Source organism: Denticeps clupeoides, unplaced genomic scaffold (genome assembly GCF_900700375.1).
Source record: "Denticeps clupeoides unplaced genomic scaffold, fDenClu1.1, whole genome shotgun sequence".
Classification (NCBI taxonomy): domain Eukaryota; kingdom Metazoa; phylum Chordata; class Actinopteri; order Clupeiformes; family Denticipitidae; genus Denticeps; species Denticeps clupeoides.
Window position 1 is genome coordinate 1 of NW_021629982.1, and position 69250 is coordinate 69250.

At 39.8% G+C, this 69250-nt stretch overlaps 3 protein-coding genes, 2 non-coding genes and 29 pseudogenes across 9 annotated transcripts in view; 2 read left to right on the plus strand and 32 right to left on the minus strand.

The window, feature by feature from the left end:
- Positions 1-2779: 2779 nt before the first annotated feature.
- On the minus strand, positions 2780-2898 carry LOC114779052 (uncharacterized; annotated as a pseudogene).
- A 159-nt stretch (positions 2899-3057) lies between these two features.
- On the minus strand, positions 3058-3176 carry LOC114779073 (uncharacterized; annotated as a pseudogene).
- A 160-nt stretch (positions 3177-3336) lies between these two features.
- LOC114779069 (uncharacterized) lies at positions 3337-3455 on the minus strand (annotated as a pseudogene).
- Positions 3456-4530: 1075 nt separating this feature from the next.
- On the minus strand, positions 4531-4649 carry LOC114779061 (uncharacterized; annotated as a pseudogene).
- A 441-nt stretch (positions 4650-5090) lies between these two features.
- On the minus strand, positions 5091-5209 carry LOC114779062 (uncharacterized; annotated as a pseudogene).
- A 160-nt stretch (positions 5210-5369) lies between these two features.
- On the minus strand, positions 5370-5488 carry LOC114779056 (uncharacterized; annotated as a pseudogene).
- A 160-nt stretch (positions 5489-5648) lies between these two features.
- On the minus strand, positions 5649-5767 carry LOC114779070 (uncharacterized; annotated as a pseudogene).
- A 161-nt stretch (positions 5768-5928) lies between these two features.
- Positions 5929-6047, minus strand: LOC114779079 (uncharacterized; annotated as a pseudogene).
- A 160-nt stretch (positions 6048-6207) lies between these two features.
- LOC114779057 (uncharacterized) lies at positions 6208-6326 on the minus strand (annotated as a pseudogene).
- A 160-nt stretch (positions 6327-6486) lies between these two features.
- Positions 6487-6605, minus strand: LOC114779063 (uncharacterized; annotated as a pseudogene).
- Positions 6606-7130: 525 nt separating this feature from the next.
- LOC114779074 (uncharacterized) lies at positions 7131-7249 on the minus strand (annotated as a pseudogene).
- Positions 7250-7410: 161 nt separating this feature from the next.
- Positions 7411-7529, minus strand: LOC114779060 (uncharacterized; annotated as a pseudogene).
- A 160-nt stretch (positions 7530-7689) lies between these two features.
- On the minus strand, positions 7690-7808 carry LOC114779064 (uncharacterized; annotated as a pseudogene).
- A 525-nt stretch (positions 7809-8333) lies between these two features.
- On the minus strand, positions 8334-8452 carry LOC114779076 (uncharacterized; annotated as a pseudogene).
- Positions 8453-8892: 440 nt separating this feature from the next.
- On the minus strand, positions 8893-9011 carry LOC114779058 (uncharacterized; annotated as a pseudogene).
- Positions 9012-10645: 1634 nt separating this feature from the next.
- Positions 10646-10764, minus strand: LOC114779059 (uncharacterized; annotated as a pseudogene).
- A 1061-nt stretch (positions 10765-11825) lies between these two features.
- LOC114779078 (uncharacterized) lies at positions 11826-11944 on the minus strand (annotated as a pseudogene).
- Positions 11945-12665: 721 nt separating this feature from the next.
- On the minus strand, positions 12666-12784 carry LOC114779077 (uncharacterized; annotated as a pseudogene).
- Positions 12785-13589: 805 nt separating this feature from the next.
- LOC114779082 (uncharacterized) lies at positions 13590-13708 on the minus strand (annotated as a pseudogene).
- Positions 13709-14148: 440 nt separating this feature from the next.
- Positions 14149-14267, minus strand: LOC114779068 (uncharacterized; annotated as a pseudogene).
- A 160-nt stretch (positions 14268-14427) lies between these two features.
- LOC114779071 (uncharacterized) lies at positions 14428-14546 on the minus strand (annotated as a pseudogene).
- A 161-nt stretch (positions 14547-14707) lies between these two features.
- On the minus strand, positions 14708-14826 carry LOC114779080 (uncharacterized; annotated as a pseudogene).
- Positions 14827-14986: 160 nt separating this feature from the next.
- Positions 14987-15105, minus strand: LOC114779081 (uncharacterized; annotated as a pseudogene).
- A 160-nt stretch (positions 15106-15265) lies between these two features.
- LOC114779072 (uncharacterized) lies at positions 15266-15384 on the minus strand (annotated as a pseudogene).
- A 2820-nt stretch (positions 15385-18204) lies between these two features.
- LOC114779066 (uncharacterized) lies at positions 18205-18323 on the minus strand (annotated as a pseudogene).
- Positions 18324-18483: 160 nt separating this feature from the next.
- On the minus strand, positions 18484-18602 carry LOC114779067 (uncharacterized; annotated as a pseudogene).
- A 160-nt stretch (positions 18603-18762) lies between these two features.
- On the minus strand, positions 18763-18881 carry LOC114779075 (uncharacterized; annotated as a pseudogene).
- Positions 18882-19516: 635 nt separating this feature from the next.
- Positions 19517-19723, minus strand: LOC114779053 (uncharacterized; annotated as a pseudogene).
- Positions 19724-20914: 1191 nt separating this feature from the next.
- Positions 20915-21028, minus strand: LOC114779054 (U5 spliceosomal RNA). Its single transcript, XR_003746562.1, has one exon. It is a non-coding gene; the product is annotated as a U5 spliceosomal RNA (small nuclear RNA).
- A 2271-nt stretch (positions 21029-23299) lies between these two features.
- Positions 23300-24702, minus strand: LOC114779014 (uncharacterized). The gene is made up of 3 exons (XM_028967191.1): positions 24475-24702; positions 23487-24071; positions 23300-23389 (listed from the first exon to the last, which is right to left on the minus strand). The coding sequence occupies exons 1-3, from the start codon at positions 24700-24702 to the stop codon at positions 23363-23365; spliced, it is 840 nt and encodes a 279-aa protein (XP_028823024.1). The 3' UTR covers positions 23300-23362.
- Positions 24703-26237: 1535 nt separating this feature from the next.
- LOC114779065 (uncharacterized) lies at positions 26238-26356 on the minus strand (annotated as a pseudogene).
- A 4298-nt stretch (positions 26357-30654) lies between these two features.
- Positions 30655-30736, plus strand: trnas-cga (transfer RNA serine (anticodon CGA)). The gene has a single exon. It is a non-coding gene; the product is annotated as a tRNA-Ser (tRNA).
- Positions 30737-47186: 16450 nt separating this feature from the next.
- LOC114779016 (sodium- and chloride-dependent GABA transporter 2-like) lies at positions 47187-57800 on the minus strand. 2 transcript variants are annotated; one of them, XM_028967198.1, is made up of 15 exons: positions 57579-57800; positions 54057-54256; positions 53273-53407; positions 52673-52813; positions 51229-51313; positions 50787-50919; positions 49954-50088; positions 49759-49862; positions 49540-49664; positions 49332-49444; positions 49079-49216; positions 48740-48842; positions 48456-48556; positions 48075-48245; positions 47187-47964 (listed from the first exon to the last, which is right to left on the minus strand). In XM_028967198.1, the coding sequence occupies exons 2-15, from the start codon at positions 54250-54252 to the stop codon at positions 47809-47811; spliced, it is 1836 nt and encodes a 611-aa protein (XP_028823031.1). In that variant the 5' UTR covers positions 54253-54256; positions 57579-57800; the 3' UTR covers positions 47187-47808. The 2 variants fall into 2 exon arrangements, with proteins under 2 accessions (XP_028823031.1, XP_028823030.1); XM_028967197.1 differs by having other exon boundaries at positions 51229-51358.
- An 11373-nt stretch (positions 57801-69173) lies between these two features.
- Positions 69174-69250, plus strand: part of LOC114779015 (sodium- and chloride-dependent GABA transporter 2-like) — an 8968-nt gene continuing 8891 nt past the window's right edge. For all 4 annotated transcript variants that reach the window (XM_028967192.1, XM_028967196.1, XM_028967195.1 and 1 more), the window contains exon 1: positions 69174-69250. This exon is cut by the window's right edge and continues 16 nt beyond it. The gene's annotated coding sequence lies outside the window, so the exon portion shown is untranslated.

Here is a 69250-nt window from a genome sequence, read left to right on the forward strand (position 1 = left end):
AAAGTGCGAAAACTCCCGCTTTACTGTCAAATTATGATGGAGAAAAGGCAAAAAAAGCTAACAAAGCCATGTAAATACTTTCATTTTAAAAGTTTAACAATAGTTAAAGCTTACAGCACCTGGCATTCCACGTAGTCTCCCATCCAAGTACTAACCAGGCCCAAGCCTTCTTAGCTTCTGAGATCAGACAAGATTGGCAAACTTTCAGCTGGCATGTCTGTAAGCAAACTCTGCTTGAAAATCTTGGACTTTAAACAAAAGGGCTTTGAAAACATTATAAAGTGCGAAAACTCCCGCTTTACTGTCAAATTATGATGGAGAAAAGGCAAAAAAAGCTAACAAAGCCATGTAAATACTTTCATTTTAAAAGTTTTTCAATAGTTAAAGCATACAGCACTTGGTATTCCCAGGTAGTCTCCCATCCAAGTACTAACCAGGCCCAAGCCTTCTTAGCTTCTGAGATCAAACAAGATTGGGCATTCTTTAGCTGGTTTGTCTGTACAAAAACTCTGCTTGAAAATCTTGAACTTTAAACCAAAAGGGCTTAGAAAACATTATAAAGTGCGAAAACTCCCGCTTTACTGTCAAATTATGATGGAGAAGAAAGGCAAAAAAAGCTAACAAAGCCATGTAAATACTTTCATTTTAAAAGTTTTTCAATAGTTAAAGCTTACAGCACCTGTTATTCCCAGGTAGTCTCCCATCCAAGTACTAACCAGGCTCAAGCCTTCTATAGCTTCTGAGATCAGACAAGATTGGGCATTCTTCAGCTGGTTTGTCCGTACACAAACTCTGCTTGAAAATCTTGAACTTTAAACCAAAGGGGCTTGAACACATATCAAAGAGTGAAAACTCCCGCTTTACTGTCAAATTATGATGGAGAAGAGGCAAAAAGTTGGAGTGGTAAGCTTTTATTTGCAATACAACAAATAAAGTGCACACCTTCTAGAGGCAATGCAATACTGGGTCGATGAATGGAGCGGATGGAGCAGGCCCTATTGCTGACTCCCTGTTCTAAAAATCCGCTTAATATGACATATCAGATATTAAATTGACATCAGGGTGCGTAGCACCTGAAGGCCGAGGGCTGGAAAATCCCACCTAATCGATTCAGCTCCAAGCCTGTGAATGATCGTTGTAGAGCACACACAGAGAAAGAAACCTGAAGAGAAGTTAAAATAAAAAAAAAAAAAAAAAAAGAAAAAAGGCGGGAAAACATATCAAAGAAGAAAATACCCCTTAACTTACTTACAAAAAATGTAACAAAGTGATGTAAATACTTTCATTTTAAAAGTTTAACAATAGTTAAAGCTTACAGCACCTGGCATTCCCACGTAGTCTCCCATCCAAGTACTAACCAGGCCCAAGCCTTCTTAGCTTCTGAGATCAGACAAGATTGGGCATTCTTTAGCTGGTTTGTCTGTACAAAAACCCTGCTTGAAATCTTGAACTTTAAACCAAAAGGGCTTAGAAAACATTATAAAGTGCGAAAACTCCCGCTTTACTGTCAAATTATGATGGAGAAAAGGCAAAAAAAGCTAACAAAGCCATGTAAATACTTTCATTTTAAAAGTTTTTCAATAGTTAAAGGACCTGTTATTCCCAGGTAGTCTCCCATCCAAGTACTAACCAGGCCCAAGCCTTCTTAGCTTCTGAGATCAGACAAGATTGGGCATTCTACAGCTGGTTTGTCCATACACAAAATCTTCTTAAAAATCTTGAACTTTAAACCAAAGAGGCTTGAACACATATCAAAGAGTGAAAACTCCCGCTTTACTGTCAAATTATGATGGAGAAGAGGCAAAAAAAGCTAACAAAGCCATGTAAATACTTTCATTTTAAAAGTTTAACAATAGTTAAAGCTTACAGCACCTGGAATTCCCACGTAGTCTACCATCCAAGTACTAACCACGCCCAAGCCTTCTTAGCTTCTGAGATCAGACAAGATTGGGCAATCTTCAGCTGGCATGTCTGTAAGCAAACTCTGCTTGAAAATCTTGGACTTAAACAAAAGGGCTTTGAGAACATTATAAAGTGCGAAAACTCCCGCTTTACTATCAAATTATGATGGAGAAAAGGCAAAAAAAGCTAACAAAGCCATGTAAATACTTTCATTTTAAAAGTTTTTCAATAGTTAAAGCTTACAGCACCTGTTATTCCAGGTAGTCTCCCATCCAAGTACTAACCAGGCCCAAGCCTTCTTAGCTTCTGAGATCAGAGAAGATTGGGCATTCTTCAGCTGGTTTGTCCGTACACAAACTCTGCTTGAAAATCTTGAACTTTAAACCAAAGGGGCTTGAACACATATCAAAGAGTGAAAACTCCCGCTTTACTGTCAAATTATGATGGAGAAAGGCAAAAAGTTGGAGTGGTAAGCTTTTATTTGCAATACAACAAATAAAGTGCACACCTTCTAGAGGCAATGCAATACTGGGTCGATGAATGGAGCGGATGGAGCAGGCCCTATTGCCGACTCACTGTTCTAAAAATCCGCTTAATATGACACATCAGATATTAAATTGACATCAGGGTGCGTAGCACCTGAAGGCCGAGGGCTGGAAAATCCCACCTAATCGATTCAGCTCCAAGCCTGTGAATGATCGTTGTAGAGCACACACAGAGAAAGAAACCTGAAGAGAAGTTTGAAAAAAAAAAAAAAAAAAAAAAAGAAAATAGGCGGGAAAACATATCAAAGAAAGAAAATACCCCTTTACTTACTTAAAAAAAATGTAACAAAGTGATGTAAATACTTTCATTTTAAAAGTTTAACAATAGTTAAAGCTTACAGCACCTGGCATTCCCACGTAGTCTCCCATCCAAGTACTAACCAGGCCCAAGCCTTCTTAGCTTCTGAGATCAGACAAGATTGGGCAATCTTCAGCTGGCATGTCTGTAAGCAAACTCTGCTTGAAATCTTGGACTTTAAACAAAAGGGCTTTGAAAACATTATAAAGTGCGAAAACTCCCGCTTTACTATCAAATTATGATGGAGAAAAGGCAAAAAAAGCTAACAAAGCCATGTAAATACTTTCATTTTAAAAGTTTTTCAATAGTTAAAGCTTACATCACCTGGTATTCCCAGGTAGTCTCCCATCCAAGTACTAACCAGGCCCAAGCCTTCTTAGCTTCTGAGATCAGACAAGATTGGGCAATCTTCAGCTGGCATGTCTGTAAGCAAACTCTGCTTGAAAATCTTGGACTTTAAACAAAAGGGCTTTGAGGACATTATAAAGTGCGAAAACTCCAGCTTTACTATCAAATTATGATGGAGAAAAGGCAAAAAAAGCTAACAAAGCCATGTAAATACTTTCATTTTAAAAGTTTTTCAATAGTTAAAGCTTACAGCACCTGGTATTCCCAGGTAGTCTCCCATCCAAGTACTAACCAGGCCCAAGCCTTCTTAGCTTCTGAGATCAAACAAGATTGGGCATTCTTCAGCTGGTTTGTCCGTACACAAACTCTGCTTGAAAATCTTGAACTTTAAACCAAAGGGGCTTGAACACATATCAAAGAGTGAAAACTCCCGCTTTACTGTCAAATTATGATGGAGAAAAGGCAAAAAGTTGGAGTGGTAAGCTTTTATTTGCAATACAACAAATAAAGTGCACACCTTCTAGAGGCAATGCAATACTGGGTCGATGAATGGAGCGGATGGAGCAGGCCCTATTGCCGACTCCCTGTTCTAAAAATCCGCTTAATATGACATATCAGATATTAAATTGACATCAGGGTGCGTAGCACCTGAAGGCCGAGGGCTGGAAAATCCCACCTAATCGATTCAGCTCCAAGCCTGTGAATGATCGTTGTAGAGCACACACAGACAAAGAAACCTGAAGAGAAGTTTAAAAAAAAAAAAAAAAAGAAAAAAGGTGGGAAAACGTATCAAAGAAAGAAAATACCCCTTAACTTACTTAAAAAAAGGTAACAAAGTGATGTAAATACTTTCATTTTAAAAGTTTAACAATAGTTAAAGCTTACAGCACCTGGCATTCCCACGTAGTCTCCCATTCAAGTACTAAACAGGCCCAAGCCTTCTTAGCTTCTGAGATCAGACAAGATTGGGCAATCTTCAGCTGGCATGTCTGCAAGTAAACTCTGCTTGAAAATCTTGGACTTTAAACAAAAGGGCTTTGAAAACATTATAAAGTGCGAAAACTCGCGCTTTACTGTCAAATTATGATGGAGAAAAGGCAAAAAAAGCTAACAAAGCCATGTAAATACTTTCATTTTAAAAGTTTTTCAATAGTTAAAGCATACAGCACTTGGTATTCCCAGGTAGTCTCCCATCCAAGTACTAACCAGGCCCAAGCCTTCTTAGCTTCTGAGATCAGACAAGATTGGGCATTCATTAGCTGGTTTGTCCGTACATAAACTCTGCTTGAAAATCTTGAACTTTAAACCAAAAGGGCTTAGAAAACATTATAAAGTGCGAAAACTCCCGCTTTACTGTCAAATTATGATGGAGAAAAGGCAAAAAAAGCTAACAAAGCCATGTAAATACTTTCATTTTAAAAGTTTTTCAATAGTTAAAGCTTACAGCACCTGGTATTCCCAGGTAGTCTCCCATCCAAGTACTAACCAGGCCCAAGCCTTCTTAGCTTCTGAGATCAGACAAGATTGGGCATTCTTCAGCTGGTTTGTCCGTACACAAACTCTTCTTGAAAATCTTGAACTTTAAACGAAAGAGGCTTGAACACATATCAAAGAGTGAAAACTCCCGCTTTACTGTCAAATTATGATGGAGAAAAGGCAAAAAAAGCTAACAAAGCCATGTAAATACTTTCATTTTAAAAGTTTAACAATAGTTAAAGCTTACAGCACCTGGCATTCCCACGTAGTCTCCCATCCAAGTACTAACCAGGCCCAAGCCTTCTTAGCTTCTGAGATCAGACAAGATTGGGCAATCTTCAGCTGGTTTGTCCGTACACAAACTCTGCTTGAAAATCTTGAACTTTAAACCAAAAGGGCTTAGAAAACATTATAAAGTGCGAAAACTCCCGCTTTACTGTCAAATTATGATGGAAAAAAGGCAAAAAAAAGCTAACAAAGCCATGTAAATACTTTCATTTTAAAAGTTTTTCAATAGTTAAAGCTTACAGCACCTGGTATTCCCAGGTAGTCTCCCATCCAAGTACTAACCAGGCCCAAGCCTTCTTAGCTTCTGAGATCAGACAAGATTGGGCATTCTTCAGCTGGTTTGTCCGTACACAAACTCTTCTTGAAAATCTTGAACATTAAACCAAAGAGGCTTGAACACATATCAAAGAGTGAAAACTCCCGCTTTACTGTCAAATTATGATGGAGAAAAGGCAAAAAAAGCTAACAAAGCCATGTAAATAATTTCATTTTAAAAGTTTAACAATAGTTAAAGCTTACAGCACCTGGCATTCCCACGTAGTCTCCCATCCAAGTACTAACCAGGCCCAAGCCTTCTTAGCTTCTGAGATCAGACAAGATTGGGCAATCTTCAGCTGGCATGTCTGTAAGCAAACTCTGCTTGAAAATCTTGGACTTTAAACAAAAGGGCTTTGTGAACATTATAAAGTGCGAAAACTCCCGCTTTACTATCAAATTATGATGGAGAAAAGGCAAAAAAAGCTAACAAAGCCATGTAAATACTTTCAATTTAAAAGTTTTTCAATAGTTAAAGCTTACAGCACCTGGTATTCCCAGGTAGTCTCCCATCCAAGTACTAACCAGGCCCAAGCCTTCTTAGCTTCTGAGATCAAACAAGATTGGGCATTCTTCAGCTGGTTTGTCCGTACACAAACTCTGCTTGAAAATCTTGAACTTTAAACCAAAAGGGCTTTGAAAACATTATAAAGTGCGAAAACTCCCGCTTTACTGTCAAATTATGATGGAGAAAAGGCAAAAAAAGCTAACAAAGCCATGTAAATACTTTCATTTTAAAAGTTTTTCAATAGTTAAAGCTTACAGCACCTGTTATTCCCAGGTAGTCTCCCATCCAAGTACTAACCAGGCCCAAGCCTTCTTAGCTTCTGAGATCAGACAAGATTGGGCATTCTTCAGCTGGTTTGTCCGTACACAAACTCTTCTTGAAAATCTTTAACTTTAAACCAAAGAGGCTTGAACACATATCAAAGAGTGAAAACTCCCGCTTTACTGTCAAATTATGATGGAGAAAAGGCAAAAAAAGCTAACAAAGCCATGTAAATACTTTCATTTTAAAAGTTTAACAATAGTTAAAGCTTACAGCACCTGGCATTCCCACGTAGTCTCCCATCCAAGTACTAACCAGGCCCAAGCCTTCTTAGCTTCTGAGATCAGACAAGATTGGGCAATCTTCAGCTGGCATGTCTGTAAGCAAACTCTGCTTGAAAATCTTGGACTTTAAACAAAAGGGCTTTGAGAACATTATAAAGTGCGAAAACTCCCGCTTTACTATCAAATTATGATGGAGAAAAGACAAAAAAAGCTAACAAAGCCATGTAAATACTTTCATTTTAAAAGTTTTTCAATAGTTAAAGCTTACAGCACCTGGTATTCCCAGGTAGTCTCCCATCCAAGTACTAACCAGGCCCAAGCCTTCTTAGCTTCTGAGATCAGACAAGATTGGGCATTCTTCAGCTGGTTTGTCCGTACACAAACTCTGCTTGAAAATCTTGAACTTTAAACCAAAGGGGCTTGAACACATATCAAAGAGTGAAAACTCCCGCTTTACTGTCAAATTATGATGGAGAAAAGGCAAAAAGTTGGAGTGGAAAGCTTTTATTTGCAATACAACAAATAAAGTGCACACCTTCTAGAGGCAATGCAATACTGGGTCGATGAATGGAGCGGATGGAGCAGGCCCTATTGCCGACTCACTGTTCTAAAAATCCGCTTAATATGACACATCAGATATTAAATTGACATCAGGGTGCATAGCACCTGAAGGCCGAGGGCTGGAAAATCCCACCTAATCGATTCAGCTCCAAGCCTGTGAATGATCGTTGTAGAGCACACACAGACAAAGAAACCTGAAGAGAAGTTAAAAAATAAATAAATAAATAAATAAATAAAAAAGGCGGGAAAACATATCAAAGAAAGAAAATACCCCTTAACTTACTTTAAAAAAAGGTAACAAAGTGATGTAAATACTTTCATTTTAAAAGTTTAACAATAGTTAAAGCTTACAGCACCTGGCATTCCCACGTAGTCGCCCATCCAAGTACTAACCAGGCCCAAGCCTTCTTAGCTTCTGAGTTCAGACAAGATTGGGCATTCTTTAGCTGGTTTGTCCGTACACAAACTCTTCTTGAAAATCTTTAACTTTAAACCAAAAGGGCTTAGAAAACATTATAAAGTGCGAAAACTCCCGCTTTACTGTCAAATTATGATGGAGAAAAGGCAAAAAAAGCTAACAAAGCCATGTAAATACTTTCATTTTAAAAGTTTAACAATAGTTAAAGCTTACAGCACCTGGCATTCCCACGTAGTCTCCCATCCAAGTACTAACCAGGCCCAAGCCTTCTTAGCTTCAGAGATCAGACAAGATTGGGCAATCTTCAGCTGGCATGTCTGTAAGCAAACTCTGCTTGAAAATCTTGGACTTTAAACAAAAGGGCTTTGAGAACATTATAAAGTGCGAAAACTCCCGCTTTACTATCAAATTATGATGGAGAAAAGACAAAAAAAGCTAACAAAGCCATGTAAATACTTTCATTTTAAAAGTTTTTCAATAGTTAAAGCTTACAGCACCTGGTATTCCCAGGTAGTCTCCCATCCAAGTACTAACCAGGCCCAAGCCTTCTTAGCTTCTGAGATCAGACAAGATTGGGCATTCTTCAGCTGGTTTGTCCGTACACAAACTCTGCTTGAAAATCTTGAACTTTAAACCAAAGGGGCTTGAACACATATCAAAGAGTGAAAACTCCCGCTTTACTGTCAAATTATGATGGAGAAAAGGCAAAAAGTTGGAGTGGAAAGCTTTTATTTGCAATACAACAAATAAAGTGCACACCTTCTAGAGGCAATGCAATACTGGGTCGATGAATGGAGCGGATGGAGCAGGCCCTATTGCCGACTCACTGTTCTAAAAATCCGCTTAATATGACACATCAGATATTAAATTGACATCAGGGTGCATAGCACCTGAAGGCCGAGGGCTGGAAAATCCCACCTAATCGATTCAGCTCCAAGCCTGTGAATGATCGTTGTAGAGCACACACAGACAAAGAAACCTGAAGAGAAGTTAAAAAATAAATAAATAAATAAATAAATAAAAAAGGCGGGAAAACATATCAAAGAAAGAAAATACCCCTTAACTTACTTTAAAAAAAGGTAACAAAGTGATGTAAATACTTTCATTTTAAAAGTTTAACAATAGTTAAAGCTTACAGCACCTGGCATTCCCACGTAGTCTCCCATCCAAGTACTAACCAGGCCCAAGCCTTCTTAGCTTCTGAGTTCAGACAAGATTGGGCAATCTTCAGCTGGCATGTCTGTAAGCAAACTCTGCTTGAAAATCTTGGACTTTAAACAAAAGGGTTTTGAAAACATTATAAAGTGCGAAAACTCCCGCTTTACTGTCAAATTATGATGGAGAAAAGGCAAAAAAAGCTAACAAAGCCATCTAAATACTTTCATTTTAAAAGTTTTTCAATAGTTAAAGCATACAGCACTTGGTATTCCCAGGTAGTCTCCCATCCAAGTACTAACCAGGCCCAAGCCTTTTTAGCTTCTGAGATCAGACAAGATTGGGCATTCTTTAGCTGGTTTGTCCGTACAAAAACTCTGCTTGAAAATCTTGAACTTTAAACCAAAAGGGCTTAGAAAACATTATAAAGTGCGAAAACTCCCGCTTTACTGTCAAATTATGATGGAGAAAAGGCAAAAAAAGCTAACAAAGCCATGTAAATACTTTCATTTTAAAAGTTTAACAATAGTTAAAGCTTACAGCACCTGGCATTCCCACGTAGTCTCCCATCCAAGTACTAACCAGGCCCAAGCCTTCTTAGCTTCTGAGATCAGACAAGATTGGGCAATCTTCAGCTGGCATGTCTGTAAGCAAACTCTGCTTGAAAATCTTGGACTTTAAACAAAAGGGCTTTGAAAATATTATAAAGTGCGAAAACTCCCGCTTTACTGTCAAATTATGATGGAGAAAAGGCAAAAAAAGCTAACAAAGCCATGTAAATACTTTCATTTTAAAAGTTTTTCAATAGTTAAAGCATACAGCACTTGGTATTCCCAGGTAGTCTCCCATCCAAGTACTAACCAGGCCCAAGCCTTCTTAGCTTCTGAGATCAAACAAGATTGGGCATTCTTTAGCTGGTTTGTCTGTACAAAAACTCTGCTTGAAAATCTTGAACTTTAAACCAAAAGGGCTTAGAAAACATTATAAAGTGCGAAAACTCCCGCTTTACTGTCAAATTATGATGGAGAAAAGGCAAAAAAAGCTAACAAAGCCATGTAAATACTTTCATTTTAAAAGTTTTTCAATAGTTAAAGCTTACAGCACCTGTTATTCCCAGGTAGTCTCCCATCCAAGTACTAACCAGGCCCAAGCCTTCTATAGCTTCTGAGATCAGACAAGATTGGGCATTCTTCAGCTGGTTTGTCCGTACACAAACTCTGCTTGAAAATCTTGAACTTTAAACCAAAGGGGCTTGAACACATATCAAAGAGTGAAAACTCCCGCTTTACTGTCAAATTATGATGGAGAAAAGGCAAAAAGTTGGAGTGGTAAGCTTTTATTTGCAATACAACAAATAAAGTGCACACCTTCTAGAGGCAATGCAATACTGGGTCGATGAATGGAGCGGATGGAGCAGGCCCTATTGCTGACTCCCTGTTCTAAAAATCCGCTTAATATGACATATCAGATATTAAATTGACATCAGGGTGCGTAGCACCTGAAGGCCGAGGGCTGGAAAATCCCACCTAATCGATTCAGCTCCAAGCCTGTGAATGATCGTTGTAGAGCACACACAGAGAAAGAAACCTGAAGAGAAGTTAAAATAAAAAAAAAAAAAAAAAAGAAAAAAGGCGGGAAAACATATCAAAGAAAGAAAATACCCCTTAACTTACTTACAAAAAATGTAACAAAGTGATGTAAATACTTTCATTTTAAAAGTTTAACAATAGTTAAAGCTTACAGCACCTGGCATTCCCACGTAGTCTCCCATCCAAGTACTAACCAGGCCCAAGCCTTCTTAGCTTCTGAGATCAGACAAGATTGGGCATTCTTTAGCTGGTTTGTCTGTACAAAAACTCTGCTTGAAAATCTTGAACTTTAAACCAAAAGGGCTTAGAAAACATTATAAAGTGCGAAAACTCCCGCTTTACTGTCAAATTATGATGGAGAAAAGGCAAAAAAAGCTAACAAAGCCATGTAAATACTTTCATTTTAAAAGTTTTTCAATAGTTAAAGGACCTGTTATTCCCAGGTAGTCTCCCATCCAAGTACTAACCAGGCCCAAGCCTTCTTAGCTTCTGAGATCAGACAAGATTGGGCATTCTACAGCTAGTTTGTCCATACACAAAATCTTCTTAAAAATCTTGAACTTTAAACCAAAGAGGCTTGAACACATATCAAAGAGTGAAAACTCCCGCTTTACTGTCAAATTATGATGGAGAAGAGGCAAAAAAAGCTAACAAAGCCATGTAAATACTTTCATTTTAAAAGTTTAACAATAGTTAAAGCTTACAGCACCTGGCATTCCCACGTAGTCTCCCATCCAAGTACTAACCAGGCCCAAGCCTTCTTAGCTTCTGAGATCAGACAAGATTGGGCAATCTTCAGCTGGCATGTCTGTAAGCAAACTCTGCTTGAAAATCTTGGACTTTAAACAAAAGGGCTTTGAAAACATTATAAAGTGCGAAAACTCCCGCTTTACTATCAAATTATGATGGAGAAAAGGCAAAAAAAGCTAACAAAGCCATGTAAATACTTTCATTTTAAAAGTTTTTCAATAGTTAAAGCTTACATCACCTGGTATTCCCAGGTAGTCTCCCATCCAAGTATTGACCAGGCCCAAGCCTTCTTAGCTTCTGAGATCAGACAAGATTGGGCATTCTTTAGCTGGTTTGTCCGTACACAAACTCTGCTTGAAAATCTTGAACTTTAAACCAAAAGGGCTTAGAAAACATTATAAAGTGCGAAAACTCCCGCTTTACTGTCAAATTATGATGGAGAAAAGGCAAAAAAAGCTAACAAAGCCATGTAAATACTTTCATTTTAAAAGTTTTTCAATAGTTAAAGCTTACAGCACCTGTTATTCCCAGGTAGTATCCCATCCAAGTACTAACCAGGCCCAAGCCTTCTTAGCTTCTGAGATCAGACAAGATTGGGCATTCTTCAGCTGGTTTGTCTGTACACAAACTCTGCTTGAAAATCTTGAACTTTAAACCAAAGGGGCTTGAACACATATCAAAGAGTGAAAAGTCCCGCTTTACTGTCAAATTATGATGGAGAAAAGGCAAAAAGTTGAAGTGGTAAGCTTTTATTTGCAATACAACAAATAAAGTGCACACATTCTAGAGGCAATGCAATACTGGGTCGATGAATGGAGCGGATGGAGCAGGCCCTATTGCCGACTCCCTGTTCTAAAAATCCGCTTAATATGACATATCAGATATTAAATTGACATCAGGGTGCGTAGCACCTGAAGGCCGAGGGCTGGAAAATCCCACCTAATCGATTCAGCTCCAAGCCTGTGAATGATCGTTGTAGAGCACACACAGACAAAGAAACCTGAAGAGAGGTTTAAAAAAAAAGGCGGGAAAACATATCAAAGAGAGAAAATACCCCTTAACTTACTTTAAAAAAAGGTAACAAAGCCATGTAAATACTTTCATTTTAAAAGTTTAACAATAGTTAAAGCTTACAGCACCTGGCATTCCCACGTAGTCTCCCATCCAAGTACTAACCAGGCCCAAGCCTTCTTAGCTTCTGAGATCAGACAAGATTGGGCATTCTTCAGCTGGTTTGTCCGTACACAAACTCTGCTTGAAAATCTTGAACTTTAAACCAAAAGGGCTTTGAAAACATTATAAAGTGCGAAAACTCCCGCTTTACTGTCAAATTATGATGGAGAAAAGGCAAAAAAAGCTAACAAAGCCATGTAAATACTTTCATTTTAAAAGTTTTTCAATAGTTAAAGCTTACAGCACCTGGTATTCCCAGGTAGTCTCCCATCCAAGTATTGACCAGGCCCAAGCCTTCTTAGCTTCTGAGATCAGACAAGATTGGGCATTCTTTAGCTGGTTTGTCCGTACACAAACTCTGCTTGAAAATCTTGAACTTTAAACCAAAAGGGCTTAGAAAACATTATAAAGTGCGAAAACTCCCGCTTTACTGTCAAATTATGATGGAGAAAAGGCAAAAAAAAGCTAACAAAGCCATGTAAATACTTTCATTTTAAAAGTTTTTCAATAGTTAAAGCTTACAGCACCTGTTATTCCCAGGTAGTATCCCATCCAAGTACTAACCAGGCCCAAGGCTTCTTAGCTTCTGAGATCAGACAAGATTGAGCATTCTTCAGCTGGTTTGTCTGTACACAAACTCTGCTTGAAAATCTTGAACTTTAAACCAAAGAGGCTTGAACACATATCAAAGAGTGAAAACTCCCGCTTTACTGTCAAATTATGATGGAGAAAAGGCAAAAAAAGCTAACAAAGCCATGTAAATACTTTCATTTTAAAAGTTTAACAATAGTTAAAGCTTACAGCACCTGGCATTCCCACGTAGTCTCCCATCCAAGTACTAACCAGGCCCAAGCCTTCTTAGCTTCTGAGATCAGACAAGATTGGGCAATCTTCAGCTGGCAAGTCTGTAAGCAAACTCTGCTTGAAAATCTTGGACTTTAAACCAAAAGGGCTTTGAAAACATTATAAAGTGCGAAAACTCCAGCTTTACTTTCAAATTATGATGGAGAAAAGGCAAAAAAAGCTAACAAAGCCATGTAAATACTTTCATTTTAAAAGTTTAACAATAGTTAAAGCTTACACCACCTGTTATTCCCAGGTAGTCTCCCATCCAAGTACTAACCAGGCCCAAGCCTTCTTAGCTTCTGAGATCAGACAAGATTGGGCATTCTTCAGCTGGTTTGTCCGTACACAAACTCTGCTTGAAAATCTTGAACTTTAAACCAAAGGGGCTTGAACACATATCAAAGAGTGAAAACTCCTGCTTTACTGTCAAATTATGATGGAGAAAAGGCAAAAAGTTGGAGTGGTAAGCTTTTATTTGCAATACAACAAATAAAGTGCACACCTTCTAGAGGCAATGCAATACTGGGTCGATGAATGGAGCGGATGGAGCAGGCCCTATTGCCGACTCACTGTTCTAAAAATCCGCTTAATATGACACATCAGATATTAAATTGACATCAGGGTGCGTAGCACCTGAAGGCCGAGGGCTGGAAAATCCCACCTAATCGATTCAGCTCCAAGCCTGTGAATGATCGTTGTAGAGCACACACAGAGAAAGAAACCTGAAGAGAAGTTTAAAAAAAAAAAAAAAAAAAAAAAAAAAAAAAGGCGGGAAAACATATTAAAGAAAGAAAATACCCCTTAACTTACTTTAAAAAAAAGTTAACAAAGTGATGTAAATACTTTCATTTTAAAAGTTTAACAATAGTTAAAGCTTACAGCACCTGGCATTCCCACGTAGTCTCCCATCCAAGTACTAACCAGGCCCAAGCCTTCTTAGCTTCTGAGATCAGACAAGATTGGGCAATCTTCAGCTGGCATGTCCGTAAGCAAACTCTGCTTGAAAATCTTGAACTTTAAACCAAAAGGGCTTAGAAAACATTATAAAGTGCGAAAACTCCCGCTTTACTGTCAAATTATGATGGAGAAAAGGCAAAAAAAGCTAACAAAGCCATGTAAATACTTTCATTTTAAAAGTTTTTCAATAGTTAAAGCTTACAGCACCTGGTATTCCCAGGTAGTCTCCCATCCAAGTACTAACCAGGCCCAAGACTTCTTAGCTTCTGAGATCAGACAAGATTGGGCATTCTTCAGCTGGTTTGTCCATACACAAACTCTTCTTGAAAATCTTGAACTTTAAACCAAAGAGGCTTGAACACATATCAAAGAGTGAAAACTCCCGCTTTACTGTCAAATTATGATGGAGAAAAGGCAAAAAAAGCTAACAAAGCCATGTAAATACTTTCATTTTAAAAGTTTAACAATAGTTAAAGCTTACAGCACCTGGCATTCCCACGTAGTCTCCCATCCAAGTACTAACCAGGCCCAAGCCTTCTTAGCTTCTGAGATCAAACAAGATTGGGCAATCTTCAGCTGGCATGTCTGTAAGCAAACTCTGCTTGAAAATCTTGGACTTTAAACAAAAGGGCTTTGAGAACATTATAAAGTGCGAAGACTCCCGCTTTACTATCAAATTATGTTGGAGAAAAGGCAAAAAAAGCTAAAAAAGCCATGTAAATACTTTCATTTTAAAAATTTTTCAATAGTTAAAGCTTACAGCACCTGGTATTCCCAGGTAGTCTCCCATCCAAGTACTAACCAGGCCCAAGCCTTCTTAGCTTCTGAGATCAAACAAGATTGGGCATTCTTCAGCTGGTTTGTCCGTACACAAACTCTGCTTGAAAATCTTGAACTTTAAACCAAAAGGGCTTTGAAAACATTATAAAGTGCGAAAACTCCTGCTTTACTGTCAAATTATGATGGAGAAAAGGCAAAAAAAGCTAACAAAGCCATGTAAATACTTTCATTTTAAACGTTTTTCAATAGTTAAAGCTTACAGCACCTGTTATTCCCAGGTAGTCTCCCATCCAAGTACTAACCAGGCCCAAGCCTTCTTAGCTTCTGAGATCAGACAAGATTGGGCATTCTTCAGCTGGTTTGTCCGTACACAAACTCTGCTTGAAAATCTTGAACTTTAAACCAAAGGGGCTTGAACACATATCAAAGAGTGAAAACTCCCGCTTTACTGTCAAATTATGATGGAGAAAAGGCAAAAAAAGCTAACAAAGCCATGTAAATACTTATATTTTAAAAGTTTAACAATAGTTAAAGCTTACAGCACCTGGCATTCCCACGTAGTCTCCCATCCTAGTACTAACCAGGCCCAAGCCTTCTTAGCTTCTGAGATCAGACAAGATTGGGCAATCTTCAGCTGGCATGTCTGTAAGCAAACTCTGCTTGAAAATCTTGGACTTTAAACAAAAGGGCTTTGAGAACATTATAAAGTGCGAAAACTCCCGCTTTACTATCAAATTATGATGGAGAAAAGGCAAAAAAAGCTAACAAAGCCATGTAAATACTTTCATTTTAAAAGTTTTTCAATAGTTAAAGCTTACAGCACCTGGTATTCCCAGGTAGTCTCCCATCCAAGTACTAACCAGGCCCAAGCCTTCTTAGCTTCTGAGATCAAACAAGATTGGGCATTCTTCAGCTGGTTTGTCCGTACACAAACTCTGCTTGAAAATCTTGAACTTTAAACCAAAAGGGCTTTGAAAACATTATAAAGTGCGAAAACTCCCGCTTTACTGTCAAATTATGATGGAGAAAAGGCAAAAAAAGCTAACAAAGCCATGTAAATACTTTCATTTTAAAAGTTTTTCAATAGTTAAAGCTTACAGCACCTGTTATTCCCAGGGAGTCTCCCATCCAAGTACTAACCAGGCCCAAGCCTTCCTATCTTCTGAGATCAGACAAGATTGGGCATTCTTCAGCTGGTTTGTCCGTACACAAACTCTGCTTGAAAATCTTGAACTTTAAACCAAAGGGGCTTGAACACATATCAAAGAGTGAAAACTCCCGCTTTACTGTCAAATTATGATGGAGAAAAGGCAAAAAAAGCTAACAAAGCCATGTAAATACTTTCATTTTAAAAGTTTTTCAATAGTTAAAGCTTACAGCACTTGGCATTCCCAGGCAGTCTCCCATCCAAGTACTAACCAGGCCCAAGCCTTCTTAGCTTCTGAGATCAGACAAGATTGGGCATTCTTCAGCTGGTTTGTCCATACACAAACTCTGCTTGAAAATCTTGAACTTTAAACCAAAAGGGCTTGAACACATATCAAAGAGTGAAAACTCCCGCTTTACTGTCAAATTATGATGGAGAAAAGGCAAAAAGTTGGAGTGGTAAGCTTTTATTTGCATTACAACAAATAAAGTGCACACCTTCTAGAGGCAATGCAATACTGGGTCGATGAATGGAGCGGATGGAGCAGGCCCTATTACCGACTCCCTGTTCTAAAAATCCGCTTAATATGACATATCAGATATTAAATTGACATCAGGGTGCGTAGCACCTGAAGGCCGAGGGCTGGAAAACCCCACCTAATCGATTCAGCTCCAAGCCTGTGAATGATCGTTGTAGAGCACACACAGACAAAGAAACCTGAGGAGAAGTTTAAAAAAAAAAAAAAAAAGAAAAAAAGGCGGGAAAACATATCAAAGAAAGAAAATACCCCTTAACTTACTTAAAAAAAGGTAACAAAGTGATGTAAATACTTTCATTTTAAAAGTTTTACAATAGTTAAAGCTTACTGCACCTGGCATTCCTACGTAGTCTCCCATCCAAGTACTAACCAGGTCCAAGCCTTCTTAGCTTCAGAGATAAGACAAGATTGGGCATTCTTCAGCTGGTTTGTCTGTACACAAACTATGCTTGAAAATCTTGATCTTTAAACCAAAGGGGCTTAAACACATATCAAAGAGTGAAAACTCCCGCTTTACTGTCAAATTATGATGGAAAAAAGGCAAAAAAAGCTAACAAAGCCATGTAAATACTTTCATTTTAAAAGTTTTTCAATAGTTAAAGCTTACAGCACCTGGCATTCCCAGGTAGTCACCCATCCAAGTACTAACCAGGCCCAAGCCTTCTTAGCTTCTGAGATCAGACAAGATTGGCCATTCTTCAGCTGGTTTGTCTGTACACAAGCTCTGCTTGAAAATCTTGAACTTTAAACCAAAGGGGCTTGAACACATATCAAAGAGTGAAAACTCCCGCTTTACTGTCAAATTATGATGGAGAAAAGGCAAAAAGTTGGAGTGGTAAGCTTTTATTTGCAATACAACAAATAAAGTGCACACCTTCTAGAGAAAATGCAATACTGGGTCGATGAATGGAGCGGATGGAGCAGGCCCTATTGCCGACTCCCTGTTCTAAAAATCCGCTTAATATGACATATCAGATATTAAATTGACATCAGGGTGCGTAGCACCTGAAGGCCGAGGGCTGGAAAATCCCACCTAATCGATTCAGCTCTAAGCCTGTGAATGATCGTTGAAGAGCACACACAGACAAAGAAACCTGAAGAGAAGTTTAAAAAAAAAAAAAAAAAAGGCGGGAAAACATATCAAACAAAGAAAATACCCATTAACTTACTTAAAAAAAGGTAACAAAGTGATGTAAATACTTTCATTTTAAAAGTTTAACAATAGTTAAAGCTTACAGCACCTGGCATTCCCACGTAGTCTGCCATCCAAGTCCTAACCAGGCCCAAGCCTTCTTAGCTTCTGAGATCAGACAAGATTGGGCAATCTTCAGCTGGCATGTCTGTAAGCAAACTCTGCTTGAAAATCTTGAACTTTAAACCAAAGGGGCTTAAACACATATCAAAGAGTGAAAACTCCCGCTTTACTGTCAAATTATGATGGAAAAAAGGCAAAAAAACCTAACAAAGATATGTAAATACTTTCATTTTAAAAGTTTTTCAATAGTTAAAGCTTACAGCACCTGGCATTCCTACTTAGTCTCCCATCCAAGTACTAACCAGGCCCAAGCCTTTTTAGCTTCTGAGATCAGACAAGAATGGACATTCTTCAGCTGGTTTGTCCGTACACAAACTGTGCTTGAAAATCTTGAACTTTAAACCAAAGGGGCTTAAACACATATCAAAGAGTGAAAACTCCCGCTTTACTGTCAAATTATGATGGAAAAAAGGCAAAAAAGCCAACAAAGCCATGTAAATACTTTCATTTTAAAAGTTTTTCAATAGTTAAAGCTTACAGCACCTGGTATTCCCAGGTAGTCTCCCATCCAAGTACTAACCAGGCCCAAGCCTTCTTAGCTTCTGAGATATGACAAGATTGGGCATTCTTCAGCTGGTTTGTCCGTACACAAACTCTGCTTGAAAATCTTGAACTTTAAACCAAAAGGGCTTGAACACATATTAAAGAGTGAAAACTCCCGCTTTACTGTCAAATTATGATGCAGAAAAGGCAAAAAAAGCTAACAAAGCCATGTAAATACTTTCATTTTAAAAGTTTTTCAATAGTTAAAGCTTACAGCACCTGGTATTCCCAGGTAGTCTCCCATCCAAGTACTAACCAGGCCCAAGCCTTCTTAGCTTCTGAGATCAGACAAGATTGGGCATTCTTCAGCTGGTTTGTCCGTACACAAACTCTGCTTGAAAATCTTGAACTTTAAACCAAAGGGGCTTGAACACATATCAAAGAGTGAAAACTCCCACTTTACTGTCAAATTATGATGGAGAAAAGGCAAAAAAAGCTAACAAAGCCATGTAAATACTTTCATTTTAAAAGTTTTTCAATAGTTAAAGCTTACAGCACCTGGTATTCCCAGGTAGTCTCCCATCCAAGTACTAACCAGGCCCAAGCCTTCTTAGCTTCTGAGATCAGACAAGATTGGGCATTCTTCAGCTGGTTTGTCCGTACACAAACTCTGCTTGAAAATCTTGAACTTTAAACCAAAGGGGCTTGAACACATATCAAAGAGTGAAAACTCCCGCTTTACTGTCAAATTATGATGCAGAAAAGGCAAAAAAAGCTAACAAAGCCATGTAAATACTTTCATTTTAAAAGTTTTTCAATAGTTAAAGCTTACAGCACCTGGTATTCCCAGGTAGTCTCCCATCCAAGTACTAACCAGGCCCAAGCCTTCTTAGCTTCTGAGATCAGACAAGATTGGGCATTCTTCAGCTGGTTTGTCCATACACAAACTCTGCTTGAAAATCTTGAACTTAAAACCAAAGGGGCTTGAACACATATCAAAGAGTGAAAACTCCCGCTTTACTGTCAAATTATGATGGAGAAAAGGCAAAAAGTTGGAGTGGTAAGCTTTTATTTGCAATACAACAAATAAAGTGCACACCTTCTAGAGGCAATGCAATACTGGGTCGATGAATGGAGCGGATGGAGCCGACTCCCTGTTCTAAAAATCCGCTTAATATGACGTATCAGATATTAAATTGACATCAGGGTGCGTAGCACCTTAAGGCCGAGGGCTGGAAAACCACACCTAATCGATTTAGCTCCACCTCACTCCATAGCCAAGCCTGTGAATGATTGTTGTAGAGCACGCACAGACAAAGAAACCTGAAGAGAAGTTAAAAAAAAAAGTCTCCCATCCAAGTACTAACCAGGCCCAAGCCTTCTTAGCTTCCGTGATCACACGAGATCAGGCATTCTTCAGCTGGTATTGCAGAAAACAATTTCTGCTTGAAAATCTTGGACTTTAAACCAAAGGGGCATGAAAACATATCAAAGAGTGAAAACTCCCACTTTACTGTCAAATTATGATGGAGAAAAGGCAAAAAGCTGGAGTGGTAAGTTTTTATTTGCAACACAACAGAGAAAGTGCACCGCTCCCAGAGGCACTGCAATACTGGGTCGATGCGTGGAGCGGATGGAGCAAGCCCCTTTGCCGACTTCCTGTTCTAAAAATTGGCTTAATATGTAGTCCCCCGCTGGGGGACGTATCAGATATTAAACTGATAAGAACAGATTTTTTTTTTTTTTGTACTCTTTATTGAAAATGTCATACAAGACAAAAAAGTATGACACACAAAACACAATACATTGTTAAGTTAAAACCTTCATAAAAAAACACAATAAAAAGCATGTTTTATCAAACACCAATAAAATTCAATAAAGAGTTTTGCTGTTAAATCTTAAGATTTCTTTTTAAAAATAATCTTAAGATACTTTTAAAAACAAGATAAAACCATAATAAAAACCCCATGGCCTCTTAAAAATTTAATAAAAAACGAAATGTACATCCTGCAGCATGGGATCCAAAAAAGGGAGGATCCCCCCCTGGCCTGTTCCCAGGGTGCTACTGTGCTCGCTTCAGGGTGTCCTCGCCGTGTGCTGCTAAAAAAAAAAAATCTCTTAAAAAATAAAACACTACCTAAATCAAAAGTGAACAAGGGACCCACCAAATGGTTCAACTCCCACATCACAAGTTGAACAATAAGTTAAATAAATATATAAATCAATGCAAAAAAAACAAGTTAAAGAGCTTAAAATGACGAAATTCTCCATGTACAGTTTTTTTTTCCCCCCACACCAAATTAAAGTCAAAAGTCCACACAGTATGAAATAGTCAAAATAATAAAATCAGACAATATATATATTTATATATATATATATAAATAGGTGCACACATTTTAATTCATGACATAAGTCCTTTTTATATTTACTTAAGTAACACACCAAAATAAAATAAATAAATCAAATAAATACACCAAAATCCACACCCTAATCAATCAACCACACCCTAAGGCAATCGCTTTTACTTTTTGAGCTTTTTTTTGTTTTAAATAAAAATGCAGCCACTACTCGCTTTGAGGACAAAAGGAGAAGATGGTCCGGACGCCACAAAAAATGGCAACTGGGCTACGAGCCCAGAAGGGCGTGCCACTTAAGAGCAGCCTCTTCGTAGCCCTTGTTGGTGACGTCCTTCTCCATCCTGAAGTCGAGATCAGCCCGGATTTTACGGAAGACACCCTGGGGAGTGAAGTCCGTCCCCCTCCGGATGAGAGCGGCCCTCGCATCCCAGATGGCAGATTTGGTAATGCTAACGACCTGCCACACCCGAAGGTGATAAGAACAGATACTACACTACAGCAATAACCAGAAAAAGGCGCCGTGGCGTGCCATTCTCGGAACGTGTGCAGTATTTGCCAGATGGTGCGCATGTATGCAGCGCACACCACGTTTTCCTGTGTATTCTTTGAACCCATCGTGTAGCTCTGTCAAAACAGAGCCCCCAAAAATATTGTGAGCTTGTTGACGGCCCTCTCATCGGAAATCATTAGTAAAAGGAGAACGGTTTGTACGTGACGAAGAGAAGCCCAAGCGACAATCACAGTGTCTTAAAGGTGGAGAGTGTCTATTGTGTGTTTGGTGCTGACATCAGGGTGCATTTTGGGGGCACAACACCCTGGCCGTGGGCATTCTGCTGTCCTGCCCATGCCCATGGATCTCATGAGCCACCAACCACGAGAGGTCTTTGTGTTGGTTCTGAAGTCTTGGCCAGGCCACATTGTGCCAAACCTTCTCTGCTTCACCTGCAGAGAGGCCGCTCACTGGGATCACCTCCTCATGACCCTGCACAGGAGAGACAATTTCTTTACTATTTGTAAGAGTTAAAATGTTCTCCTTCTCTATGTCATGTTTTTTTAAAAAGGTTTTAATAAAAACATAATGTGGGGGGGCAACATAAAAGACACAGGAGTTGTGTGGTCTCTTGGCATAATCTTCAGATGTCTTAAATATGACCCCATCCAGAATCTGACCATTGCTGCAGTTTTATCTTCTTTGGAGGTTTTTTTTTTTGCATACTTTAGATGTAGGACAGTGTATATACTTACAAAGAATAAATAGGGGTCTGGGAGGCCTTTCCCTCCTTTCTTTTTACTTTTTTTCACCTCAATTCTTTTAAGTCTTTCCCATTTAGACCCCCATAGGAAGTAAAACACTGCCCTTTCCAGGCTCACCAAGAAGACCCCAGGAGGAATAAAACCAGAAGACAACAATAAAAGCAAAGGTAAAATCACTGATTTTATAATTAAAATTTTCCCTTCCATCGTCAGACTTCTCAGGGCCCAGAAACCAAGTCTGCTCTTTACTTTTCCTAAAACCTCATTCCAGTTGTCCCGTCCTCCCCCTTCTCTATCAAATTTAACCCCTAAAATTCTCAGATTTGTTGTTTAAAATCCACATCAATCTCTGTTGGCGCCTGTTGAGTTTTGCTCCTGATGCCTCTCCATACCATTCTGTCAACTCCAGAGCTCTTTGGGCCGATGTGGCATCTGTGCTTAAAAGAGTCACATCATCCATGTATAAAACACACTTTGCAGTTAACCCACCTGGTAAACTCAGCCCGCTGATCCATTGGTCCCTTCGCAAGATCTGTGCCAGCGGCTCAATGCATGCCACGAACAGGAGCGGAGATAGCGGACACCCCTGACGAACACCAGAACAAATGTCTATTGTTTTGGACAAAACCCCATTAACCAAGATCTTGCTATTTATGTCCCTGTATAGCAATTCCACCCATTTCAAGAATTTGCCCGAAAACCCCATTTTTCTTAGTACCTGAAACAGGTACTGGTGCGAGACCCGGTCAAAAGCTTTTTCAAAACCGAAATTTAATACTAGGAGCCTAATGTTTCCGTTTCTTGCATAACAGATGGTAGTAGCCTAGTGGTTAACACATTCGCCTATGAACCGGAAGACCCAGGTTCAAATCCCACTTACTACCTGAGCAAGACACTTAAAGTTGCTCCTGGCGTACTGTCCCTGTAGCTACTGATTGTAAGTAACTCTGGATAAGGGCGTCTGGTAAATGTAAATGTAGATGGCGTCTCGGATCAGTACTAGGCTGTCTGTTATCTTCTTCCCTGGGATGGCACAGGCTTGGTCTGGGTGGATCAAGTCTTTTAAAACTGTTGACATAGGTTTTGATAAAATCTTACTAAAAAGTTTGCAGTCAAGGTTTAAAAGTGTAATTGGTCGCCAATTTCGTATGTTGGTTTTATAAAACTCGACAGGGAGGCCATCCTCACTCTAAAGGGGTAAAATCTTGGTTTAAAGCCGTAGTTTGATCTTCCAATTTTTTTTCTACTGCCTGTAATAAATCTTTCAGGATTTTTTCATTTATGTCCTTTGATTTATATGTTCCCATAAAACTGTTCAATTTCTTTTAAAATGCTTGGTGCATCTTTGAATGTATTACCATTTTCTTTTAAAACTGTAATTTCCCCCCCCTTTAGTCATAATTTTCTTCAAAAAATATCTCGTGCATTTTTCTCCCTCTTATATATCTCTTTCCCGGCTTCTCATAATGACCCCTTTACTTTTGGTTTCTGCCAAGACCTTCATTTGTCCTGTAGTTTCTTTTATTAATTCCTTGCAATTCATCCCGCTGTTTAAAAGGTTAAAATATCTCTGTAATCTCTTTTGCAGCCCCTTCATTTTCCTTGTTTTTCTTTTGTTTGCCTTTAAATTTGAAGAAAAGTCTTGTCTGTTCCTTTACCATCTCCCACCATTCAATTAGTTGTATCGTAGAAATCTTGGAGGGACCTCCAGAGGCCATATTGTTCTCTGTAGTCCATAACAATCTCCTCATCCTCCAGCAGGGAGCAGTTTAACTTCCACAGGCCACCTCCAACAGTCACGCCTGTGGATAATTTCAGGGTGCATGAAAGCATAAAGTGGTCTGAAAAATAGAGTGGGGTTACAGTTGCATCATTTGGAGGACAGTCTCTTGTGAACATAAAATCAATACGGGAGGCTCTTGAGCAATCACCACTTACCCAGGTGAACCCATCTTCTCTGGGAGGAATTGCTCTGAAACAGTCAATCATTTTAAAATCTTTAACAATTCCTTGCAAAAGAAAAGATGTTTTATCGATTTTAAAATCTTCTCCCCCTCCTTTTCTATCTGTTTTAGATAAAACACAATTAAAATCACCACCTACCATTAATGGCACCCTCCCAAGCATGTGGACCTGTAAATCTTCTAAAAGGTTATAACGTTTGTCCTTATCATTAAAACCATAAACATTTAAGACCTTAAAATCCCTATCTAAAAAAGTCAGATGTGTTAAAAGCACTCGTCCTGGTCTTACCACTGTGCTACCTTTTACCTCAATGTGTGGGTTTTTACATAAAACCCCATCTGCTTTGTTTTCATTTGAGCCACTCCGTATGGATGGCCCGTGTGCCCAAAGGTTTTCCCATTTCTTATATGATTTAAAAAAAGGCAAGGAGCACTCTTGTAACAAAAATATATCCGCATTAATGGCACTTAAGAAAGATAAAATACTCTGTGCTCTGACCATTGACTTTATACTTCTGACATTTAATGTTGTTATTTTATAAGGTAAAATTAGACTTTGCTTGCATCAGGAGGGTCTGTGTATTAATTGATGTTGTACGACACTTCCTCTTCTTTTATTGTTAAACATTTAGAGGACGGCGTAGAGTCCCCGTCTTCTTCTACCTCTGGGTTGAACCTTACCTGTTGTGTCCTGGGTGTGGATGATTTGAGCCCTACCCTCATAAAGGACACTTCATGAGGGGAGTTTGCCAGCCACTGGTTGCTTAGATCCCCTGATGATGAGCTTCCTGTTCTCTGCGATGCCCTCCATCTTTTCTCCCCTGTTTCCAGGGGGGATCGTGCTGGTCTTTTTGTTTGGTTGAGCGTTGGTAGGAGTATCCTGTGATTCACTCTCCTCCCCCTGACACTGACATAAATCCGACCTTGTTGGAACAGATGAACGCTCACATTCTTCTTTGTACTGTGTGAAGTTCCTCCTCCTCCCCTTTTCTATTATCCATTGCTCCTCCTTTCTCTTTGTTTCCATTTCCTGCCATTTCTTGAACTCCACCCTTTTCTCTTTGTTCCCCTCCTCTCTTTTCATTGACTCCACCTCCTTCTTGATCTAGACTGCCCTCTCCCTCATGCCCCCCGCCCACCAAAACCTCTGGCTCCACCCCATCTACTAGCCCTTGCTGTCTCGTAGCCATTTTTGCTGTTTTTAATTTGTTAGCAAAGGATTTGGGGCAGTCCCTGTAGAGGTGACTGGTTTCCCCACAGAGGTTACACTTTCTACTATTAGTACAAGTCTCATAACTGTGCCCTATTTCTCTACATTTACCACAAAAAACTTTTGGCATGCCTCTGCCAGATGTCCTAAATCCCCACACTTTCTGCAAACCTTAGGCATGCCTTGGTAGTAAATGTAGCCCTGATTCTCCCCCCAACACTATCACCTGTGGTATTTGTTTCAGGCCCTGGTGCGCACTTGGATCTTCCCATTGTTGAATGGGAATCCTCCAAGCGCAGGTCCAGATGCCATCCTCGTCAAGCACTTTCATAGGTGTACATGTGTACCTTTTACTGAGCAGAACCTCCCTAGCCAAACGCATATGTCTTCCCCCGTCACAGTTTCATTAAACATTCTTACGACCACTACTTTCCTGGAAATATCTGAAAGTTTCTCCACCTTGAACATGGCAAACTGTTCTTTTACATGTTCGAAATGGACCCAAAACTCTCTCAACATGTTTGCTGTTCTTAAACTTAAATCAAAACCATTGCTCTGTGGTAGGGATATAATGCAGTTAATATCTTCAACACTGAATTTCAACAACTTCTACGCCAGGTGTCTTGAGAAATCTAGTCTTAACATTGTAAATTTTACCCCATTGTTTTCTCTGAACAAGAAACGTACACTGTGGTGCCTCCACCTGCCAGCTCGGACAGCCGACATAGTGGAGGCACCTAACGCCTCAAAGTGAACAAACACACCAAACCAAACAGCAAGCTCAAAAAACCTAAAAAAATTCAAAACCAGCTAAATACAAATTAAATAGACTACTTACCTGCAAAGTTGTTAAGAAATACCTTCAAAAAACAGTACAATATCCTCCCAAATACAAATGGATTTGGCCATGAATTGGCACAAGCCCTTAATCTATTTAGGAAGTGATCGCAGTCTCCACCCTTGATCTTAGCCAAAAGGCCGAGAAGCGATAACCTGAAAAAGGCACCGTGGCGTGCCATTCTCGGAACATGTGCGGTATTTGCTGGATGGTGCGCGTATACACAGCGCACACCACGTTTTCTTAAGTTTTCTTTGAACCCATCGTGTAGCTCTGTCAAAACAGAGCCCCCAAAAAAGGCAGGAAAACGTATCAAAGACTAAAAATACCTTTTAACTTAGTTTTGAAAAAGCTAATAAAGCAATGTAAAAAACTTCATTTTAAAACGTTTTTCACCTGATTTTCCCAGGCAGTCTCCCATCCAAGTACTAACCAGGCCCAAGCCTTCTTAGCTTGCAAGATCAGACAAGATCGGGCATTCTTCTTCTGGTATGGCTGTAAGCAAACTCTGCTTGAAAATCTTGGACTTAATACAAAAGGCGCAATACCTCTTAACTTGCTTTGAAAAAAAACAACAAAGTGTTGTAAAAAACTTCACATCAAAGAGTAAAAATACCTCTTAAGCTAACAAAGCAATGTAAAAAAAACTTCATTTTAAAACCTTGTTCCATAGTTAAAGCTTACAGCACCTGGTATTCCCAGGCAATCTCCCATCCAAGTACTAACCAGGCCCAAGCCTTCTTAGCTTCTGAGATCAGACAAGATTGGGCGTTCTTCAGCTGGTATGTCCATAAGCAAACTCTTCTTGGAAATCTTGGACTTAATACAAAAGGTGCTTGAAAACGTATCAAAGATTGAAATTACATCTTAACCTACTTTGAAAAAAGCTAACAAAGCGATGTAAAAAAAACTAATTTCTGTCACGACTACGGACTTACGGGGGAAGGAAGCGCAGAGGTGTGACATGCTGGGAAGGGATTTTATTAATAAACAATGAATAAATGCAAATAAACAATTGTGCTGGCCAAAAAACGGGAAATAAAGGGGATAAACACAAACAAACCCGCAGGCGTGTGCCGATTGCCAGAACTCAAAAATACACGTTTAACAAAACCAGGTCAAGTTCGTGCACAGAGTCCACGAAAATGACGTCCCTTCCGAAGGGGCGGAAATAACTGGCTTTTATGCACCGTCAGGATTGGCCACCAGTGATGAATCCTGACACTCCATCCGAGTCACAAGGGTTTACTTCACTCAAGAGAATTTGCAAGGCCTGCTGAGTGGCGAGTCTTCTCTGCATGTTCTTTCTTTGTAGAGGAGGTTCGTACACCACAGAATTCTTGATGCCACTGAAGTAGTAGGCTATGTGCAGTGAGATTTTATCCAGTTCAGCACAAAAGGAAGTTCTCTGCTATTAAAACCTTTTAGCAAACTTTTAGCAAGCGATTTTTTAATGGTTTTTCTGACTTCTGTTGGCTATCCATCACATGTATATGATTCTAGTTGGCCCTGAGGGAACTCTGAGTAATGGGCCATCGGCTCCATTGTCCTCCTGCTTTTGTTGTGCCAAAACACTAGTTACCTGTGAACCCTGGCAAGACAGGCCAAAGCTACAGTATGTGTGTGACATTGAAAAATTCACAAAATATAGAAACACAAGTGTGTTTTATTTATTAAAAATAGTCTGAAAATAGAATGAAAAGTTGCTAATAGAATGAAATGAATAGAATGAAAATGAAAAAAATAGAACGCTCACACATCAGTTTCCAATGAATATTGTATGATCTCTACAATGGTCACTGGGTCTGCAAACGCTGCAAACACAGATTTTGAAACAGACTGCGTGGGATAGTAAACACTGATATGATGAATTGGAACTGAGGGACTGAGATTTTTTTTACTTTATCTATTTATTTGTTTATTTATTATTATTTTTTATTTTATTTAATGTTTTGCTATTTTATATGGACAGGCAGAGGAGAGAGCACTCTGCTAGAGCTGAGGGGTCAGAAAAACCTGGGACTTCTAGTGTTAAACGACTCATTGGCTGCAAACTAGAAATTACAAATAAGAGAATACAGGGAGTGCAGAATTATTAGGCAAATGAGTATTTTGTCCACATCATCCTCTTCATGCATGTTGTCTTACTCCAAGCTGTATAGGCTCGAAAGCCTCCTACCAATTAAGCATATTAGGTGATGTGCATCTCTGTAATGAGAAGGGGTGTGGTCTAATGACATCAACACCCTATATCAGGTGTGCATAATTATTAGGCAACTTCCTTTCCTTTGGCAAAATGGGTCAAAAGAAGGACTTGACAGGCTCAGAAAAGTCAAAAATAGTGAGAGATCCCTTGCAGAGGGATGCAGCACTCTTAAAATTGCAGAGCTTCTGAAGCGTGATCATCGAACAATCAAGCGTTTCATTCAAAATAGTCAACAGGGTCGCAAGAAGCATGTGGAAAAACCAAGGCGCAAAATAACTGCCCATGAACTGAGAAAAGTCAAACGTGCAGCTGCCAAGATGCCACTTGCCACCAGTTTGGCCATATTTCAGAGCTGCAACATCACTGCAGTGCCCAAAAGCACAAGGTGTGCAATACTCAGAGACATGGCCAAGGTAAGAAAGGCTGAAAGACGACCACCACTGAACAAGACACACAAGCTGAAAAGTCAAGACTGGGCCAAGAAATATCTCAAGACTGATTTTTCTAAGGTTTTACGGACTGATGAAACGAGAGTGAGTCTTGATGGGCCAGATGGATGGGCCCGTGGCTGGATTGGTAAAGGGCAGAGAGCACCAGTCCGACTCAGACGCCAGCAAGGTGGAGGTGGAGTACTGGTTTGGGCTGGTATCATCAAAGATAAGCTTGTGGGGCCTTTTCGGGTTGAGGATGGAGTCAAGCTCAACTCCCAGTCCTACTGCCTCGCACAGCACCTCGTTTACTCCGAGCCTCCAGTACTGCTCGCCTGGTCCCTCCATCTCTGAAGGTAAAAGGAAAACATTCATCTAGACTCTTCTCCGTCTTGGCCCCTCGGTGGTGGAATGAACTTCCCCTTGAGGTCAGAACAGCTCAGTCACTGAGCACCTTCAAACGACACCTTCCTCTTTAAAGAATATTTAGATTAAATTGTAGTTTTCTTGTTGTCGAACTTGTGTACAGAATCTACAACAGAGTGAATAAAATAGATGTATTCATAGTTGGGGTCTGCCAAATGCCGTAAATGTAAATGTACTGCCAGTTTCTGGAAGACACCTTCTTCAAGCAGTGGTACAGGAAGAAGTCTGCATCCTTCAAGAAAAACATGATTTTCATACAGGACAATGCTCCATCACACGCGTCCAAGTACTCCACAGCGTGGCTGGCAAGAAAGGGTATAAAAGATGAAAAACTAATGACACGGCCTCCTTGTTCACCTGATCTGAACCCCATTGAGAACCTGTGGTCCATCATCAAATGTGAGATTTACAAGGAGGGAAAACAGTACACCTCTCTGAACAGTGTCTGGGAGGCTGTGGTTGCTGCTGCACGCAATGTTGATGGTGAACAGATCAAAACACTGACAGAATCCAAGGATGGCAGGCTTTTGAGTGTCCTTGCAAAGAAAGGTGGCTATATTGGTCGCTGATTTGTTTTTGTTTTGTTTTTGAATGTCAGAAATGTATATTTGTGAATGTGGAGATGTTATATTGGTTTCACTGGTAAAAAATAAATAATTGAAATGGGTATATATTTGTTTTTTGTTAAGTTGCCTAATAATTATGCACAGTAATAGTCACCTGCACACACAGATATCCCCCTAAAATAGCTAAAAATAAATACAAACTAAAAACTACTTTCAAAAACATTCAGCTTTGATATGAGTTTTTGGGTTCATTGAGAACATGGTTCAATAATAAAATTATTCCTCAAAAATACAACTTGCCTAATAATTCTGCACTCCCTGTAGATGCAAAACAGATGAATCTACGAGAAGCAGCATTCAACACGGCGCCACTCTACGGCGTGAGTGCTAACCATTACACCATAGAACCTACTCCAGAGCAAAGTGATTGTCATTGTGATAAACTGCAAGAAAAACATGGAGCACACAATGAAATGCATCCTCTGGATTCAACCCATGAAACTTAGTGAGTATTGGGCAGCCATGAAAGGCTTCCGGTGAGCAGTGTGTGAGGACAGTACCTTGCAGTTGTAATGGTTAGTACTCTGGACTCTGAATCCAGCGATCCGAGTTCAAATCTCAGTGGGACCTTTGCCGAATGGGAAAAAAGCAATTCCCTCAAATTTATTTGCATGTCTTTTGCAATTCAAAGCTGTAAGAAGTTGCTTATTGTCGGCTCCATGGTTTAACGGTTAACAATCGGCACTCTAAATCCATTGATCACAGTTCAAACCTTAGTGAGGATTCGTGATCTAGCTTATTGTTTGAATCTTAGGCTAAATATGTTATCCGCTCATTCATATGTTCCCAGAATGTTATGTTGCCATTAATTCAAGATCAAATCTCAGGTGCATGTTGCATTTTATGGTGGTTTGCAAATGAAAGAAAATATCTACATTCTTAAAGAATCCAGCAAACCAAGCCGTCCTTGTCCTTGCCTGTATGCTTGTTGATTGAAGCTTAAGTAAAGGAACATTTAATGAAATTATCTGAAAAATCCAATCTTATGATATACTCCTCAATATATATCTTAGCATACAATTTGAAGCTGATTGTCATGAAAGAAAAAAACAACAATTTCTGGTTTTAAACAATGCTCTAATCGCATTTTACTCTCATACAGTGACATTGTAAGGAACTCAAAGTTCCCATTCAGGATGTCCGGTTCACTAATATAAAAGCTATTCGCATTTTGAAGCAATCACGAGCACTATTTAGTTGCAATGGCAGGTGTTGAATATAAATGGTCTTCTTGCACATGCTTGAACACTGCTTGCAGCGTTTGTAGGAACTGCCCTCTTCACCAAGTGAATGGCAGACACTGAAACGCCAAGAGTTGTTCCAATCGGATAAGGTGTGTGACTTCAAGGGGGTCTCCTGGTGTAAATTCAAGCCCTGCTAACAGAGTTGCTTTTTTTTTTTTTTTTAAACTGCGATGGCCGAGTGGTTAAGGCGTTGGACTCGAAATCCAATGGGGTCTCCCTGCACAGGTTCAAGCCCTGCTCGCAGCATAGAAAGGAACTGCTTTGTCATTAACTAAAAATGAGCCACTTATGCCAATTGGAATCATTCACTTATTATCATTCACATTTTACCAACTTTTTATGTACCAGCCGCTAATTTCTTTAAATTAACTGCTTTCTGAAAGAATCAATAACTATAAACAGTTGTACTTTTGTCTTTCCTTTGTTTTTGATGTCTACGTGCTTAGGGAGTCTGCCTTCTAAACCAATGGGATCTTCTTGTGCAGGTCCAAAGCCTGTTCACATACATATTCTTCATGCAAAGAGCCTGACTGTTGTCTGGATTTTTTGATGAAGCTGATCTGTTTGTTGGTGACATGGTCAATCACCTCATTAAGTAATAATGTCATGGGGTTCCATGCTGCGATGGTTAGCGCTCTGAATCCAATGACTTGAGTTCAAAACTCAGTGTGGCCTTACTCTGAAGTTTGTTGTTGGACGCTTAATTTCTAGTTTGCAGCCAACGAGTCGTTTAATCCAGTACGATAGACAAACACTACATAAAAATTGGTGAACAATATGGAAAAACTGCTGTTTTAGACCCTGAGGCGACTTCGCTACTCGTGGTGCACGAACATAGAAATTATTTAAAGTACCTTCACTCAGGACCTCGAGTAGCTACTGATAAAGTGAGTCCTCCGTTCTACTTGCCGAGAGAGTTCAGCGCGGTGTTTTGGACGGTGGATATATCCCACCACAAGGGAACACACAGCGCGCTCTGAGCGAACTCTTCCAGCTGATCACCAGCCATGAGGATGCACAGCCGAGCGGACTGTTCATTGTCTCTGGAGATTTTAACAGGGCAAATTTTAGGAATGTGTACCCAAAATATCACCAACATGTCTCCAACCCCACTCGGGGAAACTACACACGCGACCACTGCTACACGGAACATCTGGGTGCATATCGCTCTCTGCCTCGCGTGCACCTGACTGTCATTTATTGTATTTATGGCATTTACCAGATGCCCTTATCCAGAGCAACTTACAATCAGTAGTTACAGGGACAGTCCCCCTGGAGCAACTTAGGGTTAAGTGTCCTGCTCAGGGACACAGTGGTAGTAAGTGGGATTTAAACCTGGGTCTTCTGGTTCATAGGCGAGTGTGTTGCCCACTAGGCTACTACCCTTAGGGCGCCTACGATCTCAGCGCAGTGCTGTTACTGCCTGGCTGCACGCACGTGCAGCGCTGGACACGGGAGGGACTGGGACATGTTTAGAGATTCATCCTCTGACCTGGACAAGTACACCACTGCAGTCACTGATTTCATTAAGACCTGCGTGGAGGAATGCATTTCCACTAAATCTGTATGGTCATTCGCCAACCAGAAACCCTGGGTTAATGCTACCATCCAGTCTGGAGATGCGGACCTGTACAAGAACTGCAGATACGATCTCCAGAAAGCCATCAGGAGCGCAGAACAGGAGTACAGCAGTAAAGTGGACACACGCGTGTCACACGCGTCAGATGTGGAGGGGGATTCACACTCGATTCCTTCAGCCCATCACTCCCGAACGAACTGAACGCAGGTTTGTTTGTCCTTCAAAAGCGAGATTACTTTTTCATTGTAATCTGCAGTTCAGGATCACAGTGCATCTTCTTTTGTCCGCAGGCAGTATAGTGATGGTCTTATCTCTGCTAAGATATGACGGGACCCTTCTCTCCTCCCTGGTTAGGTTGGATTTAGGTGGCTGTGCATTGGAAAGGGCTGCAGAGACTTTGAGTCGCAGGTGTTCTGCTTCTGCCGCTGGTAGTTTGTTGGAATTGCAGATTCTGTAGCTGTAATGAAGTCCACAACTGGAATCTCAGATGCAGACAACAGAACATCATCCCAGTCAGTCTACACCTGAGATCCATGGTCACGACCCATAGAGCAGACAACATTCTACAGAAGGCATAAGAACAGCGGCTCAGTGAAAGGATAAGACAGGTCAACTTCATCACAAACAATTTAAAACACAGGTTAGACCTCCTTCACAAACAACTAAGTGACACTCTTCCTCAGCATGTTCTGGATGCAACTATAGAATTTGTCCAAAAAGCACAGCTGGCCCAACACAGGAAAGGCAAGGAGAGGCAGATAAAAAAGTTTGACACACTTCTTTTGTGGAATCAAACAGCAGAGAAGCACATCTGGAGCAATAAGGAAGGCAGGACCACAACAGGAGACTTAATAAGCAATAAGGAAGGACCACAACAGGAGACTTAAAGGACGAATGGGTAAAGAATCTCTCGGACAGGGAACTTTCCCAATCAGAGAGAGAGGTTTTAGCCAAAAGCCTCAATTATGCCATCACTCCTAAGCAGGTTCCACCACTTTCACACTTTCAGAGTTCAATTAAGCAAAGCTGAAGAATTTTATGCATTAAAAAGCACATTCATGCCTTTTGACACATATATGTCAATAGATATATTCATATAGATTTTACTTTAGCTTAAAAATTTCTGAAACAGATACCAGTGATATGAAGATGACAGACAGACTCCACCCTGCATGGTTATATATATTGTGAAATCAGCGCAGCACGGCGGGTATGTGAAAGAGTTCAGTAGAAGGCACTCACCAGAAACAGGTGGAAAAGAGTAGCAAGCATCCGGTTACCGTGGTGATGTGTAGGCAGCGGGGAGATGGGGTAAGGAGACGAGTTGTGGGGCTTTGTGTGCGACCATATTAGTTGCCACAGCTACAAATAGAAAAAGAGGCATACGATTTTTTTGCTCAGTTTCATTTATTTTTCCAGAGGCATTCATCCTCCATTCATATTTAATATTACTAAAGCATTACTAAAGATTTCTTATTTCAGTATTAGATGCCTTTTTGTTAAGTACATAACTCCACATGTGTTCATTCATAGTTTTGATGCCTTCAGTGAGACTCTACCAAAGTAAATGGTCAAGAAAATAAAGAAAACACATTGAATGAGAAGGTGTGTCCAAACGTGGCCTGTACTGTATGTGAAGTTATGACTGGAACGTCTGAATTTGTACATTCTCAACTTTAAATGTTAATCACAAAACATTTGTGGGTTTCTTTTATATCAGATTCTGTAATCCCTGAGATTCTCATAGATCAAATTTGAAGAGAAATGTTGAACTGTGAAGACCAAGGGTTCATTCTGGGAAGAAGCTAACAAAGACGTTTATTTCATGTTTCTGCTCCCTTTCTGGGAAATTTATTTGGTTGTCTTAGTCAGCTTCTGCTGAACTTCCACAAAAATGAGTTGTTCATGAAGAGATTCGGTGATGAGGCTCAAGCCAACAGAATAATCTCCTGCATGAGATAAAGGAGCTTCTTACAAATCTTCTACATCATGTGGGAGCGTTACATGAGGAAGACAGTAAATAAATCACTAGAACTCTGACTGAGATGTTCCCCCACTTCTTTATCATCCAGACCTGCATGAAGAACCAGAATTATGATGCGATAAGTGAGACAGACAGACAGGTGCTTCTGAGGTTATCTTGAAATTAAAACAATGTCTTATTATATGAAGAAGAGCTGAGAGAATATGGCACAGACGTCACTGCTGCATCGGTCTTCTCTGGGATATGTGTGATGTAAACACAAGTTCAAGTTTAATGTTTAGGAGTGCGTTTTTTTATTAAGTTTGAAATGCATTGTTTCTGTATAAGCACAGAGGGTGTACAGCCATGTTGACCACTAGGGGGAAGCGTTAGTTTCTTTAAATAAAGGAGTGCCTGAGTGAATGAGCAGGACTGATGTCTTTCGTCTGTTTTCTGTAACAGTCCTGGGACCTGAAACTAATGCACTGAGATCTTTAAGGAAGAATCAGAAGAAGATAATCTGCTTTGTTCATCTGAGCATCCAGGAGTTCTTGGCTGATTTTTAACTGTGACATGAAGAAAGACCTTGAAGCCTGGATCTTTTCCTCCGCTTCCTTTTAGGACTCTGATTGTATTCTAACCAGAAAGTCCTACAAGGTCTTCTGCCAGGTACAGAGAGCAGATTCCAGAGAACAAGCCGGTACATCAAAAGGAGCAAAAGTGAAGGAAAGTGCATTGTGAGGGGCATGAAACTTTTACTTTGCCTGCTTGATATGAAAGGCACCTCGGTGCATGAGGAGATGGAAGGACACTTGAAAGCAGGAAAGGAAGTAAAAACTGGGTTCACAGGCACATTTAATCTAGGTATGTGACTGGGATCCATGTACCAATGACCGCTGCTGACAGGGTGGCCTTGATAGTGGGCACGCAGCTGTCGTAGGCCTTACGAACAACATGGACCAATGCGGTTCTTCAGGAGGTTCTTGGCCAGAATGCTCTGCAGACCTTTCAGGATGTTCACCTGCATAACACCATCTACCAGGACCTGAAGACAGAGACCAACATCTCCTCCATCCTCAAAAAAATATGAAAGACACAAATTCACCAAATATAGTGTGTTTTATTTATTAAAAATAGACTGAAAATAGAATGAAAATTTGCAAATAGAATGAAATAAAGGAAACATGCTAACACATCAGTCTCCAATGTATGTTTGTTCACAAATGTCATAACCTGAGGGAAGTCATGGTCCATGGTTGATGCTCATACATGCTCATACATGTACAGAATCATCTGATTTTGTTTTTGTGTACGCTCTCCTCTGCCTGTTCATATAAAAACAGCAAAAAATTATAAAATATTATAATAAATAAAACAAATAAATAACTAGAGTCCCAATTCATCATATCAGTGGTTACTATCCCACGCAGTCTGTCTCTCTGTTTCAAAGTCTGTGTTTGCAGTGTTGGCAGACCCAGTGACCATTGTAGAGATCATACAAAAACAAAATTCACTTTGATGATTCTGCTCAGGTACGAGCATGTTATCAACCATGGACCATGGCTTCACTCAGCTTATGACATTTGTGTACAAATATTCATTTGAGACTGATGTGTGAGCATCAGTCTATTTTTTCATTTTCATTCATTTTCATTCTATTCATTTCATTCCACTAGCAACTTTTCAGCCTATTTTTAATAAATAAAACACACATGTATTTCTATATTTCGTGAATTTGTGTCTTTCATATTTGCAGGTCAGTCAGTGTGTGGGATATTTTGTATAGATATGGTAAGCTTTTGTGAAGGTTTGAATGTCACACACATACTGTAGCTTGTCTTGAAGCAGTGGTGTGGGTAAAGAAATGAAAATATGCCAGGGTTCACAGGTAACTAGTGTTTTTGCACAACAAAAGCAGGAGGACAATGGAGCTGATGGCCTCTCCACACGAGGTTGGGCTAAAAATCGCTTGCTAAAAGTTGCTAAAAGCAGAGAACTTCCTTTTGTGCTGAACTTTTCACTTCTGAAAATCTCACTGCACATAGCCAACCACTTCAGTGCCATCAAGAATTCTGTGGTGTATGAACCTCTTCTCCAAAGAAAGAACATGCAGAGAAGACTCACCACTCAGCAGGCCTTGGAAATTCTCCTTAGTGAAGTAAACCCTTGTTACTCGGATGGAGAAGACATAGAACTTCAGCCGGATTCGGACTCAGAGCCGTCTGATCAGTCTTTAGGTCAATTTTTATTTCATATTATTTCCTATTTCATTTCAAACAAGAAAGTGGAAAATACCAAAAAAAGCAGAGCAGAGTGACAGAAATCTCTACTCTGCCTTTTTTATAGTTTCCACTTTTTTGTTTGTGCACCTTAGCAGACATTCACTGCCAAGTGCAAGACATTTTTCTGCTTTAGTTGTATCTTTTTATTTATGAAGATATTTCAGAATTATTATTAGTATCTATGCATGCATTTGTGATATCATTTGACTTTCCCATTGCTCACAATTTGAATGTGTTCATACTGCAGATGAGGAGACTGCTTCTCAACCTAAAAAGAGAGCTCGTTTGGGGACTGACCTGACAGAGACAGCGAAAGATGGCGCAGTAGAAGCGTACGCCGCAGATGGAGAACCAATGGCTAAGGCCAGAAGAAGTATCTCAATCACCTTCAGAGCTTCCTGTGTTTCATTACTCTTGACATGCTTCGTAGCATTCAAGAATGGACTATCCAACATGCACAGCAAACGGAGCATGCTCATTGGTTCATGGCCCTCCCTGAACCAATGGCATTTATCGCAATTGTCATCTTGCGGGGGCTTACCAAGGTTCCATCGCACCTACGCTTTGATGACAGGTCCACTCGCAGTGATCGAGCAAAGACACATAAGTTCGCTGCAATTTCCAATGTGTGGGGATCATTTGTCACCAACTGCATCACGTCCTACAACCCTGGTTGTACATATCACCGTTGATGAACAGCTCTTCCCGTCAAAGACTCGCTGCTGTTTCCTGCAGTATATTGCAACTAAACCTGATAAGTTTTGGATCAAGTTCCAAGTACATTTGCAATGTCCTCCCATATCTTGGCAAGGACCCCAGTCGTCCCAGTGGGGAGAGACTGTCTGAAAACGTAGTGATGAGGCTGATGGAACCATTCCTAGACAAGGGCAGAAATGTTACCACAGACAATTTCTTCACATCGCTGTCACTTGCACAAAAACTGCTCAGCCGGAAAATCACCATCCTCGGCACAGTCAACAAGATTCGCCGGGAAATTCCTCAATCCGCCAGACAAACAGATCGCAGTGAATTCACCACTCAGGTATGTTGCAGGTCTTTTGTGGTTTTTAGAATCCAAGTGTGTCATTGTGTGTAAAAGTTCTATGAAAATAACAATTTCTTTTGTTCTTAGCAGCATGCACAGCATGGTATCTAAGAGGTATGTGTGGAGAAAACCAGGCACTGTTTAATCCAGTCCCAACAGTGAAGTGTGGTGGTGGCATCAAGGGAAAGAGGAATGCAGCCAAGTACAGGGATTTCCTGGACAAAAACATTCTCCAGAGTGCTCAGAAACACAGAATGGGCCGACGGTTTTGTCTTGTTAAAAACCAGGCACTGCTCATCACCTGTCCAATACAGTCCCAACTGTGAAGCATGGTGGTAGCAGCATTCTAACAAGACAATGACCCTGAGAACACAGCTAAAATAACAAAGGAGTAGCTTCACAACAGCTCTGTGACTGTTCTTGAATGGTCCTGCCAGAGCCCTGACTTAAACCCAATTGAGCATCTCTGGAGAGACCTAAAAATGGCTGTAGACCAACGTTTACCATCCAACCTGCCAGAATTGGAGAGGATCTGCAAGAAGGAATGGCAGAGGATATAGATCTTCAAGTTCCTGTGTATCACTATCTCCCAGGACCTGAAGACAAAGACCAACATCTCCTCCATCCTCAAAAAGACTCAGACAAAGACACAGACTAGGGTTACACACCCATTTAAACTGCAGTTCACCTTCACTGACCCCACCGCTCCAGGTTTTCTCACTTTGGAGAAGTTAGCAAAGTCAGTTATCTAATTTTACATTGCTGTTAAAAAGTAATAAAACATAACCTTCAATTTTTAAGATGGACTAGTGGTGCAGATTTAAATAGTGTTGTTGGACAAAGTGGACAATGACATTGCAAGTACTAAACTCTAGTGAGAAATTAATAAATTAATACATTACTAATACATTTATATCTGACGGAAAAACTGTCTACATGATTAACAATGATCTAATTTCTTTGTATTGCTTACCTGTCCTCAGCTTTCAACACCCCGCAACTCCACATCCTGGCTCATAAACTTTCCTCCAACTTTCATCTGGACAACCAGACAATCCTGTGGACTTTGGACTTTCTGATTAACAGATCACAGAGAGTTCTGGTTAACAAAACTCTCTGACCTCCGTTATACCTCCACCTGGTCACCACAAGGCTGCGTGCTGTCTCCTTTGCCCTTCATCTTATACACAGATGACTGCAGGATCAGACACCCAGTGAAGGACGCTGACGACACAGTCCTCCAGTCTCTGCTGTCAGGCCCCTCACACAACCATGGTCCACTTCTGCAGGAGTTTGTGGACTGGTGTGACACCTCATGTCTGGAACTGAACGTCAGAAAACCAAGGAGATGGTGGTGACCTTCACCAACAAGCAGACCTGGCTGCAGCAGTTACCACCTACATCCATGGGAAGCCAGTAGAACTAGTTGAGGCATATACAGTACAGGCCAAAAGTTTGGACACACAACAACAACAACATTTATTTCTTATATAGCCCAGAATCACATACAGTATGTCTCAATGGGCTTTGACAGGCCCTACAGTTGACATCCCCCACACTTGACCCTTCTGCACACAAGGAAAAACTCCACACAAAAAAAACTCTAGGAGAGAGAAAAAAAGAAAGGAAGAAACCTTGGGAAGGAGTGATACAGAGAGGGACCCCCTTCCAGGGTAGAGTGAGCCTGCAAATGGTGTCAGTGCAGGGTTGGATATGATATAATGATAAGTCCTACGGTTGTAGGGTTGGAGAAGTCCAGGATGTATTCAGTGTCATGGTCTAGATTACGTGTCCATAATGATGTTACTGGTCACTTGAAGATCCCTGAAGCTGTAGTTCTAACGGTGGTGGTGGCTGTGGTGACCCTCTGGTTTGTGTCATGTTTTGTCCTTGTAAAGCAGTTGTCAGGAACCAGGATTTATTTGCTGGTCTGATCACTGGGGTCTGCCAGTAGTCTGGGTGCTTGATTCCGTGTCTCGGAGAAAACAAACAGAAGCAGCGGCAGACGGTTGCACTGTACGACCGATACTGAAATATGTGGTAATAGTGGTATATTGGTGCTACAGTGGCCCGGTACCCTAACTAGGACAGCCTAACTGGTGAATTTAACTTTGTATGTGTCTAACAGGGGGACTCTGTGAAAAACTGGACTTTATAATTGACACTGCGTCAAAATCAAGTGAAAGGAGGTCTAGGACTTTAGCAAAAAGCCAGAGAAAACAGATAGGTTTTGAGATTGGATTTAAACACTGAGACTGTGTCTGAGTCCCAGACACTGACAGGCAAGCTGTTCCACAACTGCGGAGCTCTATAGGAGAAGGATCTGCTCCCAGCTGTGACCTTCTGCACCTTTGGTACCAGTAGTGACCCCGCACCCATTGATCGAAGGGGGCGTGGCGGTTCGTAAAGAACCAAAAGTTCACTCAGGTACTGTGGGGCGAGACCATTTAGAGCTCTATAGGTTAAAAGTAGGATTTTGTAGTCAATCCTAAATTTGATGGGTAACCAGTGCAGTGATTGTAAGACTGGGGTGATGTGGTCAAATTTCCTGGTTCTGGTTAGAACTCTGGCTGCAGCATTCTGTACTAGCTAAAGTTTACTCATGCACTTACTAGAGCATCCAGACAATAATGCCTTGCAGTAATCTTACCTTGATGTAATAAATGCATGGACCAACTTTTCTGCATCATGCATTGAAATGATATTTCTTATTTTCGCAATATTTCTAAGGTGAAAGAATGCTATTCTAGTGACATTATCTACGTGCAAACTGAATGAGAGACCTGCATCAATGATGACACCTAGATCCTTCACTTCAATACTCTGTGAGATAGAAAGGCTATCCAGGGTTATTGTGTAGTCAGCCAGTTTATGCCTTGCTGCTTGAGGCCCAAGTACAAGAGCTTCTGTCTTGTCAGGGTTTAAAAGGAGAAAGTTGGTGAGCATCCACTGTCTAATGTCCTTCAGACAATTCTCTATTTTGTTCAGCTGCTGCCTCTGATCTGGCATTGCTGACAGATACAGCTGTGTGTCGTCAGCGTAGCAATGAAAGCTAATACCGCGTTTGCGGATGACGTCGCCTAAAGGTAACATGTATAGGGAAAAAAGTAACGGACCTAGGACAGAACCTTGTGGAACACCAAACTCTACTTTACTATGTGAAGACGAAACACCATTGATGTCCACAAACTGATATCGGTTGGACAAACATGATCTGAATCATTCAAGGGCTGTTCCCTTAATCCCAATAACATTCTCTAACCTGGCAAGGAGAATAGCGTGATCGATAGTGTCAAACGCTGCACTCAGATCAAGCAGGACAAGCAGCGAGATGCGTCCCTGATCAGAGGCCAACAGCAGGTCATTAACCACTTTAACCAGCGCTGTCTCAGTGCTATGATGAGGTCTAAATCCTGATTGATATACTTCGTGGATATTGTTACAGTCTAGGTATGTGCTCAGCTGCTGGGCTACAACTTTTTCTAAGATTTTTGATATGAACGGAAGGTTGGATATCGGTCTATAATTTGAAAGCTGACTGCGATCAAGATCCGTTTTTTTAATCAGGGGTGTAATGACTGCTACCTTGAACGAACTTGGTACGTATCCGGTGCTAAGCGACGAGTTAACAATTTTGAGGATAGAATTTATAACATTGGGTGCTATTTGCTTAAGGAACCTTGTTGGAATCGGATCCAAAGTGCAAGTACATTGATTTGATGACGAGATTAATTTGATTAATTCATGCTCTTTAATAGGGTTGAATCGTTCTAATCGGTGGTCTATTAGAAGATTATTTTCCATGGAAATATCGGCGGAGCTATTTGTTGTGCTTTTAATCTTCTCTCTATTTGCGACAATTTTAGTATTAAAGAAATTCATAAAATCATTGCTACTATGATTATATTGAGTGGTCGCATCAATTTCTGTCTTATTCCTGGTTAGTTTGGCTATAGTTTTAAACAGGAATCCGGGATTATTTTTGTTTTTGTCTATTAACGAGGACAGATACGTTGATCGAGCCGCGCTAAGAGCCTTCTTATAGTTAAGTAGGCTCTCCTTCCACGCTATTCGGAATACGTTTAATTTAATTCGACGCCATTTATGTTCTAATTTCCGGGCGGTCTTCTTAAGCGAGCGCGTGTGATCATTATACCAAGGAATTAAGTTTTTATCTCTTACTATCTTCCTTTTGAGGGGAGTGACTTTATCTAACGTACTACGCAGTGTTAATTCTAGACATTTGGTCGCTTGGTCGAGTTCAGTGGGGTCTGACGGTGAGTTCATCAGCGTTGATAAATCTGGTAAGGTATTAATAAACCTCTGTGCCGTACTTGATGTAATTGTCCGTTTGTCTCTATAACGAGGGGGATTGAGTTTGTTGTGTCTGAGACATATTTTAAAAGCGATGAGGAAATGATCTGAGACCATTTCAGATTGCGGAAGAGTAACTATATCTTCTATATTCAAACCGAAGGTCAGTACAAGATCGAGCGTGTGACCACCTTCATGAGTAGGTCCTGTTACATGTTGGTTAACTCCAACTGAGTCTAATAAAGACAGGAATGTCTTAGTGAGTCTTCTAATTTATCACAGTGGATGTTAAAGTCGCCGACAATTAGGGCTTTATCCACAGATACAACTAAGTTGGAGACAAAATCTGTAAATTCACTAAGAAACTCAGAATAAGATCCAGGGGGTCTATAAATAATAATCAATGGAATGAATTTAAGACCGGCTACAGAGCGCTGTCAGTGTGGGCTCTAATAGTCTATTGGACTGCCTGTGAAATCCTCATCACACATCTGTGACCAGCAGACATGCAGTCTAACACTTAAAGGCATTAAAGACCCTCTGAATTCTGCCTTTGAGCTGCTCCCCTCCAAACGCCGGCTTCGATGCCTCCGGCTGCAGGACAGAAACATCACCTTGGTTCTCAAAGCTGTCCCTCTTTTGATCTCCTGACATCCCTACAAAGCCAAACATGGAGTAGCACCATCCTACCTCACAGCCCTTATTACACCTCGCACTGCACCTCGTATACTCCGAGCCTCCAGTACTGCTCGCCTGGTCCCTCCATCTCTGAAGGTAAAAGGAAAACATTCATCTAGACTCTTCTCCGTCTTGGCCCCTCGGTGGTGGAATGAACTTCCCCTCGAGGTCAGAACAGCTCAGTCACTCAGCACCTTCAAACGACAGCTCAAGACCTTCCTCTTTAGAGAATATTTAGATTAAATTGTAACTTTCTTGTTGTCGAACTTTGTGTACAGAATCAACAACAGAGTGAATAAAATAGATGTATTCATAGTTGGGGGTCCTAGTGTGTGTGCTGCTCCACTGCGCCTTTTAAATTGCCCCTAGGACACAAATAAAGTTCTTCCAATTGAGTTGAATGTTTTACACTTTATTCATAAAAGCTGCACTAAGGTCATGCCTTTGTAGGTGGCGTCCATAAGCATCATGGGATGCGGGTGTTCTTTAAGTAGTTGTTTTGTACTACAGTAATCAGGTGTTGGTCATTACTTAATGGCTGATAAAGACAACTCTGATACTGTCTTTTACATCAGGAAATATAAGAGCATTTATGTTCTTTTTGATCATCCTAATATCCTCTGATGTAACATAGTATTGACGATTGCATGTGTCTATCTATCTTTCTGAGACCGATGGCAATAAAAGCCAGTAGTTGTGGGTCAACATGGTTTATTTACACCCTCTTCTTTAATGCTGATATTATATCTACTGTGTTTCAGCATTTTGTCCACAATAGCACCTTTAAATCCAGCATCCTACATTATCCTGAGATACACGTAGACCCTGCAAGAGTTAGCCCTGGTTTTGTTTGGTTCTCCATTGTTCTCCATGTCCTGTTGATTTGTTTGATCTCTCACATGTGTAATAGTAATAATTCTTGCCAAGACAGACATGAGATTTAAAATAGCTATGAATTTCCTCTTCCAATTTCTTGATATAAGAATGCACGAAATCCTCTTCCTCCTCCTCAAAAACAACAACCTCAGGATCTTTAACCTTCTTCATTCAAGGGCAATAACGTTACTGTATTACTAATCTTAACCACCAGCAGTAATAATGCTGACAGGTTACTAATAGTAACCACTGCTTGCAACACAGTCTTTCCCAGCGCGAAGGCCGGTCGTGGATAGTCATAACAGACAACCAGCCAATAGGATGCAGGAGACAAAAGACAGCCAATAGGATTTGAGCTTTTGCTCTAGTATTTTCTCAAAGGGCAGGGATCTCATTCCTAATTAGACTTTATCAAATTTGTGCTATAACAGTAATAACTTAAATTGTAGGGTTTAATTTGCAAATATTGCAAAGCACCATCCACACACTGCTCCCCGGGCACCTGTCATGGCTGCCCAGTGCTCACTAAGGGTGATGGTTAAATAGAGGACACATTTCGTTGGGTGTTCCGTGTGCTGTGCTGCAGTGTATCACAATGACAATCATTTTCACTTTCACTTCATATATCCCATACATAGCCCAACAGGGTGGAATTTTTCTAGCTAATTAAGCTCTTGCTCTTTTAGCTCTATCACACTGATCAGCACTTAAATAGCTATTTTTAACGTTTTTAAAAATATTTGTCTAATAAATATTTCTTATAATATATACTAACAGGGAGGAACTTGAAGGGAGCCACAAGCCAGTATTTAATATAAAATTGAGAATAATACAGGAGATTGGCAGTTAAAACTTTTGTAGGCTTTTAGGGAGCCAAGAAACTAGAGGCTCACAGGGTGGAAAACAAATGCAGGTGTCACGTCCATGCGGGCATGACGCGGCGGGTGAACGGAGAGGAGGACGAAGAGTGACGAGGAGACGAGGAATGAAGGACGCTATCACCTGACATCACGAAACAGGGGTTTAATGGTGAAGCACAAGGCAGGGGAGACATCCGAGATGTTGACACTGGTGAACACAGAACATAACTTCAAAGACCTGACAGCGAACAGAAACGAGCAGGGCAGCTTTATACAATTAACACAGGTGAGAACGATTAGGGAACATTACACAGGACAACAGTGAAACTCCGGTCCGAAGTAACCCCATTTCGGACCGGATCGTGACAGTAGGGACATATAATATACTCTATAAATACAGAAAACCATTAGTCTCTTTCTCTAAATGTGACATACCCTAGTCTAACAAAATAATAATAAATAAGTTTTGTTTTTTATGATTTTATAGTTCATGTTTACTAAGGAATTTTAGTACATTGCATTTGAGTGCATATTCCTGAGAAATGGTGCACTAAAGTGATAGTAATAATTAAAAAATTAATTTATCTTAGAGCAATACAAAACACGTAACACATAATAAAATAGGTCTGTTAAGATTTGTCTAATTTTATAAAAGTATAAGACCCAGTTAAACCCGAGGACATGAATATGTGGCTTAAAACAGGAATCACCAATATATTCAACAAGAACAGCCTTTGGAATTTGGGAACAGTAGATTTCTTGAAGGCTTCAGTGCATTATGCTGAAAAGTTATTTAAATATTATAGACATGGAAAAAGTATGATACATTTTTATACTGCTCACACAGGCTGTACTAAAATAAATTCAGTAAATATACATTTCACAAATAAATAAAGGCAAAATAAATAAACAGATCTTTGATCTAAATCAGTGGTTCTCAACCTTTTTTTGCAGTGGGCTGCACTATGTCCAAGTTCAAGTCTCACGGGCCACATATTATTTACATATGACGTCATCAACGCTCAATAACCAGATATTATGCATCTAAAATTATTACAATTAGATGTATTATTATCATTAGAGAGTATAATTCTACTTACCATTAATGGGACACCTGATGTTGTCAGGAGCCGAACAATTTGGTGAAATTTGTCTCAAAAGGAGTAGCAGCACAATGAAGTTGTGACTTCATTGTGTAAGTTGTAGTCTGTAAGACGCGCAAGGAAACGTGACATGATGCGCGTCATTGCAGAAAATGTGTGTTCGCAAATGTATGTGGATCCAAATATGGAAAGCACTTTTGAACTTAATAATCTGAGGTTTTGTCCAGAGATGTTTGGCCACATTTCTGCAACTGAGGATGACTGCTGCGCGGTTTGGCTGTGTCCTCTTGCCTGAACATCCATCAGTTCATCTTCGAGCGCGCGGCGAGGCAAACCGTAAATTTTTTTCCACAGGAAAAGTGAATGGTTCTCTGATGAAATATCCTGCATATTTTATTTTCTCAAAATCAGAAAAACGAGAGATGAATTTTTTTCTTGCATTGTGTGCGTTAACAGTGGAATTGCATCAGTTCATAGTTGCGTCAGTTCTGCGCATATAAGAAAACATGATCACCAAAATGATTTTATGTGACAAAAATATTGTTCAAAGTTTGTTTAATACATTTTTTTGTTTAATACATTTTTAAAAATGAATTGTAAAACCATTTATTATTATTTTATTTATTTTTTATTTATTTTGATCTTTTTTACGCGGTCAGCATCGCGGGCTGCATTTGCATTTGTGACGGGCCGCATGCGGCCGCAGGTTGAGAACCACTGATTCTTATTAAATAAATATAATTAAATGTTCTTTACAAAGTTGAATGTGCTGACAACAAAATCACACATCGATGGAAATCAAATTTATCTACCCATGGAGGTCTGTATTTGGAGTACATTTACATTTACATTTACAGCATTTATCAGACGCCCTTATCCAGAGCGACTTACAATCAGTAGTTACAGGGACAGTCCCCCTGGAGCAACTTAGGGTTAAGTGTCTTGCTCAGGGACACAATGGTAGTAAGTGGGATTCGAACCCGGGTCTTCTGGTTCATAGGCGAGTGTGTTACCCACTTAACCCTGAGTTGCTCCAGGGGGACTGTCCCTGTAACTACTGATTGTAAGTCGCTCTGGATAAGGGCGTCTGATAAATGATCCAACTTTGATGTAATAAAACAAGTTAAAATGAGGCTCAGTAGTGTGTGTGGCCTCCATGTGCCTGTGTGATCTCCAGTGTTGGTGTTCTTGGACAAATGCCTAACGTGCTGCCCTCAAGGAGTCTGTTTCTGAGCAACTGAGCAGACACATACACATTTGTGGCCTGCTGGAGGTCATTTTGCAGGGCATGGAGAAAATAATTTTATTCATGAAGCAAATTATGGAAATTCTTAAGATCATAAGAAGCTTTGAATTGAAGATAACTTTCCAAACAAGATAATCTAAAGATACAGGGTGCAATAGAAAAATTTCCTGCACAATATCCTGCAATCTGAATAAAGTGTAGTGCTTTAGCAGGAGATTTAAGAGAACACCCCAGGAACACGTGTCCTGAGTTGGGAGCATCAGCAGAAATAACTTTATATAATAACTCCTCTTTGTGTAATTTTCTGAGTGTGGGACACAAATAAAAAATTAATTAATTAATTAATTAATGTATATTGAACATACTAGGAGTGGTGAAATAATTCACACACTGGACATTTAAATGGCATTATATGACTTACTGCAATACAGAAAAATATTTTTATTTTTAGATTTTATTATGTATTGCTTATTACAATTACTCCCTTTATCTTTCTGTCTGTCTGTCTGTCTATATTTTTTTTGTGAAGGTAGCATAATTTCTGTCCTGCCACTCCCATCACTATTGTCACCCTAGGCATTGCTTCTGCTCAGCCAATAATTTCCTTGAACACCTGAAATTAAAACTTGTGTCATTAGTCACTTTTAAAAGTATTGTTGACTTGCCTATACATTTGCTCTTATTTGCTATATGTAAATGTATAGTTATAACTGAGATGATTAATGACAACTAGTCAAAGAGTGCTAAACATTCTGTTAATTATTTTATTACACTCCTAAAATATGTACATGGTTGTTTTCCACACTTCACATGACCTCTTCACAAGTCAATGTTTTTATAACATAAAAATGTATAAATTATAGCAGGTATTGACATTTATCTTTGCATTAAACATAAACTGAACGAGGAGTGACCTTGTGTTCATTGACTCCATGAGCAAAAACATGCATGTGTTTCCACTGTGTGGAGCCTCTGTGTGTTTAGATTGTAGAACAGTTGGATTTGGAGAATACCTTCAAACACTGCACTGGTTTAGTGTTGGCCTTATGGGTAGATGTGATTATTACTTGCATTATTATTATTGGCACTGTTTGTTTCATTCCTGTCTACACCATTTGACGTGGCGAGATTGGTATTGTAATGTTAGATATTTAACAAATATAAGTAATCCAAAAACATCAAAATTTTGCGATCAAATTTCACAGTTGTATAATGTTTGGAACCATTAAACACTCCAAGGAGGACTAACCTGGACAATTATACTCCATGCTATGGCCTCTATAGCTTATCCACCAATTGTGAAGTGATATGTTTAATGGTACAATTTACAGTATGATCTGATTGTGAAAAAGAGGACAGTTGATTGTTCCGTCTATAATGGGCCAGTGTCTCTGAAATTAGCCCAGGTTGACCTATCAGTTGTGTGTGAAGGGAGTTTGCGCTCAGGACTCTGTTGGTGGTAGATCGGGTCCTTTTTGACCTGGTTTTCTGGGAGATCTGTTGATGCAGTGCAGAGAATCTGAAGCCGCTGAAAAACATGTCAGAAACTGGTCAGCTCTTGTGTAGAATTAAAACAGTGGACATATGTAAAAGACATTTAGTTCACCATGTTGCACCAAATGTCAATATCACTCATACCTCCCGAAGGGTTCCAGGGGTGGAAATGACAGCATAAACCATCCATATTGGCACCAGAAGAGTAGAGGAGAGGGTGAACCACCACCCAATTGCATAGCCCCACCAAGGGTATTCAAAGGTGTTGTTGAATTTCAGTGGGGTGTACTTTATCAGAGAGAAGACAAATGTGGCCTTGATGGAGAAAGAAAATCAGTGTACATAATCTGCAAATGATTCGAATTCTCAGTGTTCATGTGTTCCACCACACCTGGGTTAAAACTGAGTAGCAACAAACAAAGATTCTGAATCAGACGTGTTAAATGAGGGTGAATAACTACAAAACAGTCATAGCACCCTGAAGAACCCGAGATGAATGTGCATGTTATCATTTAAGATACTCACTGTACAAATCACAGGAGTAACATATTTCCAACAGTACTTTATCAGAGGCCATGGCCTGTATCCAATCATATCCTCTATATTTTCATATAGATGGTCTGCGCCTGTAACAGAGATTTAAAAAGTGAAGCTGTAAGGCTTTTCTTCTGTAATGTGCCAGGAGGTAATTTTACAAAGTAGTGTTCACAGCCGAAAATGAATAACATATTCATACCATCTGTTTACCCAACAGATTTTTACCCATTAGTACAACCATTAGTACAACCATATTACTTCCAGTTTCTTACCATAGACCCATCCAATGCATATGGACTGCAAAATAGCAAACAGGAGAAGAGTCATTCCACTGCAGGAGTAGTAATCAAAGAGCAGGAAGATATAAAGTCCACCCTGCAAACATAGAGATTGCCTCTATTCTAAATAACAGTATATATGAATAATATTCATTTATATTTATTAGGTCAAATGAGTATTGATACATTTTGAATGTGACTATCAGTATGGTTCATATGCGCATGAGCAAAAAGACAGCAACCTGTTCTTATGTTGGTCAAAACACAGACCTGTCTACTTATTCTGATCTTGTCGAAAGACTTATGAAGGTATGTACTGGTCTGGCTGCTCACCTCAGTGACCATTACTATACCAATCAGGAAGCAGCTGACACTGAGGATGAAGAGAAAGAATTTCCGGCGGTGGCCAGTGTGGAAGAAAGATGGGTACATGTCCGAAATGGATGTCATGAGTGCCTCTAGACCCACAAACTGAAAGAAGAAGAGACCAAAATAGGTTAAAACCATGGTAAAAGTTGACATGGCAAATGACCAGGTGTACTACCAGGTCATTTTTAAAATCAGACACAGTTTTCAGGGTACATACCTCACTGTCTAGCCCCAGTAAAATGATCATGATAAAGAAGCATATAGCCCACAGTTGAGGAAAGGGCATCATGGCTACTGCACGTGGATAAGCGATGAATGCCAAGCCGGGACCTTTATTGCATCAACAATTTTGAATTTCTTAATGAATCATGTTTAGCTAAATTAAAATAAATTCCAATAAATTTCTAACACAGCTCTTCAGTTACCTGATTCTGCAACCATTGAGATATCGATCCCTTGTTCATAGGCCATGAAGCCAAGAACAGAGAAAATGGCAAAACCGGCCACAAAACTGGTCCCACTGTTCAACAGGCAGAGGTAAATACAGTCTCTAGGAAACAAAAAGACCATCTGTCATAGACTACAGCCATGAAAATGACATGATTGAAGTGAAACATGGCTCCCTCATCACTTCAGACACTTACTTGTAGCAGTTGTTATTGTACTTGTTGTAGCTGCCCAGAGCAGTCAGACACCCAATGCAAATTGCGTACGAGTAAAAAATCTGTGTACCGGCGTCCATCCACACCTATCAAGCAGGAGAGAAATACATTTGACAGAAGCCACAAGCCCATGTCTGTACGTGTCCTGGCTGAGAGTGCTGAAAGCCTTGCAGGTACCTGCGGGTCAACAAGGCGTGTTGGTTCTGGGTACAGGTAGAATTTAATGCCATCAGCCGCTCCTGGTAGGGTCAGCCCACGAACCAACAGCACCAGCAGCATCACATAGGGGAAGGTAGCAGTGAAGTACACCACCTAACAACAGATTTCTAATTATTCTTTTATGTATATAATACAAAATAAATAATACACTTAAAATAATCAATATGCAAGAATTACAAACTTACTGGCTTTGTCCCAAGTCAAGTAACATGATCTATTAACTTTTTGTAGGGAAACAACAAAAATAACTGATTCTGTAGATGGAGTAATTGGTTAATATCTTTACATGTCAAATCCGGTCCTCCTAGAAGTACAACTGTACATATATGTACTGTTGAATACATAAAACTGTGAGCTCTTGACTACATAAAACTTTGAGCTCTTGGCATTTTTTACTGAGGAGTAGTCATGAACTTCACCAAACATCCATTGTCATCATATTTAGCCCAGAAACACCAACTGAGTTTGAATAGTCAGCATTAGCTTGAATGGGTTCAGGAAGTAAAAACCCTGTCTTGTGCCTTATTCCTGTACATAGATGCTTGTTTCTAACTTTTTGTTTGAATTCATTGGATCAAAAGGAACCCATCTGGCTAGAACAAGGTACCGCTGGGTACTTTCCGCCCCTGGGTTTCACATCTCTGATGTGGACCCCAAAAAAGAGGGAGAATTCTCCATGGAGTTGTTTAACAGCCTCATAGCACAGGAGAGAATACATTCATCTTGGAAAACATAATACACAATTCCAAATGTAAAAAATGACTTAAAGAGGAACCCGGTGTTCTTCTCACCTTGCCTGTGGACTTGACTCCTTTCCATACGCAAAAGTAACAGATGACCCAGGCTAGGAAGAGACAAAGCACCAGCTCCCACCTCACTCTGCCCAGGTCTTCAACATTGCCAGTTATATTCAGAACTCGTCTCCTGGGCAAGCAAACCACACATCCACACACAAAAAATCTTTTACAGCTTCATCCTATCCCTATGTAAGCGTTATTTAATGTTTTAATTATATTTGATGTCCTGTGCATTAAAAATGTGAAGTCCTCAATGTCCTAAATTATATGCCATACTGTCATTGTAACCCAGAGAGGCTCTACAATGTAAGTTGTCAACTAATAAAAACAGTAGTATGATACAGTACCATATATATAAAATGACATAAAATTGTAGTGTCAATTTTGTACAGTGCATTTAACATGCAAACATAACCAGACATTAGTTGTAACTCACTCCCAGAACTCTTTCACTGGTGATGTTGAGTTTTCAGGAAATGTCCGGTTAAACGTGGCCTTCAGGTCAAACTCCAAACAGAACTCTGTCATTGGCAACCACACACAAGAAGCAACTTTTTCTTTTCTCCCTTGTTGATACAAATATGGACAGTATGTAAGCATCTACACCACCATTTCAATTAGAAATTTCCATGAAAAGAAAATTGAATAAAAAAATAATGGAAAAATGTCTTCATTCGGATTAGTGTTTTTATTTTAAATATATGTAACTGGTTTTAAGCAGGTGTGCTGTTAATCAATAATGCTTTCAAAGCTCCAGATAGTAATTGATAATTATGTTGAACAATTTTCAAGATCCAAAGTGAGCAAAGAAAAAGGTATTCTAAATCAAATCGTTATTTAGTGTTACGACCCTTTGCCTTCAAACCAGCATCATTTCTTAATTATACCAAACAGGTGCTAATGATCATCAGTTTCACATATCATGGTCATTTACTGAAACTAAATCAGCTGTGTAGAATCTTTAAATCTCAGAGTCTGTTACCCAAGTGAGGTTGTGGAAGACGGTTTCATGACATCAGGTCATACACCATGACCAACTGGATCAGCAAGGTCTTTCCCAGACAAAAAATTCAAACTTATTTCCCTTTCCCAAACTTATTTCCCTTCAAACTTTACCTTCAAAGATGTCTAGTGATTTACATTTACATTTACATTTACGGCATTTATCAGACGCTCTTATCCAGAGCGACTTACAATCAGTAGTTACAGGGACAATCCCCCTGGAGCAACTTAGGGTTAAGTGTCTTGCTCAGGGACACAATGGTATTAAGTGGGGTTTGAACCTGTGACTCTGTAGTCTTCTGGTTCATAGGCAAGTGTGTTACCCACTAGGCTACTACCCACTAGGCTAGGCTACTACCTACTACTTACGATCAGTAGTTACAGGGACAGTCCCCCCCTGGAGCAAAATGGTAGTAAGTGAGATTTGAACCTGGGTCTTCTGGTTCATAGGTGACCCCTAGGCTACTACCCATTATGAAAAATACAGACATATCATAGAATATAATCAGTAGGATACATGTCGAATTCTAAACCAATCAGAGATGATGAATGGTGGTGTCCGCCTCTAATTGGTCATGGTCCAGATATTCCAATACGTTTGAAAGTGTGCATGCTGCAGTCAGATTGAGAGGTAAGTAGCCTGAACCAGTCACATAGACAGAGTGGATTTAGCCACAGATTAGAACTGTAATCAGGCCTTAAAATTAGACCCAAGCCCGACAGGTACAACTTTTTGTCTGAACAGCCATTTCCAGATACTACAGACATTTTAAACATATCACACATATCACACAAAACCAATGGCAAAGAAAAAAATCATAATTTTTCTATGAGCAACATGTGTCAACATTAATAGCAACATATAATTTTGCTGCTACCTGTGTTCCAGCTGTTTCTGCAGCTGGCCCAAGGGAGCTCAGAGGAGAAAGATGAGAAAAGGTAGAAAAAAGCCCAGGCCAAAATGATGATGTAATAGATGCTGGAATACAGAACAACCACTTGATGGCCATAACCCATTCCTATAAAGTGACAAAGGGCAAAACATTAAAATTAACACAAAAACACAGGGACAATAAAGTATGCTTTTCAATATGAGTGGCATTATGCATTTGTGGCAAATAATTGTTGAATATAATTTTGAGCATGTGTATCTGAGTGTGATGAGAAATGCAATGAATAAATAACTATCATTCTATAACTTCATCACAATATGGCAGTATTACACCATGGAACACGACTGTTGTAAAATAACTTTTCTTTGCTGAACATTATCTTTTGCAACATAATTTGGCAGAGTCCATGTTAAATAAATAAATGTGCACTATATGTTACCACAACATCAACTTATCTGACGTATTAACAATGGCATAATTAAATGTCTCAAACTTGATATGTACAAGCTACAACACAGTCTCTTTGTTTGTATATAAGTATCTAATCTATTGTTTCTAATTGTATTTCATTTTTCTTCAATTTACCTTCAAATAAAGGACAGATTTTCCTCCAGCATGTGATGGATCCTTGGCTGGTGTACTGGCCCAGCGAGGTCTCCAACAGGAAAAGGGGAATGCCACATGCGAAGAGGAACACCACATAAGGGATGAAAAACACCCCTTATGATGTCACAGGATGAAAAGAAAGCTTTTAAATCAGATAAAATCATGAAATGTTTATTACAGTTATGTGAATATTGATATGAATATGTTTTAAACATTTATCTACATTTATGTGGTAAGTGCAAACATAGCACACTGACGTACACATCTTTCTTATTATAAGTTATGTGTTGTTATTGTTGATTCAACTTGTCTCTGTTGCCCCTCTCTTCCTCCATGTATCATTCATTCTTTCGATTTTCATTTGATAATCAAATAAATGGAAAAGTAACTTTTTTATGTGGTTGTGAATCGGAAATTATTTTAATTTTAGTACTGGATCAAAGCTACGTAATGGAAAAACGAACAGCAAGACCAGATTTGATTTTAGTACTTAATTGCTCTGGTTTATGTGACCCGAATTTTTTATTTTTCTTGCTAGCTACAATTTTAGCAACTTTAGTGGTGGTTTTGTATCCGATTAGCTTTTTAATTTTTGATTATCAGTTGAATGATACATGGATTATGAAAAATATATGGTGGTGGTGGTTTAAATATGGTGTTTGGACACCATGGAATGTGTGGTCGAGAAACAGAAATGTGGGAAAGGATGTAGAGGATGTGTTTTAATTGTTTTTGACTAAAATATTCAAGTGTCAGATCCTACCTCCTCCATTCTTGTAGCACAGGTAAGGGAACCTCCACACATTTCCTAGGCCGATGATCTGACCGGCTACGGCCAAGAGAAACTCCAGTTTGCTGGACCACTGGCCCCTTGCTTTGCTGCTGGAGATGGGATGGACCATGTTTGGATCTTGGTAGGTGAATTTTAACTGCACCTTAGGCTTGTACAGGTTCTCCATTGCACTGCAGAGTCAAACCAAATTAAATTTTAAACTTTAGTTAATCCAAAATGTAAAAAAAAAAAAAAGTGCATATGCAAATCAATACTTTGTTAAAAGTAGGTTGTGGTCCAAGAATAGGCCTCTCATTAAGTGAACAATGTCTATTATCCCAAGGGTGGTAGTAGCCTAGTTGGTAACACACTCACCTATGAACCAGAAGACCCAGGCTCAAATCACACCTACTACCATTGTGTCCCTGACACTTAACCCTGAGTGTCTCCAGAGGGGACTGTCCCTATAACTACTGATTGTAAGTCGCTCTGGATAAGGGTGTTTGATAAATGCTGTAAATGTAAAATCTATTACCATGCAGGCATGATCTTAGCACCTAGCACTTTGGTCATAGAAGCCTGGAGTATTTTCAGATGCTACTAGAAACATTGCTTTAAGGCAATGAGTCATGCATGCAAACCTCCAGTTTTGTAACATATCCCATTTGCTTCAAAGATCACTATAGCCCAATCCCACTGCCCTGACCCTCATGCTTGCATGTAGGACCTGTAGGACCTGTAGGACCTGTGTATCCTGAGATCAAAGGTCAAAAGATCAAAGGTAGTGGTCATCATTGCAGGTAGCTAGGTGTGGGGCAAAATGGTAAGGTCACTGACAATGTGCATTGGGCCTTTACAATTTAATTTATTATTTAATCGTCAATGCTTTACTCAGAAAGAGGTTCTTGGGATCCCACTGACAAGGCTTTATCAGCTTCACATTCAGTGCAAGATTAGGGTCAGGGCTGAAGAATAAGACAAACATATATGCAATAACATTTTTGCAGATGCTAGGTCACTTCCCTTTCTGTGAAATATAAGCCATATTAAATAGAATCCTACTGCTAGTTGTTTCAATAAAGCAAGTTTCACTGCAACCTTAAATCTGTGTCAGTGCAGTGCTCACACCGGGTTCCTCTTTAAGTGAGAACCTCCCACACTGTGCTCCTGTATGAGAACATGCAGTCACTTTACACATTTACATTTTTTATAAAAATCTTTATATTTTATAACACACACCCTAAAAAGGTAAACTGGGATAATTCTGAAACATCACATTAACAAAATACACCAGGCTGTGTAGGACACAAGGAACTTGAAAAGAAAATGGCAGTAATGAAGAAACACCAATTATGGCTACTTGTTATAAAAGTATATTTAATGTTTGGCAGTTTGAAATTCTGATTTGTAATCATTGTGTGGGTGTTTCATTTAGACCCAGAGAGTAATTTGGGAATAAAAGTTGTTCCTCTCTATGTTATTAAAATGTTTATTACATTCACTAAGTAAATATATATTAAGACCCTGTTATAAACCAGTTCAGATAAGTCATGTCAAATATAAATAATGTACATTTAAGCAAGAGAAATGCACTTTCAAATGTCATAATCATATAATACATTACATATGAATCTGAGTGACTGATGAATGTTGCAAATGTCGGTTTCTGTTAAATGCCTTTGAAAAATGGAACCAAACAGATATGAACTATAATCAATTTATGACTACCCTAGCATTATATATTAACTTGCTTAGTAATATAGAATGTTATCAGTGTTCATTATGTCAAGATCACAATTCTTATTTGGAGAGATAGCACTCTTTTTGTTTTAGACAAGCCAGTTATGGCAATGGAGACTTTATTTGTAGACTTTGTTTGGAACATAAATATTTAAATGTTAAACATTTAGTCACCTTGCAGTAGAGCCACATGCATTTGTTTGTTTCTGGTAGAGATGGTGAGGGTGTTGAATATTTGGGTTAATACGGGAGGTTCTTCTAAAGTACTAAATAACCAATGAACCATCTAATCAAATAGGAAAATCAAATAATGAAAAAGTATGAATGCTTATAAAAGCATTTATATTATTTCTTGAGAATAAACTGGCTTGGCAAACATGAAATGTCAATCATAAACACCAAACATTTGGTTCATTCTTAAATCTAAACTAATACATTGTTAGAGAGAATTTTCTCTGAAAGTACCGAACAATCCTGCTGCCAAAATATTCCATATGGATCTTTGCCCAGTTTTCTACTCACTGGGGCAAAGGTCCAGCTACCATTAGTAGGAGGATGTCTGGCCGTTTTTGTGGCATCAGAACAATCATGTAGTGTTGCCTTTGTGTGGTTCTGCTGGGAGGAGGAGTTCTGGATTGTGATAGTTGAAACACAGCAGCTCCAAGGCAAAGGTGGAAAGTTTAGGTTCAGAATAGACTGGTCCCCTACAGTCTGGTTGTAAATAGCACATGAACTAGCAAATCCAGCAAAGACTCACAAAGGTCTAAATACCCTTCTGGCTCAGAATGTGTTAACTATCTTATTACATGAACATTACTTAAATTATTTGTGATATTTTCATAACAATCCAGTTGCATATTCACACATCTCATCACTCACATTTCATTACCCTTCACAAAGCTTATTTTCTTCTCTTTCTAAACACTAATGCCATTCCTATTAATCCATATATTTTATATAACATTTATTTTATGATTATATGTACCAAAACAGAAGACATAGATGACGTTTAAAAAGTCCTGCCTACTGAATTTGTATATTCAGAAAATATGTGTATACTGTGTACTGTGTCATATTTTATCTAAAGTGCATTTTCCATCTCTTATTCAACAGCTAAACCGATGAGGAACACACTGTTAGTCTGTTGTGAGCACATTCCAAAGGTTATGGAACCACTACCACTATTGCTACTTGAGAACTGGACTAAACATCACTGGACTAAACTCACTGTTAATGATTTAAAATAATTATTAATCAGTTACTGATTACATATCTGACTTTCAAATGAAATTGTGTCCATATCCCATTTACTAACGTTTAGTTTCATTTAGCTGAGGCTTCATGTCACTCATTACGCAGCAACAAAGGGACACAACAGCAGCAGGTGGGATTATACACATGTGGATGTGCAGCTCTGACTTTTTTACCCATGAGGTTGCCACAATAATCTTCTTCTGTATATAATCTGTGCTATTTCCATGTAATATAAACACATATTTAACAAAACCACTTTCATCTTTTCTGGGACTGTTCTGAGTGTTAAATAGAACAGGAAGAGACACTGACGCCGGTTTCTCTACAGCAACACAAAGCATTGTCACTGTGACCTTTAGCCTACATTCAACTGCTCGGGGCTACAGAATCTCCTGAATGAATGCCAAATGTGGGTCACTTGCCTTCATGTGGAAATCACGTTAGGCCTGAACATAAACACAGTTCAACACAGCATTTCCAAATGTCTTTAGAAAAGCAGAATGTAGAAACGGGGACTACCTGACGGAGGAAGCCAGTCTGGAGTGTTCTGGAGCCGTATTTGAAAGAGCCACTTCCCCATGAAAAGTCAGGGTGAGTGTGAAGACGCTGCCTGCTCTCGTGCTCCCTTGTCCCTGCTGCTCGCTGTCTGTCCCTCTCCTGCTCCCCCGCGCCCACTGTGAGTGTCCCCATGTGTAGAAAATGTAAGAGTGTGAATGCACGCATGTGTGTGCTGCATGTGGGTGTGTGTGTGAGAGAGTGAGGCGGAGCTTCATGCAACAACAACTCCTTCAGCGGAGAACACTGAGGGAGACGCACACATGCCTGCAGAATGTTAAAGTGTGGCGAACAATGAATCACAGATGAATGGCCATTCGCACAGTCCCAGACTCTAGAATGCCAATCAAAAAGGATTCAATGCACCAAAAGGCTTTTAGATAGGCACATATTACACAGAACATATGAAGTTATCTCCACTTGTTATGGTCACATGAAGGTCACACAATTCTCATGTAAAAATAAAGAGTGAACTTGCTGTCCTGTCTCCAATATAACATTCACGTCACCCTGCTGGCTGTGAATGAGGGGACAAAAAGAAGAAGAAACAGTTGAAAAAAGCACAAGAACCCTGTTAAAGAGAGCAAAAGACATTGTTTTGACTTAAATACCCCACGACCAATCGGTTTTAGAACTCCTCATTGTGCTGGCAGATGACTGGGTCACAGCAGTCCAGATGGACATTATCTCCACTGGTTAAAAATGGCGTATGGAAGGACAACCAATGAACTTGTAATAAGGCCAGTGGAGGTCAAGTAATCATGATCATGCTCTTGGGGCCGCAGTGGCCTAGCGGTTAAAGATGTGTCCCCCGTAATCAGAAGGTTCAAAGCACCGTCCCCACACACTGCTGCCCACTGCTCACTCAGGGTGATAGTAAAATACAGAGGACACATTTCGTTGTGTCACTGTGAGCTGTGCTGTGTATCACAATGACAATTACTTCACTTTCACTCTTGTATTGTTTTACTGCCAGTGGTACTGGTACATTGTGCAAAACAGATGGAAAAATGAAGGGAAAGGAGTGTTGTAAATGGCTATGGTATACATGCAGAGAAAGCCATTATCAGCAACAATTAGTCTTTAGTTTCAATGGAAAAATTGCCTCTCCTGTACTCAATGCCTATTTTGCAACCCCTTCACTTTGAATTGTGATTCAGTCTGTCAGGTCTCTTAGTAGAAGTTAGTAAGATATTACATATGAGTATAATTCTTCACAAAATGTCCTAACATTTAATTGACTTTATGGATAGAGTTTAATTTGCAGTTTTGTTCTTGATCATGTGCGAACTGTGGAGAATAGTTTAAAGTATGCAATATCAGAGTGAACTCATTTGGAGCTTCTTCAGAAATCATGCATCATTTTGATCCATTTGCTGAGTCTGTCTTACAAACACCGTAGACTGGAGAAACCAGCTGAAACAGTGAAGGACAGAAGAAACGTGCAAAAGAGTTCGGCTTGTTTCTGTCTTCATATATGTTTGTTGTCTGTTGGCCCATATTTTGAAAGTGTGTCTACCACACACGGTGTTGCCGGAAAGCATAAAACTAAAATATTTTTTGTGAATCACAGAGGTCAGCCAATGCCAATGGATTTCTGAACATTCCAGATATGTGAATATTTTTCCACTCACTCACAACTGTAAATAAAGACACCATTTGGTTTCTGGCCAATTCATGCCTCCCCTCCCATGGTGGTGGAAGTGAGGTGTAAATAGTGCAGTCTAGAGCATATGGTTCTATGGATATATCCTGGTAAATTAGATATTATGAGTATTTAAATTGAGCCAGCACATACTAACAATACTCTTGCGTGTAACCATTATATGGCAGTAGAATAGCTGTTGCTTCCAGGGCAAATGTTTTGTACTTATTTGAATCTTTAACAGTCTTGAAATGATAAAAACGTGCCTTGAGCCCAAGAAAGGCGCCTGATAACTCCTATATTTTATTCTTGTTCTTATCACTCTGAAGGCCATGCTTTCAGCTGCGGAGAATGAGGTGTGAAAAATGCTGATATAAGGGTTTCGTCATTAGTGTACATCTGTATCGATAAGGCAACGTTCATTTTCATATTGTGTACATGATTTATTTTCATTTTTTAAGATCTGCAAAGCTCATGTACATGTGACTTATTTGTCATTAGGGAAATGCAAATACTGAAGGCAAATAACCTTTGCCTACAATTGGCAAATAACCTTTGCTAGTTCTGTGTAACAGTATTAGTGTATTTGTCATTTAGAAGTCTTTAGTCATCTGTTATCTTGAAAAACTTTGTGTCAAGGAAAGGCTCAGTGCTATGCTGTCATTGCGCTGCCCACAAGAGATTAGCAACCAAACTCCTTCACTCTTCAATATTGTGAGTTAAGACTAAATAATGTTAGATGACTGGCTGGTACAATACAGTAAATAAGTCTATACCCAGATAATGCATGTACAGTGCATAATCAGAGCCCGATCCTTCCACTGATTTTGTCCTGTTTGCTGTAAGCTTTGCTCATGTGGGACTGGTTTTATGGCCAGGGTGGAGTCACCGGTCCCTTGATCAGGAGCCCACTTTGTTTTGGAGATTTATGTTTTTATTTATTTGAATAAAATATCAAATTGTCCTTATGATAGTATCCAAATACTATTACAAAATGCAATTAATTGTCACATTAATTGTTACAGTTTTTCTCAAATGCTAAAACACAAAAGCCAATCCTCTAAACCAAATGACCAAATCTAGGCATCATTTTCCAATATCATAAACACATTTCACCTGAAGACACAATTCACAAAACACAATCCTCCGTTCTCATGAAGCTAAAACACAAGTTGCTCTTATTCTCAAATGAAAGGTCATGTGATGCAAAATGCCTGCCACAGTCAGCAATATTTCAACACAATGAACACACCTGGTGTCATTCATTACACACAACCACTCAAAACTGAAGACACTTGCCAATGCTTGTATGTATAGTGCATGTATAAGCAGGTTCACAGTGCACAGTTTGCTGAAGATTCCAAACTAACACAAGGGATGAAGGCAGAGTCAGGGAAGAGGAAGGAGGGAGAAGAGCAGGAAGAGGAGCAGGCCAAGGAGGAAGAGGAGGAGGCCAACAAGTGAGAGGAGAAGGTCCAGGAGGGAGAGCAAGACAACCTCACACCATTATTACAGACGAGATGCGAGCAACAGTCATTGACCATGTCATTGTCCATGGCATGACAATGGCTAAAGCAGGACTAAGAGAACCTGAGTAGGATCATCGTGGCCACCATTATCAAGGCATTCAGACAACACAACAGGTATTGTACTCTATAGGGTACCTTTTGAGCACAACTCTGCGTGACACAAAGACCTACGTTACGAGAATGTGCAAGTAAGTATACATCCATGTTCACAGTTCAGTTAGTGGACATACTGTGTTGCTCAGTGGCCTACATTACTTCTGGACAATACTGTGCTACCTGAACACCTGTGCACTTTCACATTTTCACAGAGGATATTACAGTTGGACGCGAGGATCAGACCTCATGAGAACCTCTTGCTGGATGAGGCTAGCTTCAACCTGCAGAAACGAAGGCAAAGAGGTCGTAACATCATTGGCCAAAGAGTCATCACTGAGGTTCCTGGCCAATGGGGGGTAATATTACTCTTTGTGTGGCCATGGGTTCGGAGGGGCTTGTCCACCGGCATGCTGTCCTTGAGTCTTACAACACCCAATGTCTCCTCACCTTCCTAGAGAGACATCCTCCTGGACCGTTGAAAACACCATCCTGGGCCTCATTTGGGACAATGTCCGCTTCCACAGAACAAACCAAATCAGAGAGTGGTTCACCACCAACAGTAACCACTTTTTAAACGTCTGTATGCCACCTTTCTCCCCTTTCCTTTACCCTATGGAGGAGTTCTTCTCATCATCGAGATGGAAGGTTTATGACAGACAACCACACACTAGAGAGAACCTCCTAAGGGCATGGAGCTGGCCTCTGTTGACATCCCAGTGGAGGCAGTCCAAGTATGGATTTGCCATTCCAGGGCAGGGTGCATTTTTCCCAAATTGAGCATTGTGTTTTCAATTGTTTTGCTGTAGTGTGTAATGATGTGTATAGTGTTTACATTTTTGAAAGCTTTGAGCTGCTCTTTTGGTGTGAAAGTTTGAGTTTTGAAGTGAGAAGGTGTGGTTGTGTTTATGTAGCTTTAGAAAAGGGTTTTGTAAATTGGGGAACATGGAGGAAACATTTGTGAAACGTGTTTTAGCATTTGAGAAAAAATGTAATAATGTATCATATTTTGTAGTGCCACATTGCACATAAATATCACATAAGACTATAAGAATTTTATTTTTATTTTAAGCATTAGTATTTAGCATAATCTTCTAACTCATCAATATTCTGTCAAATGTCTCCCCCATCTGGCAGCTACTGTTCATTTTATAATCTTTAATTTCATGAAAAATATCTTCACAAGCAAGACTGATCAGCTGGTTCCCTCTAAATTTATTGGTTTGACCCCATGATCTCTGCACTGCCTGGATGGCAGTGCCATGTGATGACATGGCTATAAATAGATAGAATTTCTATTTCTAGGTGTGACCCGTGGCCTGGAGAAAGAATAGCAATCCAATGTGCATCATCACAGTCAAACACAGAGTCAGACAGAGTCATCACTTCCTATCCTAAACATCTCATGCTGCTCATGCATATTCAGCCCCTTCATTAAACTGTACTCTCATGCCCTGTTGTGTATTTCAATAAAGATCTCGCTCCTGTATCAGTCGTCTGAGAATCACACTGCTACAGTCATAGTATAATAATATAATTTATACAAATGCAAATAGTACTAGTAAGTAGTACTTGTATTTGTACCATTTTTACTTGTAGTAATGATAAGAGGATGATAAACAGAACACTCAAAACTAAATTACAGTTTTTCTCAAATGCTAAAACACAAAAGCCAATCCTCTAAACCAAATGACCAGTTGTTTAAACACATTTACTAAATTTGGCATCATTTTCCAATATCATAAACACATTTCACATGAAGACACAATTCACAAAACACAATCCTCCCTTCTCAAAATCTAAACCCATTTTTCCTTGCTAAAACACAAGTTGCAAAAGAACTCTGCTCATTTTCTCAAATGAAAGCTCATGTGATGCAAAATGCTTGCCACAGTCAGCAATATTTGAACACAATGAACACACTCTGGCGTCATTCATTACACACAGCAACTCAAAATTGAAGACACTTGTTGCTAATGCTGTGACCACATGTATACAGTTTTTCTCGATTGCTAAAACACTATAACCAATCTTTTGAACTAAAATTTCAAAACCATAATGCTATTTTTCAACTTTAACACATGAGTCAGATTTGGTGAACTGTTTTTCAGTGCTTACACCATGTGGTCATTTGGAAAGCACTAGCATTCAATAATGTTAATTTAAATCAGCACAGCTTGAGCTCAATTAGCACACAATTAACCAAGTGGAAACACTAGGAGTCCAAATTTATCACACACCAATCAGAAACTTTGATGGGTAGATAAAAGGGCCAAAGTCAGCTCATTCAGGTTTGAAACAATGGATCCAAAGAGATGCAAAGGAAGAGGTTGAGGAGGAGGACGTGGTGAAGGAGGAGGTCGAGGAGGAGGAAGAGAAGCAGAAGGAGGTCTAGGACACCAGGGAGGTGGAGGAGGAGGAGGTCGAGGAGGAGGACGTGGTGGAGGAAGAGGAAGAGGGAGAGGAGGAGGACGTGGTGAAGGAAGAGGAAGAGGGAGAGGAGGAGTGGTGAAGGAAGAGGGAGAGGAGAAGGAGGTCTGGGACACCAGGGAGGAGGAGGAGGACAACAACGACGGCGACAAGGAAGGGGAAGGGCAAGGAGACAAGCGGTCTCAGATTAAATTCGAGCCACTTTAGTTGACCATGTCCTTGTCCATGGTATGACTATGAGGGAGGCTGGGCAACGAGTACAGCCAAATTTGAGTCGCTTCACTGTTGCCTCCATCAGAACCTTCAGGGAGGAAAACAGGTAGGTGTACTTACAGTAAGACTGCTCTGTACAGTAACTTTTGAGTTACTAAACTCAAGTTTCTTGAGTTTCAGCATGTTTCCATTTATTTCCTGTAAAAAGGAAATGTGACAGTCACAGTAATGAGTGCTTCTATTTTTGTAGGACTCAGAGACGACCACCTGGTGGAGGCAGGTTAAGGCTTTTGTCAGAGGAGCAAGAGAGGGAGCTTGTGAACATGGTCATTGCCAATAATGTAATCCGCCTGCGAGAGATTCAAAGGAGAGTGAGGATGATCAACATTTTCGAGGGATAAATGCCATCAGCCTCTCCACAATTGACCGCATCCTCCGAAAGAACCAACTCCGAATGAAACAGGCATACCGCGTCATGGAGGAAACGTTTGTGAAATGTGTTTTAGCATTTGAGAGAAACTGTAATAGAAATTTTCATCATTGCATGAACAAAAACAATAACTTTGACACATGGAGAGCACAGCAATAACTAGAAAATCAATAACGAATAATCTGTGGATGAGTTGTTACTGATTAACAGTACTTACAAATTACAGTTTTTTGGATCGCTTACAGTTTTTTCTGATTGTTTAAGCACATTTTTTGTAACTATTGGCTATTTTTGCAAAACTCTACACACAAATAAGAAAACCTTTCACCCAATTATCAAAACATTGTAGTTCTCTTGCAAAAGCGAACACAGCTAGATTAACTCTTCACACCTTCGTAAAAATGGTGTTTTCGTATCAAACAGTACACACAAGCCATCATCTACTAAGCACACAACGCGCCAACTGCACACTGATGGTATGAATACAAAACACATCTGGCTTTTGCTTTCTCTGTGTACAGATGTCAATATGAGGTCATACTTTTGTCATAGTGTCATGTAAACATACAAGGATCCAAACGTCAAGTATTGGTGTTTATTCACACTCATAAAAAAAAGTCAGAACACAAAATGGTAATTTCACCAAAAAAAGGAAAATAAATAGCCTACATCATGTTGTCTTTCTGGGTCAGGCCACAAAATTTCGTCCACATCGCATGCGATATCCTCCAGTCCAAGGCACCGGAGAAAATATCTCCTTGAATGGCGTATCCAGGCCTGACATGATGCCTGGTCAATATCTCCACATGCCTCCTCCATTGCCTGTAGAAGGGCTACCTGTTTATAAGGATGACTGTCGTACACTTTCCAGCGCCAGGCAGAGAAGAACTCCTCGATGGGATTTAAGAATGGAGAGTATGGAGGGAGGTTGAGTGCCATGAAGGATGGGTGGTCTGTAAACCAGCTGCAGACCAAAGCAGCCTTATGGAAACTAACATTGTCCCATATGATGACATATCGGGTATGCTCTGGTCTCTGAACAGTGAGAATGTCATGTAAGGTGTCCAGGAATGCAATAATGTGTGCAGTGTTGTATGGGCCTATGGTTGCATGATGGTGAACAACACACGTGGTTATGCACACGTGGTTATGTTACCACCACGTTGTCCTGGGACATTGATGATGGCACGGTGTCCAATAATGTTCCTGCCACGTCTCCTGGTTTTACTGAGGTTAAAACCGGCCTCATCTACAAAAAGTAGCTCATGTCCTATGGCATCTGCTTCTAGTTCCATCACTCCATCACAAGACAAAACAAATGCAACACATCAGGCCCATCACCATGTTCACTATATGGGTCTCTTGCTCTGGAGTGAACATTCTTCCTCTGCCCCCAACATCTGGATGTCTAGCAATTCTGTAAAGTAACAATTTCAGTGTTTTTGCATGTATGGTACTGTTGTGTATCTCATTAGAGTATGGCAGTGCTACAAAGTACTTACCGATTCTCATTTCGAAATGTCCTAATGATGCTTGCCACAGTGTAGCGGCTCAAATTAGGCTGAACCCGTTGGCCAGCTTCCCTCAGGGTCATCCCATGGTTGATGACATGGTCCACTATTGTAGCTCTGATGTCATCAGTTATTCTATTTCTTACTCTTCTTACCCTTCCTCTTCCCCCTCCTCGTCCTCTTATTGCTCCTCCTTGTCCTATTACTCTAACTTCCTCTAACCCTCTCGCTTCTTCAACTCCACGTCCTCTTCCTCCAACTTCTTCACCTCCACGTCCTCTCCCCCGGCCTCCTCTGATTCTCACTCTTCCTGCTCCTTCCATTGTACTCCACATAGACAGCTTACCTGTGGCTTATTTATAGTGCTTAGGCTGATTGCAAAGTGAACTAATTATCTAAAACAGTTTTCACACGTGAAAGTGTGCCAGACAGTTGGCAAAATAGTGTTAATGATAGCCATACATGTGTATAATTTTGCTAGGAGTGTGTTGGAAATTTGGTAATTGAGTGTAAGCAGTGAATTGTGTTTAAAGTTCTGCAAAAAGAGTGTTGTGCAGTGAATTGTGCCTACAGTTTTGCAAAGTGTGTGTTACAAAATTGCAAACTGAGTGCAAAGCAGTGTTTGTGCTTTTAGTTTTGCAAACTCAGTGAGTGGTTTTGCCATAAGTATTAATAGTTTTAGCAATTGTGCTATAAGAATCACAGTTAGGGTTTAAGCCATTAGAAAAAACTGTAAGCACAATTCTCAAAATAGGGCCCATGTTTTCAAAACAGTACACACAATAATCACAACCACACACCCAATTAGCAAAACACTACAGAACATTTGCATAATTAAACACTCTTGTAAAAACCACACTTTTTTACCATAAGAAACATTCGTTTCACATTTACCATACTCTGTTTGCACGAGTTACACTCTGCTGTGATAAATCTAAAACACTTTTAGAACTTCCCTATGATTAGAGTAGGCTACCATCAACAAAGTACCAAACACTACACAAGAACAATGTTGCACACTGAAGAAACTCATTTATTTCTCAACATGCCCAAAATGTTTCGTAGTACTGTAACAACATGTTACTTTACGTATTGTACTGTAAGTTTACTGTTACAAAAAAAAAAAACACTAGACATTGTCTCTTCGCCTAGCTGGATCTGGCCAGAGAATTTCTTCAACATCGCAGGCAATGTTGTCATCAGCAAGACACCTTGCTAATGACAACATTGACGAATCCTTGTATTGCTGCTATCTCCATCTGGTCACTGGCCTCCTCCATGGCTTGCATGAAAGGTACCACAGAGTGTTATATTTCCCCCACGTTGCCCTGTGGCTATGACGTTTCTTCCCCTTCTTCGTGTTCTCGTCAGGTAGAACCCAGCCTCATCTACGTAAATGAACTCATGCTGGATCTTCTCTCCATTCATTCGTAAAACCGCCTGAAGAACAGTGTCAGGCAAAATTGTGTAGTTCAGTGTATAGTATACATATTACAGTACAGTAAAAGATTATGGGACAGTGTGCAAGATCACACGGCTAAAGTGAATACATACTTTGGAATTGCGCTCGAAAGGCACTCAATAAATTAGCTTCGTTTGAATATGTTTTTTTAGGGTGCGTGCCAGTGTTGATACTGAGACCTGATGGATATCGTTGAAACTGGCATGGTTATTGACAGTGTTAGCTTGGAGCTGTTTGAGTGTTATAGCATTGTTGGCCAATCCCTCTCTTACTGTTCTGTGAACATAGGAGGCCATTCCTGACCCTCAATCCTATGTAGAAAAAAACAATAGTACAGTAATTTCACAGGACAAGGTGACAGAAGCTGATACTGCACAGAATACAGTACTGAACCCGTGCAGATGGTTTTGATAAGGTGGTATTTTTACAGGACCTGTTTTCCAGCCGAAATGTTCTTATCACACTGTGTATCTGTTAAGATTTGGATGTACTCGCAGTGCAGCCTCCCTCAGCGCCAGGCCGTGGTTGACAACATGGTCAACCAGTGTTGCGCGAATCTCATTTGTCAGATTCGGTCCTCTTGAGCACCTTCTTGTCTTTGTCTTCCTCTACTTCTTTTACATCCAGCATGGCCTCCATCTCTTCCTGTGTTGATTCCTCTTATTTCCCTTCCTCCTCCTCGTTGTCCAACTCGTCGTCTTACTCTTTCTCTGACTCTTTCCATTGAACTCACCGGCTGCTTTTTACCGTGCTAAACACCTGACTGGTGTGTTAGAATTAGGCAAGCAAGTGTTGCACACCTGAGGACTGTGTTGGACCGACTGGTTGGACGGTGCGGTAATTTGACAGTCAGTGCTGTGGTGTTGCAAGGAAGTGACTTCTTGATAGATATTTGTGTGTAAGGTATGTTAAGTGTGTGTAGAGTTTTGCAACAAGTGTGAGGTTGACAATGTGCTTATAGTTGTGCAAATATGGGCTGATGTTTTGCTTCTTGAGTGTAAGGTTTTGCTAATAGTGAACTAATAGTGAATTTTAGTGTGTAAGCAATCCAAAAAAAACAGTCTCAAAATTGGCCTTGACTACATCAAGGAGTATGGTTACAGTCTTTTTACAGTTACGTACACTAAGTATTTTCTGCAAGACTTTCTTTTCCGCATGCTTTCCCACTGAGACTGATGGTGAATGCTGATATACTGGTACATACACTTGTTATGGTTGCCTTGTGCCTTGTGAAGGGGGCATGGTCTCTGTGAATGGAATGTGAATGAAATATTCATATTCCATGAAAGGGATGATTGGGGTCAGTCACAATGTTAGTGACCTTACAGATTCAGATGAGTCTGAGGAGAAAGGTACCAATATGCATTCATCTGAATCTGAAGTATAGTCAAAGACCTACAAAATCCACACAAATGTTTAAACTGTAAAGAAACTGGGTAAAAGGCTTGAAAAACCTGTCTGACCAGAAGGTCAACTGGTGAACGAAAGCAACATCTTCCACGTTTTATATTTGCATCCCTCAAAATATGCTTGTTTGTTTTATTCCCTTATAGCCTCCAGCAGTGCTGTTTTCCTGTTAGGACCCATTTATATATGAGAAACAATGATAAATAATCTGTACACTTTGTAATGTAGGTAAAGAGAGATTTTAGACAGAAATGAATCCAGTCATATGTTTAAAAAAGATATACCAAAAAGATATACCAAACCAAATGTTGCAGAAAGAGGATATCATGAAATCACTCTTGTAGTATAGGAAGAAAAGGACTATTAGAAAAACGCAGTTACATCATCAAAATCCTCACTTTAAACCTTCTGCTCACAATGACATTATATTTATAGTCAGAATTATATTTTGTTTGAACCAAAGGGAAGACTCACAATCAAAAGTTCAGTTCAGGAGTTCACCTCCTTCTATGCCTCTTCGGGGCCCTGGAACAACTCTGTCATCCAATATACTCCAGAGAGAAACCAGCCCCGAGGTTGTTCCAATGATAAAGTCATTTCATTACAGACTACTGCAGTCACAGTAACAGGCGTTCCTTTTTGACATATTAGATTTAGTCTGGGGTTCATTAATTCATTACATATGTAAATGCAATGCAAATGTAGGACAGCTCCTTTTAACAACAGGGTATGTAGCTGTGTCTGTGTGTGTGAAACTCACAGAGAGCGACTCGGGTGTGTCTTCAGTTTCACTCTGCAAAAACAGGTTTTGCTGTGTCCCATAGCTCCACCCAGTATGTCTGTATGAAACCCGACAGAGTCACCAGTAATCAGCCCCAATTGAAGACACACTCACCTCTGGGCTACAGGGGACCTA

What these genes read in the sequence shown, in the direction of transcription:
- LOC114779016 (XM_028967197.1), bottom strand. Translation starts at nt 54,252, where the DNA reads ATGGAGAACCTGTACAAGCCTAAGGTGCAGTTAAAATTCACCTACCAA. An exon ending in CACGCCTTGTTGACCCGCAG is followed by an intron (nt 49,863 to 49,953) that starts GTACCTGCAAGG and finishes CCTGCTTGATAG; the next exon opens with GTGTGGATGGACGCCGGTAC. An exon ending in ATGCATTGGATGGGTCTATG is followed by an intron (nt 48,557 to 48,739) that starts GTAAGAAACTGG and finishes TCTCTGTTACAG; the next exon opens with GCGCAGACCATCTATATGAA.
- LOC114779014 (XM_028967191.1), bottom strand. Translation starts at nt 24,702, where the DNA reads ATGGCTACGAGACAGCAAGGGCTAGTAGATGGGGTGGAGCCAGAGGTT. An exon ending in AGGAGGAGGAACTTCACACA is followed by an intron (nt 24,072 to 24,474) that starts GTACAAAGAAGA and finishes TCCTGATGCAAG; the next exon opens with CAAAGTCTAATTTTACCTTA. An exon ending in GAGAAGATGGGTTCACCTGG is followed by an intron (nt 23,390 to 23,486) that starts GTAAGTGGTGAT and finishes TCTATTTTTCAG; the next exon opens with ACCACTTTATGCTTTCATGC.